The sequence below is a fragment of the Carassius auratus genome, chromosome 1 (genome assembly GCF_003368295.1).
Source record: "Carassius auratus strain Wakin chromosome 1, ASM336829v1, whole genome shotgun sequence".
In the NCBI taxonomy this organism is placed as follows: Eukaryota; Metazoa; Chordata; class Actinopteri; order Cypriniformes; family Cyprinidae; genus Carassius; species Carassius auratus.
The window spans coordinates 18,341,383-18,413,471 of record NC_039243.1 but is presented as its reverse complement, the minus strand read 5'-3'; the positions used below and the strand labels follow the sequence as shown (position 1 = coordinate 18,413,471).

Genomic DNA, 72,089 nt, shown 5'->3' with positions numbered 1-72,089 from the left:
TGTGTGTGTGTGTGTGTGTGTGTGTGTGTGTGTGTGTGTGTGTGAGTTTTGCATTGTAAATGTACAAAACTCAAGAGCTACGTCTAAAGACACTATGCAGTGAAGTATTTTGTTTACATATCATTAGATTTGCATGGCTTACGCACACAGAGCACAGGTTTGGTTTCCGAAAACTGAAAATGATGTAAACTACAACCAGTTATTGTACTCTGTCATTTTTTCCATCCTCTAAAATGATAGCCATCTCTGCCACAGCTATTTTTGCATATCACATGCAAAATGTACACCGGCTGTTGCTCCAAGCATGTTTGCATGGTTGCTTTATCAACCCAAGAACAGCACATTTGACACACCAATTCATTTGCATTATGGAAAATAACTCAGTGGAATCAGGCTCCACAAACAATTTTCACATCAAGGCAGTAGTATGTGTGTGTACACTATGCTACTCCTTCTGTTTAAACACATTGTGTCCTTGGAAGCAGACGACATGCTGTATCTAGGTTCGCAGCAAATGGCTATCATTTAATTCAAAATCATTTAATTGAGAATGTTACTTAAGGAAGTGGAGTTAGGAGAAATAAAAGTGCACTTAAAGGATAAGTTCACTTCCAGAATGAAAATTCTGTCATCATTTTGTATAAAATAATAATAATCATTGGAAAATGAGCCTATTTTCAAAAAAAGGAGTGTTCCTTTTATAGTGTCCATCATCTGATTGATTACGTCTTTAATTTTTTATTTTTTTTTCGTACATTTCTGCAATACTGTATGTACATTAACTGACAGTCACCACTGATACTCTGAAATTCTGATGGTTAGGACTTACAGCTTAGGAAAATCTTCATTTCAGTATCTCAAAAAAAAAAATTGAGTATTAATTTTGAGTATAAATACTGGGTACCTCTTGGGCTAGTTTAGAACATGCAACGACAACTATGTGAAAGACTACTGACTTGACAGTTGTCCAGACAGTGTTAATTCTGAAGTTAGTGTGATTCGGGGTGCCGTGATGTCTGCTGGTGTTGGTCCATTGTGTTTTATCAAGACCAAAGTCAATGCAGCCATCTACCAGGAGATTTTGGAGCACTTTATGCCTTCCATCTGCTGACAAGCTTTATGGGGATGCTGATTTCTGATTGATCTTTGAGGAAATATAAAACATTTTGAGCTACTGAATTTTGTTATTTTCCTAAGCTGTAAGTCATAGCCATCAGAATTAAAACAAAAAACTCTTGAAATATTTCAGTTTTTGTACAATGAATCTAGAATTTAAGAAAGTTTGCTTTTTTAAATTAAATTACAAAAAATAAATAACTTTTCCATGATATTCTAATTGTTTGAGATGCACCTGCACCTTTTTTTTTTTTTTTATCCACATCTGGTCAGCACATATGTTCAATGCTCATGTATTAAACAAATGAGGCCCTCTGCGTAGCACGTGACAGATGCAAGTCTGAACGCACATCACAGTTCACACATTATTTATTGCAAACAGCCGCTGGCATATTTTTGTACTGAACTCACTCACATGTGCTTAACATGCATGAATATGGCACACACAGTTCCCACACTGATTAAAGAAATCTACAATTAAATCCTCCAAGAGAAAAAATTGCACATTAATAAGTGGGAAGTTTGCGTTTTAACGCCTCAAAATCAAAAGATCTGGCCCAGTTAGCAAAGTCTCCAGGGGACTTTCCATCAGACAGTAATGAAGAGAAAGCCCCTTGCTCTCAAAAACAAGAAATATAACATTTCTAAATACCATTAAATGTCTAAATTTGATATTTAGCCTTCTTAAATTTATTTACTAAATTTAATTAATTACTCATCTTCATACATTCCAAACTGTGTGACTTTTTAGTCTTAACACAAAAATAGATGTTAAGCCAAGGTATTCTTTTCGATACATTGCATATAGTGACCATGTTAAGTTTCAGATTTTACTTTAAGATCACACAGATGGACGAATTCAAGTATTCTGTAGGGTAATACTCATCAGACAATAACATTATAAATGTGACATAGTAAGACGTAGACATAGTAAATTTGATATGATAATGTAACTATATTTCTTTCCTCTCGGGTTAGTTTTTTATTTTTTTTATTTTTGGCTAAATGGAATCACACAATAAACGTGCAAAATCTGATGGTACACTCTTAAAGTGTTTTTTTTTTGTTTTTGTTTTTTTTTTAGTTGCCTAGACACTTTTGGTCCCCCAAAGAACCTTTCAGTCAATAGTTCTTAAAATAACATCTTCAAAGAAAAAGAATTTATTTCAGCACAAACCTTAGTTTATTTCCCTGCCAATAACCTCTTAGGAAGTAATTCATCTGAACGATTTGCTCCTTTTATCTTGAATTTGGTGGAGATGCTGTTATAAAACTGATAACCCTTTAGCCTTTTTTAGGGCATTTCCCTTGTCTATTGTCCTAGGCTTGCGTAGCTCAAGGGAATGCCATTGTTTAGGCCAATACAGCAAAGAAAAATCCTGCTGTTAACCTTATTCCAACCCCAGTGTGATGAGCATTCTGAGGTTATCACTGGTGTGTACCTAACCTTTTAGCTATACAGACAGATTTGATCAAAAACAACTTGTGACCAATGTCTTACTCCTCTTCTTTGACTTGATAAAATCATTCCCATTGATCATCTGATAAGCACGTGGTTGTTTCCAAATTAGACACTACAAGCTTTCTTCATTAAGGGCTGTCGACCTTTTGACCTCAGCAGTAAATAATCTGATGCTTTTCTCAAAACCAGGACACCACTTTAAGAAGCTCTGGGATTAAAATCTGGGTTTGTAATTTCATGGACCAAAAAGACTTACAAGTGACTAGATGCGTGAATCTTGAATAGGCTACTATGTTTTGTTTTGTTTGTTTTTTTGTAATAAAATAGTATAATAAGGATTTGTTTTTTGTTTTTGTTAGAAATTAAAATTTGTACTCAACAATTAATCATTAAATTGATTAAAAGTTTCAGTAAAGACATTTAGATATTTACAAAAATATTCTATTTTAAAAAAATGCAGTTCTTTTGAGCTTTCTATTCATCAAAAAAAAAAAAAAAAAAAATGGTTTCCACAAAAATATTAAGCAGCTCAGTTGTTTTCAACATTGTTAAAAATAATAATAAATGTTTTTTTGTTAGTTTTTTTTTTCTTTTTTAGCAGCAGCAGAAGCAGCAAATTAGCATATTAAAATGGTATCTGAAGAATCATGTGACAAGATGGAAGTACTGGCTGTAGAAAATTCAGCTTTACCATCACAGGAATAAATCACGTTTTAAAATAAATTAAATTAGAACAATATTGGAAAATTGCTTTATATGTCGGTAAAACCTGCTTCAAATTAATTTGAGACAGCAGCTAAAGGTGGGGGAGGAATTGGAGAGGAGGGCTCAGAAACCGCGGGAAGGTAGAGGGAGGACGTTGAGAATGAAATTCCTCTGATGTAGGGCTGCACCTGGACCTTCAGCAAACAGGCAAACTATTCAGTCAAAGAAAAAGGAAAAGTCACGAGGAGGGTGAATTTTATACATATATATATATATATATATATATATATATATATATATATATATATATATATATATGCAGTATTTGTATTAACTGTATTAATATTTCAGTTAAAATAAAAATAAAATAAAAACAACTGTCGTTACAAAATGTATTAGCTAAAAGAACTCTTCATAATCATTATTTCCATGCTGCTCCCATGCACCCAGCAATATGTGGTTCAAGCCATTCAAAGTTCATTTTCAAGCCATTTCTGCAAAAGTTCCAGTTAAACTAGATATCTTCCGAAACAATACAAATCTTTGGAGGAAGTCAGGGTGGATATAGCTCAATGACAACAGGCTGTGCGTGCCTGTGTGTGTGAAGGGTCACAGAGACCCCTCTATGACCAGTCAGCCTGAAGAGCAGGTGGTCCTTATCATCGTCTTTCCAGTTTGACTGGGACACTCGCCACATTGTGCTCCGCCAAGTTTATAAGCAGCACCTGTGGGATCGCTGGCCCCTCGGCTCAAACATGTGGTGGTGGAGTAGACCTTCGGGGAAGTTGTACAAAAATGTTATGGAGCAGTTGTGCTTCAGCTGAACTGTAACTGCACAAAATAAGAAATAACCAAAAAAAGAAGAAAAATAAATCATTAACAAACATTATAGAATGCTTAACAGATCATTAGTTTGTAAATATATATATATATATATAGCTAGAAATATGAGATAATGTTCTTGTAAATGTTTACTAATGAACTTACTAAACATTATCTAATGATTAACATATGATTATTTAATATAAATTGAAATGCTTACAAATGTCAGTTAACTTCCAGTTCATACATGTCGTCATTTATTGGCCTCTGTGTGTTGTGTAGACCTCTATTTACACATCTAAACAAATCATTTATTAATAATGTGTTCATGTTTTTGCAGTTCCTAATCTAAAGTGGAAACTATTTGTCATTTGTAAATGTTCAGAAATGTTCATTAATCATTAATACCTTCATGAGCGGTCATCTCAATGGCAAAAAGTGTCCCGAAAGACCTGAATCTACCCTATTCACACGTCTTTACTAATCTTTTTGTAGGTGTTTGTAAATGTATATAAAAAATGATTAAAAATTTAGTATATTTATGGGCACTGGATTTTTAGCTAATGCAACACATACCATCAATATTTAAACCTAATATCACACCTCAATAGCAGCGAAAGTGCATTAACACAAGCTTTTAATAATTTTTTATAACATCTGTTATCTGTTAAAATCATTTTAAGTGCTTGATCATATGAATTGAAAGTTTAATGAAACTTGTAAGCATTTTTACTTACATGAAATAATGATTTGTTAAACATTATGTAATGTTTAATACATTTATTAGACAATTTGAAAACATTAACAAACACATGAGGTTTCTAATTCTTTGACTATATATTCACTAATGATCCATTAATCATAATTTGATGTTTGTTAATGATTTATTAATTAAAGTTGTTCTATAAACTGTTACCAAACATATATGAAATATAAAACTCATGAATCATTAAATGGAATCAGTCATACATTATAGCTTGAGTTTAAAGAAATGTATTCATTTATTTATTATTGAAGTAAATTAATTCATTGATTTACACTGGCCCTGTTTTCTGCATACTGGTCTCCATACATTGGTCACAGATTTGGAAGCACGAAAAGGCTTTGCACAACTTTGCATAATTACATAATTTGCATATGACTCCTCTATTACTTTACAAGTTCTTTGTGTTGTGCTGAGAAGGAGCATGTTAGCTGCACAGGTCAGCAACAAGGAACAGAGTTAACTTTTATTACCACATGTAAATACAAACGGTCACTCAGAGAATCGGAATCAGTATCTGCCTGCAAAACATAAGAAACATAAGAAAGAATCACTGAGTTTGCATTATCCAGTTTTTACTTGCATTTTATATTTACTTATTCTTAGTTAATCCTGAATATTTTTATTTTCAATTATTATTATATTATTATTATTTTTGTTTTGCTATGCAAGAATTCAGCATTGTGCATAACATGCATTCTTGCATTCATCTCAGGTCTCTATCTTCAAATATTTATGCCATTAAACCGGATATGTTTTTATGCAGTAACTGAAACGTGTCACCTGAAAATACAATCTGTTGCATTAGGAATCGCAGTCAAACACATCTCAGAATTTAATGCTCAGTTAAATGCTCTATGCATAGCAAGAAACCGTATGTACAGATTTGCACAGAGTATGTTTTAGGGATAAAATCCTCATTTTAGGAATAGTTCACCCAAAGATGAAATTCACCATTACATCACTTGCTCCCTAATGGATCACCTGCAGTGAATAGATGCCACCAGAATGTCCAAACAGCTTTTGGACTATATATATATATATATATATATATATATAGATAGATAGATAGATAGATAGATAGATAGATAGATAGATAGAGACTCTAATGTTGATCCAAACGTGCCTCGCTCATTCATCTTAGCCCTCTCATAAGTGGAAAACTGAGTTGAGGAAATGAAGCCCAAGTTGGTTTTGGGTAGTTTAGCACCCCCATATAATTGGTGTTCATTTGGTACCATAATTATGCTCAGGAAGGGACAAAAATAGCCATACTTGTCAAATTATTAATGGCCATATAACTGCAAAGATAAAAGTGCCCCTGTTCAGGCCATGTTTATTAAGAAAACACAGAGGTGGGTTGCGAAGGGTTTAGCCAGCAACACCACGGTGGTACAAGTGAGCCTTTGCCACGTGTTATGTTCTGCCTCATAAATATTTGTTACAAGCCAGTGATCAGCATTCTACTCTTAGAGTAGTTTCCTGTGTTATTTCAGTTTAGGTTAAATTCAGCATGATGTTTCTTAAACTGCGTATCTATTAAAGAATGTGAAATTGACTGATGCTCATCAAACTAGGGTTGGACAAAATTTTGAATATTCACAACATATTTATATATAATATATTTAAATATCAGTAGCAAAAACAAGTTGGATTCATTCAGTGATTTTTTTGTACGGTCAGTTCAGGTAAACATTCATTTAACAACTAAAATGTGTGAATGTGTCATGCATGTTTTTGTAAATAAATAAAGGAAGAAAATATTAAATAATATACATACACAGAAATAATGTTAAAATAAATTGTAAATAAATGTATAAAAAAAATACAGCAAAATTATTTGTTTGATTAAGTTACAATACAGATGATTTAATAGTACATCATGACAAGACAATCAAAACTCTCGACATCTTTAAACAGATGTCATGTCTTCATTTTATATTTGAAGCTACATTTCTAAAGCTGCATGATGATTTATAACCATGCCAAACCATGATAAAACAAATTCTTAATGTAAGAGGACAGATTGAAGGGCACAGAATGAAAATGAAAATGTTTCCTGGTTTTCAATATACTTACACAAGAAGTTGCAAGTGACTGATCTATGGTCAGTATTTACTTTCACACTGCTCACACAGTCTTTTTTGTCTCTCTGTAAAGTTGCAAACTGAGTTGTGGTGAAGTGTGAGTCAACAAAAGAGCTAAACGGAAAGGTTTTCATGTGTGTTTGTGAAATATCACACCCGATAAAAAAGTCATTCATAAACTTTCTGGGAACTGAATGTAGATGTTGGCCATGACAAAGCTTACCACTGGAGTGCTGTGTCAGCAAGATATATGTGTGTGTGTGTGTGTGTGTGTGTGTGTGTGTGTGTGTGTGTGTGTGTGTGTGTGTGTGTGTGTGTGTGCTCTTGTTTTTGTGACATATCAGGACACAACTCTGTATAATGGCATGGGTATGACACAGGTATTACAAGGAGAGGGTGACTTATGAGGACATAACCCATGTCCCCATTTTTCAAAACGCTTATAAATCATACAGAATGAGGTTTTTTTGAGAAAGTAAAAATGCACAGTTTCAAGTGGGTGTTAGGGTTAGGTGTAGGGTTGGTGTAGGGCCATAGAATATACTTCTCTACATTATAAAAACCATTACACCTATGGTATGTCCCCACTTTTCACAAAAACAAACGTGTGTGTGTGTGATGAAATGTAAAATATTCACAGAACATTCACAGTGACTATTTTAGCCTCGGTTGTTTTACATGTAATTACATGTGTGCGTCACTTCCTGTTTGTTGTTGACGGCTGAACTGCGTTTGAGCTCCGTCACTATATTCTTTTCATTGACTATTTTTAACTTAAAAATCTATTTTATACACCATCGTTTCCGTTTATATAACGCGTGAATATATCCTCTATTGTATTCTACAACAAAATCAATTAGAGCGACTCGCTATCACTAGATTTATTTTGATCTCCCAGGTCCGCTATTAGCTTTTAGCCAGTTAGCATCAGCAAGCGTGGTTGCTGCTAACTGAGCTTACATTGCTAATACTCTATTCACACACATTACCACTGCTGTACTCACTGTTACTTGCTTTAATGGCGGATGAATGTCTCCACTCTGTGCAGCTCGAGCTCGAGGCCGTGGGGAAGCAGATTCGCGACCTGGAACGGAGGCAGGCCGAGCTGAGAGAGCGGAGAGCCGCGCTGGAATCATCCCGGGCTGACGCTCACAAGTCCGGGGTAAGTATACAGCGTGCTGTTAACAGTCCCACCACGTCTACTCCGTGTGTTTCTCTGCGCAGGCCCGGTGCACCCAGGACGCGATCTTCCCAGATGTCCTTCACTGCGACGCCGGGACACCACGGACCCTGGGTGCATCCACAGCGGGGGATGCGAGCCGGGTCCCGGGCGACGACATCTCCCCCTCCTGCCTTCGAGATCTCCATCCAGAACCGCTTCGCTCCCCTCCGCGAGACAGGACGCGACGCTGTGATCATCGGAGACTCCATCGTCCGACACGTAAGTGCTACGTTAGCCGAAGGTAAAGTGCACACTCATTGTTTGCCTGGTGCTCGTGTTCTCGATGTTTCTGCGCAGATACCTGCGATCCTGAAGGACGACGAGAGCCCGAGAGCGGTCGTGCTTCACGCCGGGGTTAACGACACCACGCTGCGGCAGACGGAGACGCTGAAGAGGGACTTCAGGAGCCTGATCGAGACGGTTCGCAGCACGACGCCCGCGGCGACGATCGTCGTGTCAGGACCACTGCCCACGTATCGACGAGGACACGAAAGGTTCAGTAGACTTTTTGCTTTAAATGAATGGTTGTTGTCATGGTGTAAAGAACAGAAACTGCTATTTGTTAATAACTGGAATCTTTTCTGGGAGCGTCCTAGACTGTTTCGCGCTGATGGATTACACCCCAGTCGAGTCGGCGCGGAGCTTCTCTCTGACAACATCTCCAGGACACTTCGCTCCATGTGACTAGTAAGTCAATTCTCAAATAACCATTATGATGAGTTTTGTTCCACCCGCTTAAATGATAAAAGTACTTGTGCTGTAAAACCTATTAAGACTGTGTCTGTTCCCAGAATAGTGAGGTCAAAATATAAATATAAATATAATGTAGGATCTAGAAAAAATCTTATCGTAATTAAACCAGAAAAATGTAAAGTAAATGAACAAAAACAATTTTTAAAGTTTGGGCTCATAAATATTAGATCACTCACACCAAAAGCAGTTATTGTAAATGAAATGATCACAGATAATAGTTTTGATTTACTCTGCTTGACTGAAACCTGGCTAAAACCAAATGATTATTTTGGTCTAAATGAGTCTACTCCACCAAACTACTGTTATAAGCATGAGCCCCGTCAGACTGGTCGTGGCGGGGGTGTTGCAACAATATATAGTGATATTCTCAATGTTACCCAGAAAACAGGATACAGGTTTAACTCTTTTGAAATACTAATGCTAAATGTTACTCTGTCAGACATGCAAAAGAAATCTAATGTATCTCTTGCTCTGGCTACTGTGTATAGACCACCAGGGCCGTATACAGAATTCGTAAAAGAATTTGCAGATTTCCTCTCAGACCTTCTAGTTACAGTTGATAAGGCACTAATCATGGGAGATTTTAATATTCACGTTGATAATACAAATGATACATTAGGACTTGCGTTTACTGACCTAATAAACTCCTTTGGAGTCAAGCAAAATGTCACCGGGCCCACTCATCGTTTTAATCATACACTAGATTTAATTATATCGCATGGAATCGATCTTACTGCTATAGATATTGTACCTCAAAGTGATGATATTACAGACCATTTCCTCGTATCGTGCATGCTGCGTATAACTGATATTAACTATATGTCGCAGCGTTACCGTCTGGGCAGAACTATTGTTCCAGCCACCAAAGACAGATTCGCAAATAACCTGCCTGATCTATCTCAACTGCTATTTGTACCCAAAAATACACATGAATTAGACAAAATTACTGACAACATGGGCACTATTTTCTCTAATACATTAGAAGCTGTTGCCCCAATCAAATTGAAAAAAGTTAGAGAAAAACGTACTGTACCATGGTATAACAGTAATACTCACTCTCTCAAGAAAGTAACTCGTAGTCTTGAACGCAAATGGAGAAAAACTAACTTAGAAGTTTTTAGAATTGCATGGAAAAACAGTATGTCCAGCTATAGACAGGCTCTAAAAACTGCTAGGGCAGAGCATATACACAAACTCATTGAAAATAACCAAAACAATCCAAGGTTTTTATTTAACACAGTGGCTAAGTTAACAAATTACCAGATGCCACCTGATTCAAATATTCCACCAACGTTAAATAGTAATGACTTTATGAATTTCTTCACTGATAAAATAGATAACATTAGAAATACAATAGCGAATGTAGATTCTACAGCATCTAACACTTCAGTTTCATCCATCGCACCCAAAGATAAACTGCAGCGCTTTACAACCATAGGACAGGAGGAGCTAAATAAACTTATCACTGTATCTAAACCAACAACATGTTTATTAGATCCTGTACCCACTAAATTACTGAAAGAGCTGTTACCTGTAGCCGAAGAACCGCTTCTCAATATCATTAACTCGTCGTTATCTTTAGGACACGTCCCAAAACCATTCAAGCTGGCGGTTATCAAGCCTCTTATTAAGAAACCAAAACTAGATCCTAGTGTACTGGCAAATTATAGGCCTATTTCAAATCTTCCATTTATGTCTAAAATTTTAGAAAAAGTTGTGTCTGCTCAATTGAGCACCTTCCTGCATAAAAATGATCTGTATGAAGAATTTCAGTCAGGTTTTAGGCCCCACCATAGCACAGAAACTGCACTTGTTAAAATTACAAATGACCTGCTCCTTGCGTCAGACCAAGGCTGCATCTCATTTCTAGTCTTACTTGATCTTAGTGCTGCGTTCGACACCATAGATCATGACATACTCATAGATCGATTACAAAACTATACAGGTATTCAAGGGCAGGCTCTAAGATGGTTTAGATCCTACCTGTCCGATCGCTACCATTTTGTTTACTTAAATGGGGAGTCATCTCATTTATCATCAGTAAAATATGGAGTGCCACAAGGATCCGTCCTAGGTCCCCTTCTATTTTCAATATACATATTGCCCCTTGGTAATATTATTAGAAAATACGGAATTAGCTTCCACTGTTATGCTGATGATACTCAGCTATATATATCAACGAGACCAGATGAAACTTCCCAATTATCTAAGCTAACAGATTGTGTTAAAAATGTAAAAGATTGGATGACAAAGAATTTTCTCCAATTAAATTCGGATAAGACGGAGATATTAATTATTGGACCAAAAAACACTACACAGAATCTTGTAGATTACAATCTGCAACTAGACTGATGTACTGTAACTTCCTCTACAGTCAGAAATCTGGGTGTTATATTAGACAGCAATTTGTCTTTTGAAAATCATATTTCCAATGTTACAAAAATTGCATTCTTCCATCTTAGAAACATTGCCAAGCTACGAAACATGTTATCTGTTTCTGATGCAGAAAAGCTAGTTCATGCATTCATGACCTCTAGACTGGACTATTGTAATGCACTTCTAGGTGGTTGTCCTGCTTCTTCAATAAACAAGCTACAGGTCGTCCAAAATGCAGCAGCGAGAGTCCTTACGAGGTCAAGAAAATATGATCATATTACCCCAATTTTACAGTCTCTGCACTGGCTACCTATTAAGTTCCGCATCAGTTACAAATTATCATTACTTACCTATAAGGCCCTAAATGGTTTAGCTCCAGCGTACCTAACTAGCCTTCTACCACGCTACAACCCATCACGCACCCTAAGGTCACAAAACGCTGGACTTTTGGTAGTTCCTAGGATAGCAAAGTCCACTAAAGGAGGTAGAGCCTTCTCACATTTGGCTCCCAAACTCTGGAATAGCCTTCCTGATAATGTTCGGGGTTCAGACACACTCTCTCTGTTTAAATCTAGATTAAAAACACATCTCTTTCGCCAAGCATTCGAATAATGTATCTTTTTAATTGTGAGTGTAGTTGCATCTGATCAAAGGTGCATTTTTATTCATTAGCTTGGGTTAAACTAATTTTACTTTGTTGGATCAGCAGCTATGCTAATGATGTCTGTATTTTGTTTCTATGTTTTGCCACGGGATTCACATCCCGTGGTAACTAGGATTTACACAAGCTCCAGTCTGGATCCAGAACACCTGAGAAGAGATGATGCTGACCCTCAGAGGACCTCAGATGATGCTAACCCTGAATGAACAAACAGAACTAACAATTATTCCTAAATGTGTGACTTAATCATATAATAACTTAATTAATAATATTGATAGTTCATCGTCTAGCTGACTACGTCTTGTATTATTATTATTTTTTAGTTTTTCTAAAATCCTGTCAAATGTGCACAAACTACTAGCTACTACTAAATATTGTAGAAACATAATTTTCTGTAAAGTTGCTTTGTAACGATTTGTTTTGTAAAAAGCGCTATACAAATAAACTTGAATTGAATTGAATTGAATCATTAATTTATAATCAGTTTTAGAACTGCTTGTAGGTTCTCCTAAATAATGCATTACAATAATGACCTATTTATAGATTAGCTATAACTCTAAACTGTATTTTTAAGTGTTATAATTGTGAATGTATCATAATTGTGAACAATTATATTAATGAAAACATTTTATGCATCGCAATGTATCACCTCTTTATGATGCATTATACAGTATTATTACACTGCAATATTATAGAGTTTACTTTATTGATTCTTTAATATCACGGAGTTAGTATCAATATTGAGTATCAATATGAAGGCCCCCCTCCAAAAAATAATTCAAATTGATTTCCAAATTTTTCTTTTAATCAATTACAGTACCGACAAATTTACGTACAAAGTAAAAAATTGAAAGCTTCCAGACAGCACTGGGTAAACATATAATTGTATGTTGACTCTTTTTGCACATCACAGGGGATGAACCAACCACGCTGTTGCTATTACTCTACTCACGAACAAAGAAACCGTGTTGAATGAGCTACAGGACTGTGGTTTTTACTGTGAATTCGGCCTCCGCCGGTGATTCATTGTTTCCGTTAACATATACCGTTGTTATACAGCTTTGGACACGTTCCACAATGATGTCAAACAATATACACTTGTCCTCTTTGTCAGTGCCACAATAGCTGGCGAGTGGGTGGTTTGTGGCAAAGGTTGGCCAGGTGGCGTCTTACTAAACAGACTGTGAATGTTTACAGATGTTAAGGCCTGTTCGCTTAGCATTATTATTAGCCCGCATATGCTAACCAACACATGGCTGAAATATTATTCCACTATTGTATCATTTCACTATTTCATGAAACTGTTTTGTCCTAAAGTTGACCCAGCTTGACCCAAGCGCCTTCGTATCCCCAGAAGTCAGAAAGAACTAATTGAAGAGAGACAGGGAAAGTTGTTTTTCTTGGGACAGCTGCACCGAGCTGGTCTGCACTGTCTGTATCAGATGTCCCCCCACACATCCTAATACAAATATTGTGCGCCAGTTGCCATGGTCACGACCAGGCAACAGCTGGCGGGATTCAGTTCACCTAGAACCTGTTCCTGTTGGCGGGACTCCAGGCACTCTGAGCTGGAGCCTCTTACCGCTCAATAGGAGATGCCGCAGAAAATTTGTTTCAATTTTTTTTTTTTTCACAAGCCATTTCTAGATGTGTGTTGCTAATGTAGCTGTCTTTATTTTCAAAAGAACATTTCTTTATGATTTATGCTTTATTTTACACTACCAAAAAACATTTAAAAAAATATTTTGTAAGGTAATATATATATAAAAAAAATATATAATTGGGGGGGGGGGGGTTAAAATAGTTTGTTATACTAAATGAATAGGAATATACATATATTCCTAAAAATTCTAACTATATATTATAGCTACAGTATGTGTAGTTAGTATATAAATTAATTATAACTTATAGTTAATTAAATGCATATTATTTTATATATTTAAAATATAGCTAAAAATATTGTGCTAAATTTATGCAATATATATTTGCTTAAATTTAGCAGAAAATTGTGACAACTGTGACAACGTGACATGTGCAAAATTAATATCCATTTGTTACAGTGGGATTTTTTGTTTCGTTTGTATCTAGAAATTGAATAAAAAAAAGTACTGTAGGCTGCCCAGAAAATATCATCACTGGAGTAAATATATATATATATATATATATATATATATATATATATAAACTAGCCCAAATAAATAAATATGTATGCATGTATGTTGCAACTCATTTCCATTCTTTTACTAACCAACTAACAACACCGCACAATGTTACATCTGATCCAGCCACATAAATCTTTTTCACCAGATGCTCATCATTCTCTAGCTGAAAGCATTCCAAGTAATAAAAGCATCTTAGGAGGTGTGCGAGTTCCTCACCGCAGAGCGTCGGCTCGGCTCTCCTGCTCCTATCTCGCGTGCAGGGTTCAGGTTACGGTTATCGGAAGGAATCTACGAAAAAGCGGAGCCAAGCGCAACTGCTCATCATCAGGACAGATTAACCTTGTCAAGTGGGGGTGTACCAGGAAGCAAAGGGGAGAGAGACAGCGAATGGGAAAGAGAGAGAGAAAGAATGGCTGGCAGGCAGGCAAGCTGGCTCCACTGCTAACTCAACACCACTGAGGCCTTTCTTCACTCCTGAGGGAGTGCAAACACGCGTCTCCTTTTACAGCCTCTCCTGTGCCATTACACGCGCGTATCCTCCCAGAAAAACATGCGAGCATTACACCCTTCTCTCATTCGGCCCGTCTTTATTTTCACACTGCTCTCGTAGCATAACATTTTGTTCCGTTTCTGTTGCTCTGAGGTTATCGGCTGACTTTATCGCTGCATGAGTACATGCCCTAAAGTTGCAAGGCATTCATCAACAGTATCTTACTGAGCCCACTTTTTGAACAGTAGTGTGTACTATCCTAATAGGCCATTATAAAAAGACTAACCTCCTGAAACCTTTCATCTTTGATCACATTTCACACCAAACTGCAGAAATCTTGCCAAAGTGACAGGACGACCCTCAGGTCAGAGTAAAAGCTCTGGTGCTGGGAAGTGGCCTCTTCAGTCCCCTGTCGAGCATTAGAAGCTTAGAAACGGACATAAGCAAAGCTTCGCATAGCAACAAGACAAGAGTTTATCGTTAGCAACACTGAGGTGATTTATCAAATCCAACAGCTGCATTGCCCGTGATGCCGGGCCTCATCAGATCTGTCCAAAAACCGTAAAACAATAAATTTTTATTTGTTTGTGGAATAGCATGTTCCTTAATAGCTTTGAAAATAGCACTGGCATAACATATGGCCGGCGTATTTTTAGACATATGTCTGACAGAGCACATTATGACACGACTATAAACATGGACTTTGAGCCTCAAGTATATCAAATTTGGTGGGAAATATGATTCATAATAGGCAAAGAGTCCAAAACTCTTCATGTACACTTGACCTTATAATGGAAAAATGGAAATTAGGGTTTAAAAATCTCTATCTTCTGGATCTCAGGAGATCCTTGGAGTAAAATTGAACTTTGCTGATCTACTCATACTGAAAGCAGGCCTACAGCCAAACAGTTTGTGGTTTTCTGTCAATGATCTAGAAAAGGCACGGTCGTCCTTGCCAGAAAAACAAGTGAAAGCCAAGCCACTGTGGTGCTTTTCTTGCCCACTTGAAAGGCAGTGGATATGCTCTTCATTCCCACCCGTGTTCCCTGAAGCTCCAAGAAGGCATGAAGATGTCCGGGTTTAGTTGCATGAGGAAAACTACAGCTAAACAGCAACACACTTAACGGGGTTTACTATTACATTTGTTCTTAAACCTACCTTCTGTTATTCGTCAAGATGATTTTGTTTTCAGCCTGGTTTTCATTGAATGTGCCATTGAATGAATCTCAATGAAATGAAAAACACAGGTGGAAGTTTTTCGAGGCATCTGACAGGCCGTTGACAACGTACAAGAGAGGTGTGGCACTGTGCCATGCTGGCCCCGGGCGGAACTCACCCTCAACCCATCAATTGTGGGCAAACCCTGACGCTGTATTCAACACAAACACACACACACACACAGAAATTGAAAGAGAAAGAGGCTTGCATTTACATTTTGTGATTTTTTTATATAATAAAAAATATAATATTTTATCTCTTTAAAGAAAAATATAGACCCTCTGAGATCAAACAACGTGTCCAGGTTTTGTGTGTGTGCGTCCTATATTCACTCTACATTGCAATAGCAAGAAAGATCAAGCCATTGTTCCTTTGCAACAATACGAAATTTCTTCAGTTATGGCACAGCGATGCAAGTTTGCAGTGTATCAATGCATCTGTATTGCAAAGGAAGAGTTCAGTGTGACCAAACTAGATAGATTTGTTCATTTTGTTTGGTTGCATATCTCCATAGTTTTAAGGCCCTGCAATTCAGAATGAACTAAAAAAAAAAAAAAAAAAACGTGCAGGCTGTGAGTGCAGGTTGAGACCCAGCCCCTGACATTCCTATCTGTACCTGTGCATGCTGAGGAGTGAGTGGAGGTGTGCCGGAGCTTAAGAGAGCCACTATTTACCCGCTGGGCCGGAAAGCCTCAGGGAGGAGGAGGAGGAGGAGGAGGAGAGGCCAGTGGGTGCATTACTTGGTTTAGACGTGGCCAGGAACAAAAAAAAAAAAGGCTCTGAAAATGCTGCCGACAGCAATTGTCAGCATGGCCCTTGCGCTTTCTCTGACACACACACACAGACACACACACACACATACTGCAGTCCACACACGCATTCACCCTCTCTCCCTCTCTTGCTCTCTTTTATTGGATACATGTGACAGTATTTGCTTTGCACTGTTCCAACTAGGAAACAACAACAACAACAAAAATACATTAATAAATAGAACAAACATCAGCACTACCTGTGTGGCACCAAGACACCTTTTTTTTAAACAGTACTTCCATAATATTATTTGACCTACCTATATTAAGAGATATTGTTTTGTTTTTTCAGGAGTGATTTTATGCAACGTAATATTTACCATATTTGAATTAAAGAACAACAAACTATTACAGATAATCAAATTAATTACTAAATATGTAAATAAATTAGATACATAATAATAATAATTTAATGCCCTTTTTGGTGCAGTATTGCCCCGATTTCCTTTTAATTTCTGAGTCTGCTTTTAAATATTTTAAACATACGTACAGTATATGAATATAGTGATCTTTCAGTTCCATGGTGTATGTATTTGTGAATGTTTGCGAGCAGTGAACTATCCATCCAGGAGAAAGGACCAGAGCCATGTGCAGACCGGAAAGGTGTTATGTAAATGGGTCACTCATTAAAGCTTGATTAAGAATTTGTCTGTGCGTGTATGTGTGTGTATTTGTGTGTGTGTGTACTTGGGAATGGGCAGGAGGAAAAAAGGTGCCACTCAGTGGTGATGAAGGAATAGTCTTTTGAGAAAATCTGTACTGTGGTACAATGGCTGTATCAGATGGTGATACTTTGATATACACTATAATACCAAATGATTAATATACTTTCATATTATAGATTAATATTTAGATTAATATTAATATACTTATATGATGGTTTTCACATAGTTCTCCAAAGTAGTTCAAATAATATTGTGGTATTACTACATCAATATCATTAAACAAAAGCAAATACACTACTTGTCTAAGAAAGCAAAATTGTTGTGTTAACTGAGGTTGTTCTACAAAATATCAGTTTGATTTATAACAGGTTTTGTAATTTGGTTTTAGCCAAACATGTAATAAAAAATGCAACAAAAAATGATTCTGAAGCGTCTCACGTGGTCTGAAGGAGAATAAACCTTTATTGTTTTACTGGAGTAACAAAAGCACTTTGGCTGAAACTATGCATACTATAGTCAATTATTCTAAGGGTGAAGTTAATATGTTACATTGTTTTTACTTGACAAGCAAACACAATTAAGAGCAATTATAAAATTACTATTTAATTATCTTCTTCTATAAATGCTGCATTTAAGAAAGATACGGCACTATAATTTCCTCAAGTGTAATAACTGGTATGATTTCCAAAAAAACGAATCAATTAAAAGATCATTTAATTTTAGAGGCGGAGCATTGTGCGTTTTGAAGATTTCTGACTTTAATCTTATTTATTAATCGATTTGTTTGTTTGTTTTTATTAATTTATCCTTGTATTACATTAAATAACTGCATGCATTCCATTGCATGAAATAACACACGCAAACACTGTTTAGACAATGAATCAAAATGAAATACACCTGGAAATGTACCTGTAATTTCAAATTTTATTGGCATTATGCAAGACAAGAGAATAAACATAGCACACAATCATCTCTGCCAATCACAGAATATCCAAAATATCAATTATTCCAACAAAATTCATTTGGTTTTACATACATTTAATAAGTGTGAGTTGCTTTTTCTCTCTTTTTTATTTTATTTTTTTGTTTTGTTTACTGTATTAGTCATTTAAACTGCTGTAACCGAGTTAACCATGCATTTCTTTTAATATCTGATATTGCTGAAGATGCTTGTGATGAAAAGAAACAAATGTCTGGCATTCAGGGATTCAAGTAACTAAAGTCATCTAGGCAGGTCACAGCATGAGCAAGATCACAACTTAAAACAATAACTACGGTATAAAAAATAATAATAATAATAAATGGAAAAAACGGAAGGTGCAAAAGGCAAATATATATTTTGGGATAAGTACAAATTCCATTTCCAGTTTGAAACACATCAATGAAGTTACTTAATCATTTACTATAAAGCTTGGTCGTTTAGCTACAGTTACTGAACTTGTATATTAATCTAAACTTGGTATATTAATACTGCAATGCAATCAAACTTTCCAAAGCCTTGGATGCAATGAAACAAAGAGAATTATACTAATCTAGTTTCGTCCAGTTAAGACTGCTAACCCAGTTTGGTAAAAGACATTGCATAGGATGTCTTGGCTGCATATTTCTAGTGATTTTTTGTGTTTTTTCCAACTGAACTACACAGATCCATTGCTCTGCATGCAGTGTGTGGAAAGATGAACCATTGTATTTTTTTTTTTTTTGACTTGTCAAAATCAGAAGTTTATGTGCTGAGGCCAACTGGGAAGTTACAATGTGAAAACTGGATATCAAGAGCTGATTTGCACTCGTTCGGAGTGCAGAAAAACCTTCCGCTTTTACTGAGTTCAGTTCAGAACATTTGGCAGAGATATTCGTTTTCTTTTTTCTCTTCTTCCTCTTCCCCTCAGTGGGATCCAGTCCAGTTCATTTGACGGGTTGCAAATCATCAAGGAATTTCACATTAGGGAGGAATGTTTTGGCGAGGCGACCTTGAGAGAGACAGAGTGAATGAGAGAGAAGCTTGTTTTTTGGAGGTTTGCCACCGGGGCCTTCATTGTGCAAACTGCATATAAGCAAGGTTATGAGAGCCATTATCAATGAAGCAAATTACATCCGGCTTGCATGTCCAAGTTAACGAAAGCATAATCAGCTCTTGTGTTGTTTTGGAACAAATTCAATCCAAGAAAAATCCTTGCTTTAATCTGTTACTTTAATAAAAAGCTCTACCACAATATTGTAAAAAAAAAAAAAACAACACTTTGATTTGACTTTTCTTTTTTTCTTTTTTTAAAACACTATACTCATTTTATTTTGTTGTGAGACCTAATAGTGTAGTAGTGTTTTGACTGCATATATCAAGCTCAAACATTCAATCCTGCTGTCAAAGTTATTACAAAAAGTATCTAATAGATATTTTTGTCTAGTTGTCTAGACATATAGGTTCAACAATAATTGCACTTCTAGTTTAATTTAAGCTAAATCTGTCTGTTACTTTTTGCATTTGCCTGGCATTTAAGCACATAAGCCATTTATGTCAAACTAAAATCAAGGCTAATAAATATGTTAATGAATAAATCAGCCTCACAAAGTCAATTTTAACAAAAAAATTAATAAAAATAAAATAAAATAAGATAAAATTAAAACACGCTATATGATAATCAATGAATCAAATGACCCTTTTCATTAAGTAATTTGAGATTAAATGCACACACACTGAGATAACATGTTATCTCAAATATCGAAAGATAATATTTTGGCTATATCCTCTAGTCCTAGTCAAATATAATGGATTTAAATGCACATGTTTTGCCTTGCCTTTACTGCTTGGTTATTATGCATATTAGGTAAAGCCTGACCAAAGAGGAAGTTTTCCTTCTCAAAGCAACATTCAACAAAATAACATGACAGCCACAGTAACTAGGCTAACCATAAAAATAAATAAAAAAAAAAAGAAAAAGAAAAAAAAGGATGTTATTTTTGCTACATCATTTGCAAAAATTGCAATGCACCTTTCATAATTGATTATAATGAATATAATAAAAAAAAAAAAAAAAAATTAAGCCAAGCCAAGCGAATGTGCTAATCCATAATTCAGCCTCAGTAAAAGCATTTTTCACAAAAACAGGCTAAAATAAAGAAATATAATTGCCATTTTTTTAAATAATTTGAGAGCAAACACACATATTGAGATTATGAGATAGATGGAAAAAGGTTTTTTTTTTTTTTTTTGCTATTTGCCTTTTAAGATCAAGTATAATGATCATCTTATTTCTTATAATCTTTAGGGAGATGGGTAAATAATAACACCTCTATTTCTGACACACACGCACACATGTATTATTTATATGTATTTATTATGTGTATATATGTATGTGTGTGTGTGGGTGCGTGCATGCGATGACATCCTCACCTCTAGTACAGGAGGAAGAAGCGGGTTCGGAGTGAAGACGCCATGTTTTCGGACATGTTACGCACTTTCAGGTAGTTCACAAACCCTCTGAAGAACAGCAGGAGTCCTGGAGTGGATGACAGACAGGTCACAGGTCAAGAACTTGATGCTTCAAAGGAAACCCACTCACATTCACCACACTAAACGTCTAACCGCTTAGAAAAGTAAGAGTACGCCTAGCTGGTGTTAGCAGACATCAATCATCCCTAATTCCCAAAGAGAATATCAAATAAAGCAGTAGAAAGGGTACGACAGGCATATTGTTTCACACAATTACAAGATTCACAAATCCATAACAGCCTTATCACAGCGGCAAGCACTCGAATGCAAAGATTACTGTTTGTTAATATTATCTACTCTAATTAACAAAATGGATTTAGGTCATAACGCTGAAAAACATTAATAAAGCATGTTATTTTGAGTTCCATTTTGAATATAAAGTCATGTCATCATGTATTCAACCAGCAGATGGTGCTAGAGTACTGCAGACGAATGACTCCAACTTCTCATTCTGATATTATCAGATCAACAAACTACAAAATTCCCGCTTAACGTCCACAGGGAAACCTACCGAGAATAAGGAAAATCCACCAGAGCCAGTACTGCCCGTTGAAGTATCCAGTAAAGTAATCTGAAAACTGAAGAGAAGAATGATAGTGCTGAGCATTGAGTTTAATCATGATTATATTCACGTTCATAACACAGTACTGAGAAAGGTCTGGCTGCAGACTTGCACTTGCACTCTTCAGACTTGCACTCTCAGACACTTGTGCTTCTGCTAGTGACATCACTTGCAGTCTTTATTTATTTATTTTTTATTTTATTGATAACTTTTTTTTGTTTGAATATCTCAACATTTTACAACAGTAGTCAGGTGGTGAAGACAAGAAAAAAGAAACTAAACTACAATGTCACTTGCAATCGCTACTTGCACTCTCCGCTACCTGTGACGTCACTTGCAATCAACACAAATCGTACGTGTTGCCAATGGAGACAAGACACTGTGGTGGTGATTAAACGATTAAAACTAAATTAGTAGGCCTACTACAATAACCTACAGGGTCCTGCAAGAACAAATCAAGACCAGCAATATATAGCGAGAGACTTTGCACAAGCGTTCATATCCTGTTGTTCTGGCAACATGATTTGCTAGTCTTGTCTTTTTCTTGCAGGACCCTGTACGTTATAGTACTAAATTAGTTTTAATAGTTTAATCACCACCACAGCGTCTTGTCTCCATTGGCGACATGAATGATTTGTGTTGATTGCAAGTGTCGCAGGTAGCAGAGAGGGCAAGTAGTGATTGCAAGTGACAATTTAATTTAGTTTATTTTTTCTTGTCTTCGCCACCTGGCTACTGTTTTAAAATGTTGGGAAATTCAAACAAAAAATAATAAAAAATTAAACTAAATAAAAAATAAAGACTGCAAGTGATGTCACTAGCGGAAGCACAAGTGTCTGAGAGTGCAAGTCTGAGAGTGCAAGTGCAATTCAGCAGCCAGACCCTCTTGGGCTTAACTTACCCGCACAATGAGGATCCATTTGATAAGAGAGAGGCCAAAGCCGCAGATGGCACCGTATCGGCCCGCAATGGTGTTGGTCAAACAGAAAGACAAGCAAAACCCGATCCAGTTGAACAGAAAGGCCACTGGTTACACAAACAGAAAGAGAGTGTTGTATTAATGATGAATGATATATATATATATATATATATATATATATATATATATATATATATATATATATATATATATATATAGGACATTCAAATAACTTTGTATGGTAATTGTTTTTATGCGCATTCAAAAAAAAAACTTACAGATATCACAAATATGGTGATGCATTGTTAATGAAATCGTGGCTAATCATTAAATATACATGACTGGATTATGATGGACAGTGCTGCAATGTATTATTGTACTGACTGATCTGATATACAGTGTATAGAAATACTTGAAGTTTAATACATCACCACCAGATGGCGTAAACACAGCATTAATAATGAGACACAGAGGCTGTGGCTGCATCCTAAATCACATACTCCCCTGAAATGTGCATACAATAGACACTTCACTATCCCATGAGGCAATGGGAGAGGATTTGTGGCAGTGAAAGGCAGTAATGAAAACATGATGAATGTAGTATGTCCAGATCACATTTATACTACACGCATACATACTATATAGATGGAACATCCTTTTTAGCTGTCGCAAAGTACACAAAATGAGCCCCTACCCTAGGTGTGTGAAGTTGGACACAGCCAGGCTGTGTTGTGTTGAGCTGAATTTTTGTATTTTCCTAAGCTGTAAGTCATAACCATTAGAATAAAAAGAAAAAGAAAAAAAACTCTTGAAATATTTCAGTTTGTGCGCAATGAATCTGGAACATAAGAAAGTTAGCTTTTTTTTTATTAAATTACAAAAATAAAGACCTTGTCCATGATATTCTAATTTTTTTAGATGCAACTACATGCATTATGAAAAGCTTAATGCTTTAACCTGTCAAATGCTAAAATGTTTATGAAACCCTAGTAAAGTTCATGTTTCATCAATCCAGTCATTCATTTGTAAATAAATATGGTTATTTAGCATTTTGCATCTAGTTTTGTGTACAAATGTAATTAGGTTAGTATGGTTATAATAGTATGCCATTACAAACATACACACTTACTGAAGAAGGCCAGCATAAAGATTCCATCATTTCCCACCCTCAGCTGATCACCATCACTGAAGTCATCCCGAACTGGAAAATCCACATCCTTTTCAACAAGAAAGATTTGTTTTAGAAGCATATTAGAAGGCAAAAGTTGCTGAGAAATCACCATGGTTGTGACACAACCTCAATGTTTACACATCAGCAACTGGACTTGCTTTGATAAACAACGGTATATACTAAAATGATACAAAGACAACAAAAGAGGGCACTTCTTTATAGCAGGTAAAGTAGCAAAAACTGTTTAAGTGAGGGTCAGAGAGGTGGAAAATGGTTATGAAAGACTAAATGACTTATATATTGATGTTAAATCCTTGACAAATTATTGCAATTTTAGTAGTTTTGTGTGAACTACTACCTTATGACCCAGCTTACGCCTTTGTAAGAGCTTAATCCAGCTCCACATTGCTACCGCAGCTCAGAACAGAGCTTCTGAGGTTGTGTAACAAGTCTTGAATGTTCTAATTCATTCTTTGTTTCTGAAGTGATTTCATAACAGGGTTCAAGCACTTAGGTTCTTAATCTGCAACTGCTAGATGGAACTATGAGAAATATCACACGAGTAGCAGTGTGGTATGGCAGTATATTGGCATGGCTGTGATGCGGCCTTAGGCATGAACAATGTAGCATCTTTAAAAAACCTTTTTTGTGTGTGTTCAGTGATGCCAACTTTTCAGATTACCCTATAGTATTTTTTTTTCTTCCAAAAACACCTAGCAAAAAATGTAACACTGCATGAACCTATGAACACTGCATTATTAATATACTTTATTTATTACCTGGAGATGACTTGAAAAAATTTACCTAACCACAAACATTTTTGTTTTCAATTGTATGTTTATTGTCTTCAAGTTTCATCAGTCAAAATATCTTTATATTATAAATTATAAATAGCCTTTTATTCAGCACATCCACAGCAGATATTGATGGCAGTTGTATAAATAAAATGCCAGGTCATGAATAAACTATCACTTCTCTTTGAATTTAAATCCAGATTTTTTTTACACTGAAAACTAACTAATGTAACTGCATAAAACTATAATTGTTCACAATGTGTAGTTTTACTAGTTTACTAGCTATTAAACAAAAAAACTAAAAAACTTAATTGTTAAGAAAAGTGTCAGTGTTCAATAATTTTATGTAAAAACAGTTATTTATATTTACAAATTATTATATTATACATTGATGTTTTACAAACAAATCTAAATTAACATGTATAAAATATGTTTTTGCTGAGATTTGATGCAGTGAAAATTTTGTGTCACGATTACATGATGATGTCCATGACATTACAATGTCATTTAGCAACTTTTAGCAACAAATTGACCTTCCTTCAGCAACTTCCCCTGAAAATTGGTTGGCAAACATTCGGTGCGTCCGAAATTGCCCGCAAGATCCACCTGCTCAAGAAAGCACATGTACAAGCCCGTTTAAAGTTTGCCAATGAATATCTAGATGATTCAGAGAAGGAGAAACTTGATACATCGTGTTTTGAGGGAGAGAAATGCTGACAATATGACCCCAAGAACACCATCCATACAGTAAAGCACGGAGGTGGAAACATTATGCTACATTATGGTATAGGATGACTTCACAACACTGAGGGGCAGCTGTGGCCTAATGGTTATAGAGACTTGGACTAATTACCCAAAGGTCGCCGGTAGAGATCCACCGATATAGGTTTTTCTATAGCCGATGCCGATGTTTAGAGGTCAGGGTCAGCCGATGGCCGATATGTGCTGCCGATTTTTAGGGCCGATATCTTAAAGTTCTCCCCTACATTTCCATGCTAAAAATGTCACGCTAATAATAAGTGGATGCACAACATTTCTAAACTTATCATCATTTATTGAGCACTAACTTGAACCATCTCTCAAATCTTAATTTTGTGCACTGCACGGTATTAAAATAAAAAATGTATCCAAAGTTAACCAAATAAATCAATAAACGGACCAATTATTAAATATATAAAACAGGTAATATATATTTATATATAAGTCAATCATTTACATAAAAGTTCTAGAGCATTTATCAAGTAGAATTTATCAAGTTTGTTGGAACATAAATGTAAACTTAAATATACATTTAAATACAATTTTAGAAATAAAAAACACTGAACTGAAAAATATAAAAAAATATATACAAAATAAAAAATAGTAGCCTAGTGCTGCAAACACACTAGCAACCAGCAACATTTGTGTTTGCTATAAATGACACAGAACATCTAAAGTGCATTCTAATTTCAAACTTATATCGCAGTCTGTTCATTATTAAAATAAAGTACAGTCAACCAAACATATAAAAGGTTACACTGGTCAGTTTAAATAGACTGTAGTATACCAGACCACTGTGCTGTTATGCACGTTTTTGCTCATGTGAAGATAATTTATCTTTTCCGTATGGTTTACATAAATAAATAAAAAATATTATAGTTTAACATTCAGATACATTGCGAATATGGAAACATTTGCATATGTGCAGAATGAGACGGGAGCAATAGCCTCCAAATACATCTAGTCAAACCCGCGCTCGCTCGTCCTCGTATGGATCGGATCATTTTTCGGATCAGCAGAAAAGAAAAAAAAAGGCCAAGACAAATAAACATACGTTTTGTCTTTTTTACTAACATTAAATTATTAAATTAAAATATATGAAATCAACTTAAAGTGCACATGACATAATATATTTTTTACATAATAGCTGGACTTTCTTATCTCCCAGTCTGCTGTGATGAAGTGAGCAGTTATCATCACATAGCTCTCCGTCCCCCTGGACGTGCACCCGTCTGTCCTGAGCGCAACAGAGGATGCTCAGTTCATCCACAGCTTTTTTCTTCTCCTTTTCATAAAGATCTGGCACAATCTTTTCGCTGAAGTCGGTGCGCGATGTCGTAACGTGGCTCTATGCACCGTCACGGTTTTACACTCTAACCTCATCCTTCATCATTATATCTGACAGGGAAGCCAAAATGCGCAGGGCGTTCAAGCTCCTCCGTACCTCCGCTCGCCATGACCACTGAGTGTGGACTAAACATGCGAAACATTTTTTCATAAAGCAATCCGCGGGGCATGTGTGTACCGAAGCGAAGATATTGATCCGAACGGATCACGGATCAAGGATGATGCGTTCCACCACTACTATAGTGTCATTTGAAAACATTGCAGTTGCGTTTTAAAATACAACAACGAGCACCACGAAACCATTTAAAGAATCGCATTCAGCGGTCTCCTTGACGGGAAACAGTCAACAAAGTAAAATGATCTCCAATGTATGGCGCGCTCTCTTCATTTTATCAAATGATAATAATCACATCTATTCATATTACAGTCCTGCTACTAGCAATTTATTCAGACTAAAACCCCTTTAATTCGGGTGACAAAGCGTTTTTTCTAAGTGGCATTTGCACATAGGCCTAATAATAATGCTGCAGACGCATTTTGCAGCATTAAGGTTATTAATTGATCGTTAATTTAAACGACGAGCGATCATGGAAATTATCGAATATTGAAATCCCTAAATACAAATGAGTTGGATGAAAAACTGGTTATTGTCTGGATCAAACCATGCTTCCGAACAAATGTAATTAAACAGCTGTCTCTCCGAGCGCGGTGCTGTCTGTGAGCGGGGCGGAGTAACGGAGCCCTCAATCACACTGCAGTGTTTGTAAGAGCTGCCAACTTCTCCACCCCATTTACAGAGTGAAATTCTCTGACTACCTTTATCTCCCAGGACTGTTGTTGAATATTCCAAAAGTTTTGGCTTGGGGTGCTTCACATGAGGCAGCAGCAGCGCACCAATAACACAGGGCTGCCCGCCGACGTGCCTGACTTTAAATTGGCGCTACTAAACATGGTTATCGGCCGATGCAGATATATAAAAAAAATGACAAATATCGGCCCGATATATCGGTCGACCTCTAGCGTCGATTCGAGTCTCTGTGCTGGCAGGAGTTGTAGGTGGGAGGGAGTTAATGAACAGCGCTCTCTTCCATCCTCAATACCCAAGACTGAAGTGCCCTTGAGCAAGGCACTGAACCCGCAGTTGCTCCCCGGGAGCTGGATCTATAGCAGCCCACTGCTACGGGTGTATGTTCACGTTGTGTTCACTTCTCACTGCTGAGTGTGTGCACTTGGATGGGTTACGTGCAGAGCACCAATTCCGAGTATGGGTTACCATACTTGGCAAATGTCACGACTTTCACTTTTCAAACTGAAGATGGGTCATAAATGGATCTTCCAGCAAGACAGTGAACCGAAACATACCGCCAAGGCAACAAATTAGTGACTCAAGAAGCAAATTAAGTTCATGAATTGGTCTAGCCAGTCTTCAGACCTCAATCCTATAGAAAATCTGTGGAGGGAGATGAAACTTTGAGTTGCCAAATGATAGGCCAAAAAACCTTGTCACGGCACTATTCTGTCACCATGCAGACTATGGGGCACATTCCCTCTTTTCACACACATGCACACTCAACATATATTTATATGGACTTTTATGATGCTGCGGAGGCATAATAAAGGGGGGTAAGACATCAAGATGACGACCGTAGCAGTCAGTGGACAGGTGAAAGTCTGGTGAAAGTAGCTTGAGCGTGGTCGAAGCCCCACGGCCAGAGACAGTGTGTGCTATTAGCAGCCACAGTATTCCGTTTAGTGCAGCAATACACTGCTGACTTGAACATGTTTGGATTAAACATTGTATAGTTTAATTTATTTTTGGTTTGTAGCACTTCTTTTTTTTTTTGCACTGTGGAACTTCTGACAATCCCTGCCTTATAAAATTAACCTTGAACGGATTCCTACTTGTTCTGGAAGCCTTTTTATCTCCAGCTGCAAGGGTCATCGGTGACAAACCTTAAAGATTTAGAGAGAATCTGTAAAGAGGAGTGGAACAATCCCTCCTGAGATGTCTGCAAACCTGGTGACCAACTACAAATCACGTATCACCTCTGTGCTTACCAAAAAGGGTTGTGCTTGAGGATCAAATACTTATTTCACTAACTGAAATGCAAATCAATTCCTAACCTTTATATAATGTTTTTTTTTTCTGGATTTGTTTTGGTTGGTATTCTGTCTCTATAGATTAAAATAAACCTACCATACAAATAACAGACCCTTACTTTCTTTGCAAGTGGGCAAACTTACAAAATCAGCAGGGGATCAAATAAACATTTACGTCACTGTACATCCGCCATGTTGCTGCGTTCACATGACCTACCAGTGTCGGCTGTGTCGCTTCACTGCCATTCAAAAATCCTCTCCCGTGGCCTCATGGGAGTGGTAGCGGTAGAGCGCAATCTCGTGGGTACCTCCCGGCCTGCGAGGGGCGATACGAGTGGAGGGGGGCCGAGAGTCATGGGAACGGGCGAGGCCGGTGGGGTGATTGGAGAGGTCTCGAGTACCATGGAGGAGATGGAAGGATATAAAAAAGGACGAGAGAGGACCAGGCCTGGGTTTTATTTTATGTTTTGGTTTTTATTTGTGCGCAACAGTCGTCCGCGAGGGGCTGTTGCGCTGTTTTGTGTTTATTTTTGTAATTAAAGTTTCATTTTGATTGTCCGCCGGTTCCCGCCTCCTTCTTCCGTAGTTATCGAGTTTTTATTGTTACATAGACATTATCTTTTTTCACAAATCACATATTTGGTCTAAACAAGTACATTCTCACCTAAAAATCTCTTAAAACTACATTATGTGACACAAAAACAGTATTTTTTTTTTATAGTGGATTTGTGCATCCGCCATGATACTCGCTGTGAGAAATACTGCAAGCGGAGTGATACAAATGGTTCTCTTTAATCTCTCATCATTAGAATGTCACACTCCTCTCAGCCAATCAGATTCTATGAGCAGAAAGAACATTTGTATATATATATACACACTGTATATATTAAATATACACATCTGGTTATGAGTTTGGAATAATTAAAATGTTAACATTTAATGTTTTAGAAAAGTCTCAAAGCATGAAAGGCCTCTTATGCTCACCAAGGCTTAATTTATTAGATCAAAAACACAGAAAACTCTTTCCTGTTTGAATAAATTTAAACCTGCGACGCAAAGCTGATTTTTTGGCAGCCATTATGCTGGTCTTCAGTGTCACAAGATCCTTAAGAAACAACTTAAACTTAAATTATTATTAAGCATTATTTTTGTTTAATTATTATCAATTCTTATCAAGGCTGAAAACAGATTTTTCTGGTTAACATTTTTGTGATAATTATGCAGCATTATAAATGTTAGAATTTGCATTAGTTTAATGTGTTCTGAAAAAGACATAATAATAATTTCTATTGTAATTATTTGTTTTACTGAAACTAAACATTTGAGCGCTGTATCGTAATTTCCACAAAAATCTTAAGCAGCACAACTGTTTACAACATTGATAATAATAAGAAATCTATCTTTGAAAGCAGAATATTAGAAAGATTTCTGAAAAAAAAAATAATAATAATAATAATAAATAAATAAAATATTTTTTGGGGGGGACCACGTTATACAACACTTCTTGATCTGAGCTCAGAGAAATCAGAGTATATGTATCCTCTTTCTAGGTCATGGTTTTTATGGCACACCACATCCTCAAAAAGGTTCTCTTTATGTTACTGCTTAAATATAATCAGACATGATTTTACGAGATGTCCCATTTCATTTTAGTCATCAATAAATCATACCAGCATCACTACAGCAATTCAAAAGCCACAGTGGAAAGTTGTGCGAATCGAGGGCTTGGTGTTTGGGTTCACAGAATCTGTGGGATGCGTAGGCAGATGCAATACTCACTCGTGGAATAACCTCCACCGCTGAAGCAGCCATGGCTGCCGCTTTGGCCTTCTCTGCCTCATCGTAAGTGGGCAGAGATGTGGCCACGCTGTATGGTGGAGGAACGGGAAAGTCCCTCGGAAATGTGCTCTCTAAAAAGCGATAAAAAACACAGGTCAGCCATACGCCACAAATTTCTAGCTATGAGTCTTCCAAACTATGAGTCTTCCTAACACCAAGTCAAGCACAATTACTTTTGCTCATAATTGGAAATGTGAATAAGCCCATTAATGCGAAGAATCAAACGGTGACGCATAGCTTGCTTTATAAATATCACTTTACTTATACTGAGCCATACCTAGAGACCTGAACATCATCAAAAAGTTTAGTTAATTATTATTATTATTATTATTTTGTCTTTAGTGTGCTCCCACTTGAAGGTTTTTTTTTTGTTTTTTTTTTTTATTGTTAACACTTTACAGTAAGGTTCATTAGTTAACAATAGTTAACATGAACTAAGAATGAACTATACTTCCACACCATTTATTTATCTTATAGTTAATGTTAATTTCAACATTTATAAATGCAAAATTAAAGATTGTAATTGTTAACATTAGTTAATACACTGTGAACTAACAAACTAATTAGAACTATTGTGTTTTCATAACTAACATTACCAATGATTAATAAATACTGTAATAAATGTACTGTTAATGGTTCATTCATGTCAGCTAATACATTAACTAATGGAACCTTTCTGCAAATTGTTTTATTCGATGTTTTAGAAAAAAATCTATATGTGCACCAAGGCTGTATTTATCAGATCATTAAAAAAAACAGTAATATTGTGAAATATTAAACATATAAATAAATAAATTTCAACTTTAAATCACAATTAACGTGTTAATTGACAACACTAACGTTTTCGAATTTTGTGATTGGTTGAATTTTCTTTACAGCGTCATGGATAATGTAGTTTTTTGACCAAAGAATTTTCTTGTCAAATGTGATTATTTCAAATATTAGCTGAAATAATGCACATGGCACATGCATGGCTTCCACAAAATCGCATTACCTGTAACAATAATGATGTCGCTGTAATATTAACATACTGAATCTAGTAGATCCCTGCTCTTACTATGGAAATAATCACTTTTTCCAGGTGTCTGTACCTGGTCCAGCTGTTGCTCCGAGCGCCACGCTGGTATAAGGAGGAGGCGGAGCTTCCATATCCATGGTGGGGTTGCTGATTCCTGCGACGGCGGCAGCAGTCTGGGAGGATGTGGACGGCTCGGCACCTGCAGCCCCTTCAGAGGGCTCATCCTCATTGTGCAACTGAGGAAGAACAAAAACACACATTTTCAGACTGAAGAAACGTGACTAAGTATTGTTTAATTTAAGACAAATCTAACAAGGTCTTGTGTCTTGCGTTGGCTGAATTGACACTGTGATGTACTCAATGAAGGGAGGACACAGGATATCATCTAACATCGCAGGGAACATGTCAACAACTTGGTGTCTTTGGTCACCTAAACTTACTGTCCTTGCCCTACAATGAACAAAACCATCTGTAAAGCTAAACTTCAAGAAGGAGGTGATGAAATGAGGTACTGAATAAAACATTTAAAGAGAATATTAAATCTAAATCTGCACAATGTGACCTTAAAACCTTATGAGAACTGAGGCCTCATAGTAATACGACAGTTTAAGATTGCAGGGGACACATTTGGCACATCAGAGTGCAGTAAGATGCACAGATGTCTGCCAACAAAGTTAGCTAACAGTGAGATTCAAAGTAACAGGAGAGCAATGGTAATGCAAACCACAAGACTGAAGCACAAGCCTGTCCCTTCAGCTGCACCTGTTTGATACGTTGTTGGTAACTAGTAGTAACTTACAGGGACAATTCTCATTGTAGTTTTGTTGCAAAACCAAAACTTCTGTTCTGTAGTTCACAGTAATGCAACATTACCTGTAATAATATATAGCATTAAGAAAATATAACAGATTATTTAATTAATTTAATATAATTTAATTTAATTTTTTAAAATGAAAGCTATTATAATGATAAATAACGACTTGCTATTTGGAAGGATTCAAGCCATGAAAATCTTTTACTATGCCATGCCACCTGATAATATGTGAGGTCTCCTGACAGGGCTGAGAGCCACGGAAGTCTTTGAATAGGTCAGTACTCTAAGGTTCAACTCTTTTATTTCTACAAATTGGCGAATAGAGACGGGATTCGAGATCCAGCTAGGGGACGAAGTTCACATGAGAATGATTAGACGGTGAAGCCACATCAAGGACAGCAAGATTGCCAATGGTCAATCGGGTTCCCACTTTGCACTGAGGACAGCCAACTGACCAGGGACAAAGCATTTATCTCCAATGGTTTGCAATGGACTGTTAAAAACATCAGACTGGAGATAAGTGGTATATGTATTATGACTAAGATTGCACAGAATCCCTTTGCCGAAAACTTTAAAAAGGCTGACTTGATGTCACTTGAGTTCCCAAGTATGGCTATTAAGGAATTTCGATTTTCCCCCTGCCCTCTCCATGTAATCTAATGGGATGTGAGACAAACTAAGTAATTCAATTTCACTTTAAATGTTTTGTTTTCAAACATGTTTTATGTAATTTGATGTAGATTTTATCACGCTGCTGAAAGTTAGGCTGTTCATTTTTTAAAATAGTTTGGTTTTAGTTAGTTATGTGATGCTATAAAAATGGGAGTTTGACATCATGGTTGACAGCCGAGATTGACAGCTTCTCTGAATGAACTGAGGCGCCAACAGACTTTTTCAAGATATTCAGGAAGAGATTGGGGTTGTATTTACCTTATTTTAACACAAGCCTCTTATACGAAAAATCAGCAGACAGGTCCAGTCAGGCTAATTTTAAAAAAGTGTCAGGGGTGTGTGTTTGCGATTGAATCTGTGGGAGTGTGGGCGCAGCTCCACTTTGTTCCCTACTGCACAGACCCTGGTCCCAAATCAGCGCAATAGGGCCGCGCCCTATTGGGACAATGGCGTATTCTACTTTTCTTCAATGGAAGTGAATGAGGTGTGTCGTCAATATTTTTTACAGTCTTTGGTTACTATATAACAAGGTCATATCCATGGATTTGGATTTACGGACATTTAAATGAAAGGTTTCCTCCTGGTGGAATGACCTCCCCAACTCAATCCAGGCAGCTGAGTCCTTAGCCATTTTCAAGAATCGGCTTAAAACACATCTCTTCCATCTTTATTTGACCCTCTAACTTTTACACTCACTATTCAAATTAAAAAAAAAAAAAAAAAAAAATCCAAATACCTTTTTAATCTTTTTGTATTCTATTTTCTTTTCATTTATTGTGCAATTGTATGTATGTGTGTGTGTGTGTGTGTGTGTATAAAGATCTCTAACACTAGCTTGCTCTATTATTTTTTTATTTGATCTGTTTTCCTTTTATTTGTTATATTATTTAAAATCCCATGCTACGTGTACTGTTAACCTAACTGAGACTTGTTATAGCACTTACATATCATTGCTCTTTTTGTTGTTTTTGATTGCTTCCACTGTCCTCATCTATAAGTCGCTTTGGATAAAAGTGTCTGCTAAATGAATAAATGTAAATGTAAATATCCAGAAACCAATGAAACCGAAACTAATTAGTATTGAAACATCGATTTTTACAAATCATTCTGAAAAGCGAGGTGTGCTCTGATTGGCCAGCTATCCAGTGCGTTGTGATTAACAAAATACCACAAGCGTGTCGGAAATGTTACGGCCCTTACCACAAAACAATCGGCACGCCTTGGTGCATGGTCTAAAAATATTGTCCTTATTCTCTTAATAAGTAATGAGTGTTCTTTGGCCGTAACGTGCAATAAACCAATCAGAGTTTCATCTCCCATCCCCTTTAAAAGCCAGTTGCCGTCATGTCATGAAGGAATGTAATTTTTCATTTTTTTAAATGTCTTTGTGTTGCTGCGCGTATGTGTGTATTAAGGAAAGTTTACGCATGTTGTGCACCCGCCAATAAGCACATATTACTTAAAGGCTCTTTTAATAACAAAGAAAACAATTCTTCACCAGACTTTAGACCAGGTTTGAGTTGGTCTATGGCGCAGTCTATTTTCAGTAACCCAAAATAGCAACATGCCAAAAATGTGTCCCAAGGGCTCACAAATGCTCTCCTCCCCATCTTTCAGTGCAATCCAAGCGGACTCAAACAGAAACAGAGTGTTTTTAATCGACAGATTGTTAGAATATCTGTATCTGCGCAGTTCTTTGTCATAAATACAGTTTACAAAAGATAACAAGGGAGCAATCAATTTCCTATGTACTGTAAAGTGTTCGCTCCGTTGACCGCTCATCACACCGCAGCTGTTTCCTCCAGCGAAAATCTAGCCCTTAGGGCTGTGCAAAAAATCGAATGCGATTTTCATCCACATCTCATCAGTAAAGACGCTCCTGTAATTAGAAGTATATCTCCAGCACGTGCATTCAAGATCATGGTTGTCAGGTTTTCACAACAAATCCTGCCCAGTTGCTTCACAAAACTAGTCCAAACTAGCCCAATCGCGTTCCTAGGAGGTTCCCCGATGAAAAATTGCTTTCCGGGGTTAAAATGTAAGTTTTATGGCATGGTTGCCTTGGTAAAATCGCATGTTGCCAAGTCTGCGATTGTTTTTCATGTCCGCGGTTCGAAGCAACCCCATACCAATAACGTGATATTTAGCTCCTAAAATGCTAATTTTACCAAGACACCCATGCCAAAAAAAAAAGTATATTTTAACCCCGGGAAGCATATTATTTTCTAAATCTGGGAACCTCCTGGAATCGCGATTAGTTTTGGACTAGTTTTGAGAAGCAACAGGGCAGGATTTGTTGTGAAAACCTGGCAACCCTGATCTGAACACACGTGCTGGAGATAATACTTCTAATTAAAGGAGCGTCTTTACTGATGAGATGTGCATGAAAATCACATTCGATTTTTTGCACAGCCCTACTAGCCCTTAAAACATATGAACGCATACTTTAATTATACTTATTTAAATATACTTAATTTAATTTTACTTACTTTACACATACACTACTGTGCAAAAGTCTTAGGTACGTTAGTATTTTCACCCAAATGAATGGTGTTTGCCCATTTATTTATAACTTTTTTTGTAGGGTTTCAGAAGAAAATATCAGTTTACCTTTCCAAACATCCATTTTGCCATTAATTTCAATACTAATCTAGTGAGATTTTTGAATGTACAAGCAGTCTGAAAACAACTGGTGCTCCACACGGAGATCTGATCTCACTATCATCAAATCGGTCTCTAATCACATGAAGAAACAGATGAACCTGAGATAAACTAAATCTCCTGCAAAGCTACCTGAAAAACTTTTGCACAGTACTGTACTTTACAAAGGACATTGTTGCTACTTCATAAAGAATGACCATACAGTCATTCACAGAACTGTTTAAATACAGTGACAGAAGCAATAATTTTAACTAAATATCGGAGTGACTGACAGAGATACAGTAGAAACATTATGTGTGGTTTTGTATTAAACATTAACAATGACCCAGATCATGAAATACATTTATTAGCTTTAGAGTAAGGGAAGCACAACTTGGGAAGTAAGAGCATCCAAGGAATGTGTAAAAGCTTTGGATTTACTTTAAATATTTTTTATGCTCTTTAAATGTTATTCATAGTTTTTTGTGTCTTTTATTTATTTTTTAAGTATCGGTTCAGGCACCGTTTAGGCACCAGTACTGTTTTAAAAGTATCGATATTGCAACGATTTAGTAAAAAAAAAAAAAATCGATACCCAACCCTATTTATAGTACAAATTAAAATCATAGGAGACATTTATGAGGTTATCATCTGGCCATTGGAAAAGGTATTTTTATGAAATAATTATTTATTTATTGGTTAAGTGGGAGACAGTGATATCAAGGTACAATATAAGAAAATAGACAAGAATGAAGGACAGCTTGTGCAGCAGAGGCTGAGCTATAAAAAACTGCAGGAAGAGACTTCTGTGGTATAACCACATTGATATATAGATTTATGCTTATTTGTTGACAGTTCTAAGAAGCGCTATTCAGTGGTGGTTGCTAGCAACATTCTAACATGCAGCGGGATTTTGACAAAGAGCAAGCATCTTTTTTTCTCTTCCTAGAAATTAAAAAAGGCTTCGAAAACATAGAGTCCTGCTGGATGAATTACTCAACACTCCAGAAATTGAGTTGCAATTCCTGTGCTCTTCTCTAAAAATGAAAACATATCAGAAAGCTCTCATTTTTATTGACCAAGACTTCTGAGAACAGAAAACAACAGGGTTTTTAATGAAGCATACAATAAGACACATGAATTGTTAGATAAACTTTTACCAAGAGCCAGATTTACACTCTGAAGCTGAAATCTATAAATATTGTGGTATTTACAGTACTATGCTATTATCATATTATGATACATGTTATTATCATTTTTTTAAGGATTTTATTTTTTTAAAGGACTTCTTATAATGTTTGTATTTTATGTTTATATAATATATTATATTATGGAATGCAGTCCCAGCTGAGCAGTAAGCCACCAGATTTCCATAATAAACCAATCGCCCTGGATCCACATTACTCATGTACAAGGCCACTTGCGCTATTGTTGAGGGTGGAAAACACACACTCACAAACAAACCTGTTATTATACCACAACTTATGTTGTTGATGATACAGAGAAAGGTTGTGACTCTAAACCTAGCAAAGTGTCATCCAAGAGGACAGGACATTTGCACCCAACGCCTCAAAAATACATTTCAACATCCTACACATGGCCATGACCCCTCTAAATGCACTTAAATATCCAAAAAACATATATGATGCTTTTGAACACACCCAAATGTACCTATAACAACACCCAAACATCATTATAATGCTTTAAAACATTGTTGAAGATTCCAAGCAGACCCATTATTGCGTTCAAAAATAACAAACATGCCTATCATGCCTCAAAATGTGTTAGAACAATTAAAGTATGCCTATAACTAAAAGTGCCTATGAGGCCTTCCAAATGACAACTCAAATTGCATTGAAAGGATCCAGTTATGCCTCAAAATAATAATTAACCATGCCTAATTCTGCCAATGATAATTCAAAATTCATTTGAATGATGCCAAACGGTGCCACAAAATGGTTTGAACGCCCCTGAACATACCTAACTGCTGAAAATGCATCCTTAAAAGTTCCAAGATCACCTATAACTACTCAAATTGTATTGGAACCAGTGTTAATTTTGTCAGCAAATTCGGATTAAGTCTTAGTCTTAGTCTTTTGAATAACACACCATTTAGTTTTAGTCACATTTTAGTCATCTGAAATGTTTTAGTCTTAGTCTAGTTTTAGTCGACTAAATATCATAAGAGTTTTAGTCTTAGTCTAGTCTTAAGTCTTTTAGTCTTAGTCTAGTTTTTTTTTAGTAGAACAAAGTCAACTTAGTTGACTTGACTAAATGTTTCCATCAGTCTGTTATGGAATGGTATTCATAAAATAAACATAAGGCCTGCTCTCAATGAAAAATATACATGCTCTCTGAAAAAGATATGCATTCGTCCTGAATGATATGCAATGCATATGACATTCTTTCAAGATGAAGTACAGTATTATTGAAATAGACAACCACCTATATTATATTTGTATTGTATGTTCTTTATATTTCTTTATTTGTGATATTTACACAAAGTTTACATTTTTTTAAGTTTGTTTTTGTTCATTTAAAATAGCACTGCATAGTCTACACTGTAAAATAAAATACACAATCAAACCAAAATGTATTCAGACACCTTCAACGTTTCTTACAATATCACAGTTTATTTGCTGTAGTTTAGAAATTGGTAATAAAATATGACAATAACTCGGGGTTAAACTGTGTCAGAACAACAAATTCATCTTGATAATGTCTGATGCAATGCTTAATTTGGTTCAGTCTGTGGTGTGAAAAGGTTGCATTAGCAATTAAAGAAAGAAACACTTAAGCAAAACATGCTCAGGTCCCTAATATTTTTTTTTTGGTATTTTTTAGTCACTAGTAAAACAATATAATCTATTCTATCTGATTTTTGGATTGATTTTGGATAAATTCTTGTTTAAACTACAAAGTAATTTAATCAAGAGCAGTGAGTGATTTACTTTCATTTTCATACATTAAAGACACTGACAGCAGAGCTAGTAAATTAGGCGCGGTCACTTTAAGAGACAAATGCATCCATTATAAAGATACGCATCCGATTTCTTTCCAACTCTTTACTTTCACTGAAGACATAACTACAGACCTTTTCGAACACACTTTCCAAGACGAGTATTTCGACATATTTAGTATGTATTTGTTGTCGGTACAAAAGCAAGAAGACTTTGAGATGCGTCTCTGCTTGCTCCCTGAACACCAGAACACCACGCTGCTGAATTGAGCTCTTTCACTTTTCGCTCTTTTTCGTATGTTTATTTAAAATGCGATTTGTATTTGTTCGTTCAGGTGCAGGAGGACGCAAACGTCCTGAAGGAGAGCTCGGTTCAGTGTTGCGCGAGTAACCAGCTGCTCAGTTCAACTTTCCCGCATCGCGGGGCTGAAACCAACTTAATGTGTTGAATGCTCGGAGCACGTTATAAAACGTATTCTTAAAATACACATTTCTGTTTTAATAAATGCTCATATTAAAACATAGCATTACAAATAAGTAGGTACAAAAATAATCAGTGATACATTTACGACCCCATAAAAATTTGGGTCGCAATGGCATTTCAAAAGGTCGCAGTGTAGTTCCCTGTGTAAACAACTTAACTTTTATGAAAACGTCCTCGAAACTGTGCGAATTTCTGCAAACTCATCTTTGTTCTCTTTTCTGTGTAACTGCTGCTGCGTTTGTTTAGCTGTTGCGCTTGCATTTGCCGCGGCTTTTTAAAATGACTCGGCTGCTTCTGCATAGATCAACCTACCCTCAAAGATTCGCACTGATTGGATCTCTTCTCCATTCGTCCCTCCCATATATTTTCGTCTCATTTTTATTCGTTGACTAAAGTGTCAGTTATATTTCGTCACGTTTTTCGTCATCATATCTGACTTTTTATTTAGTTTTTATTTAGTTTTCGTCCGTGAAAAAGGTTAGTTGACGAATATCTTTCGTCATAGTCTTCGTCAACGAAATTAACACTGATTGGAACGCCCCAATGATGCCTCAAAATTTAACATCAACAGGCACCTGGCTTCCCATTTATTTACTTGATAATAAAAAAAACTGAAAGCCCCAAATCCATAAAATGTTGTAAATGCACTCAGGGGCATCCTTAGCCGGGTGCAACTGGTGAAAAAAAATCAAAGTTAAATTATGGTATTTTGGAAAGGCTTTTTGGTGCCAAACAAAATGTTTAGTGGTCGACTGATATTGGGTCTTTGACAGCCTATGCCAATATCTTGGAAAGCAGGGGGGCCGTTAGCCGATATAGGATTTGCAGGATTCTTTAGTTAAATCAGTGTATATGTATAAAATGTATTTTATGAAAAGACATATTTATTCTTATACCCTTCTTTAAAGGTTCACAGTTTAGTTTACAGTTGTGACATACAATATCATAGCATTCTGATCAGAACAAAATTACATCTGCTAAAAGGGGTCATATGATGCGATTTCCCTTTCTCTTTGGAGTGTTACAAGCTCTTGGTGCATAAAGAAGATCTGAAGAGTTGCAAAGACTTAAGTCTCAAATCCAAAGAGTTTTTCTTTATCAAAGTTAAGAATCTTAACTTTGATAAAGACACCCCGTTCCAAAATGCCCCCAACATGTCTACATCACTATGTGGAAATATCTGCGTAATGCCACCCCAAATGTTCATACTAAGAAAGGTGTGGTTTCAGTAAACGCAGTTAGTGTTGAAGCAGCCATGTCTGGGAGATGCAGTGTGTATCTAGGCAATAGCGAAAGCATTATTTTTGGTTTTCCGAAAGTAGATGGATCAAATGAAAATATTTTCATTTGAATCTAATTTAAATCTGAATTATAGTGCAATTTAACAAAAATGAATATTACATCACATGGCATTTTTTTTATGGTTTATTAATTACCTCAAAAAATGTAATGATATTTGTGCATACATACCTACAGAGCCCCGCACATGACATGCAAGAAAAAATTAATAAATTGTGCGCACGATTTACTAATTTGTTCCCTCAATGTACTAAAATGTGCACACGATTACTATTGTGTTCCCTCGATTTCCTAAATCGTGTGCACAATTTAGCAAATCGAGGGAATCAATTAGTAAATTGTGCGCACAATTTATAAATCGAGTGAACAAAATAGTACGCAATAGGCCTAGTAATCATGCGTACATTTTAGTACATTGAGGGAACTAATTAGTAAACTGTGCGATTTAGCCCACTATTTTTTCCTGCGCAGGGCTCCGTACATACCAGACAAAACAATGACAAATTTGGCAGCATTATAAAAGCCATACATTTTACTAAATAAAGAGTCAGTCATTTTTGCTGTGCCAAATCTGAACTAAACAAAACTATATGTAACGCCTCTATAAGTAAATATCCCACATAGCAAACGGACTTGGTCCACATGTGGCCTCAAGGTGGCACTGCTGGCCTCCTGTCGGCAAAGGCATTTACCCTTTCAGCCAGAGCTGGGCCATGTGTGGCAATGACAGCACATCGGGGATCCGGCAAACAACATTAAGGCGGATTGTTGATGGGAGGAGTGTGGCCCAAATCAGTCAGGTGATATGTGGCCCAAATCAGGCTAAGATCTGGCAGTATATTATATGACCCATGATAAACAAGATAAATACAATATTGCATGATAATGGATAAATTATCACATACATTTTAATGTACAGTGCAGTATTGTTAAAATATAGTCTTTGAAATGGCAAGTCAAAACAGAATGAAACATTATCATTAAAAAAATAAGCAAATCAAGTCAAGTGCATTAAACTGCACTTAATAATAATTTTATTAAATTTTATATTAGCATTCTTGGTACAAATAATCTTAGAATCCTTATATGAAAAGAAAGAGGGAGTATTTAACCATTATCATGTAATATTTATTTTGCTTACTATGTGACACACACTGATCTATAATAGAGACTGGGGGCACATCATTTTTATTAGTATGCTGTCATGGACAAGCATGAAATAAAATGATCATGCTTGGTGAGGAACAGATCCAAATTCAAACCGCATTCATTGGCGATATGCATCTCCTTTCTCTGTAGCTGTAGTAACTATAAGTTTTACATCAAGTTTTACGGCACCGTAAACCCTCATTGGCTCTCGTCGGTTTCGTCAGAGATTGCGACATGCCGTGTTTCCGGTGATGCGTGTTTTGAATGAGAAACGCATGCTTTGAGGGAGTGGATCGGGATAGTATTTTCAGCGTTTAACAACTTAAATTATGCCCTGCTCCTCACACTAATATTATATTCTGCCAGAGTAGACTGCAACTGCAATGCATCATCATTTGGACCTCTGTGGTACTGGTCTTTGCACATCTGTAATAAATTATTATGATTAAGTTGCATGTGTCTGTTACATTTCTCTTATAGACTGTATACTTTATACACTCACTCTTTTTTGGTTGATTTGTTCTTTATAAAAATAAATAGAAAAACCAATAGGTCCAGGCCGGATCTGGGCCGACACTGCTTGCTGTCTGTGCTATATAAGGCTCAGGTGTGGCTCAGATTTGGGGATTCTGGTTTACTTAAGGCTGGGAATTGGCACCAATAATAAAACCTGTTTTGACTGAGATCAGGGCCAGCTAAGGGTGATTAACTGGCTGAGATTCGGGCCAGTTATGGACCATGTGTGGCCCGAGTCTGTAATCCAGTTCTGGGCCACTTCCAGGCCGTCATTCTTTGCAGTACTTGGGACGAGGGAAAAGTCATTGTGTGGCCTGGGTCTGGGCCAGAAGACATTTGATATGTGGGATAGAACACACTATGACATAAAATGTATTAAACCTTTTTTGTGACAAAACAGGTTGTTTCATATACATACATTTGAGCTGCTATGGTAAAACTGGTAGGCCTATTAATTTTTGGATTATATATATATATATATATATATATATATATATATATATATATATATATATATATATATTATTATTATTATTATTATTGTTACAAATAGGCTTAAGATATCATTATGGTAGGCCTCCTTTTGTAAAACGATGGTAACCTTTACTATAAATAGCATGATCTCCATGCGTTTGTGCTTCTTAACTATTCGTACACACATATCACATGGTATTTGGCATTTAATAAATCGAGTCTATCAGTTTTTAATCTGGGGGAAGAGCGGAGACTATTAAGTAGGGTGAAAATATAAAAGGACAACATAAAACTTCGCAACGCGTCCATTCAGCTGCATACTGTGTAGCAGACCTGAGAGCAAGAACGCGTTCTACACACTGTAGCGGTGAAGAAGCCATGATGCGGAAGTCTATGTATGATCAAGAGGAAGCGGAATAAATGGCAGTAATCAACAACTCGATAATGTCAGTCTATTGTTTAACATGGCATGTTTAATCGTCTTATATAACGACGCGTGAATTAGACTTACCACTTGGTAGCGGCTCGCTGCCTGGTCCATTTTCATGTACGGACGTCCAGACCAGCCAGCGGCGAATAAAACCAGAAAATCGTTGATTAATTCAAATTAAAGGCAGCTCTCGGTCTTACTTGAGATCATATGGCACGGATTAGATTTACACAATAGCCATGATTTAAAGTGAACGTTCATACAGACACAGTCACGTCCTACAGCAAGAAACAAAGCGAGTGGGAGGAGACGTCCATGAAGCAACGGTGACGTAGCACCGTGCACATCAAACTATCCTTTTAATAATATAGCAATAGAGACCGACACATTTGAATTTGAAAAATGATTGTAAGTGCTATATAAGAAGCGGTTGTCAGATATACCAACAACTGTAATTTTCATGCAAAAACTAATATAATATTCGTTGGTAGGCTATATATATATATATATGTGTGTGTGTGTGTGTGTGTGTGTGTGTGTGTGTGTGTGTGTGTGTGTGTGTGTGTGCAAACAAAACTGTTAAAACTAGCTGGTTGATAATAATATAAACTAAATAAAATACCCAAACACTCCAGACATCGTAGTCATCAATGAACCTTCTAAGAACATTCTGTTTCTGGAAGTGGGCTGCTGTTTTGATCTTTACATGGACTTGTGTTTTTCTGAGAAATATTAAAGTGTCAGTCATTAACAAATGCTTTGGCAGTGTGTGGTTACAGGATCAAACTGATTATTCTTATTTTTGGTACCTTGGGACATGTGCACAGAGTATGTGTGAAAGGCTTGCAGACTGCTGGACTGAGTAAAAAGACATCTAAGCAAACAGCCAGATATTGTTCTGTGTCAGCAATCATAGGCAGTCTGCATGTTTGGAGAAGATGATGTCACCTTTATCCATAGCCTACTTATTAATGTGGTTGCGACTATTTGCATTGTCTGTATTGTCAGGTGAAACATAATAGGCTCTTTGTGAATATTTGGATGCTGTGTTGTTTTAATCAATATTTGTCATTCCAAATACAATAATCAACTGTGTGTGTGTGTGTGTGAGAGAGAGAGAGAGAGAGAGAGAGAGAGAGAGAGAGAGAGAGAGAGAGAGAGATTTATTTAATCAGTTTAATGAAAAAATTAAATAGCAAAGTAAAGCATTGTTGTAGAGGTTGACAAGTTTTTTTTTTTTTTTTTTTTTAATGTAATTCGAGCTTTGTGTTTTTGTAGAAACAAGAAATGTACAAACATTTACATGTTTTCCCCTTGATGACTTGTCCTGTATTGTAAATGCCCTTGTCTTCAACTTAAGGTGACCTGAATGTTATGTAAACATAGTCCTTTATTAAGCAGAGCATATTGATGACACCATTAATTCATTTAACAATTTCTGCCCCATGTGTTTACATCTTATTTGTGAAATTATAAATGGAAGGTCAAAGTGCCAATGCGGTCCTTTAGTGTCAGCAGCTGCCAGATCACAGTTCTGAACTCAAGCATGCATACCTCCATCTACTGGACAAATCGGTCATTTTGAAAGATGAAATGCAATATAATAATAATAATAATAATAATTATTATTATTATTATTATTATTATTATTATTATAATTTTTTAAGTTCAAACAAAACCATCTGAAAGGCAGAGAAATATCAGCTTCTATTCAAAATTATTTAGGAAAAGCAGGACAAAAACATAAAGACTATAAGTAAACAAACATATACAAATAAACAATTAGTAGGTATTAAAATATGTAACTAATATATATTTATAAAATACATTTTATATTTATTTATTGAAAATAGTATTTATTTAGTTATCTTTAATTACTTTAAATTGGTTTGAATTGGAGTTGGGATCAGTGACGGGTTCAGCGCAAGCAGGGGCCACGGCACACTTTTCAAATTCAAGCTACTTTCATCTCATTTCATTCAGTCAGTTATTTTTTCTCCATCTCATGTATCACTGCAATCTCTAGAAGTAGGCTAACAATTTCAACTCAAATAAATGTTTCATAAAGTTTCATTTATTTGACAAATAATTTTGTATTGTAGTGTGATAACATAAGCAACACTTGGATAGTTAATTTCTCCCTATGTGGACACTAAATATTTTGTTACCTGTATCTTTTTTATTATTACTATTATTATTATTATTATTATTATTATTATTAATATTATTAAATGTTTGTAGCTCTGATGAATTATGAATATATGAAGCTCCTTCTCTGTGTTCTCTGTTAAAAAAAATTTAACATCTTGCTAAATGTCACATATTTTCAAGATCAGCCAAATACAAAGTGGACTATCATTAATTTAACCTTCACCTCAGCATGTCTAATGGCAGTACGTTTAGACAGTATTCAGTGATGCAGTAGTAGTATGACACAAGTTGTTACAATAAGGTGTTGTGTGACGACAAGTATCATCATAAAAAGATTTAAAAGCAGCTTAGCTAATGGCCCATATAGAGTTGTTGATGCAATTTATTTTACAGGCACTAGAGGGCCACATTTGACAGGGCCATAAATGTAACTGTTTGTTGCCATCTCTTTGGACAACCATTTCAACTAGTCTGTATCCAGTAAGACATTTAATGGAAAATAAATTTTTAACACACATTTTTGAATATATATATACCATTTTTATACCATATATACAATTTATTTATTTCACAAGTGTGATATTGGAAAATTAAAAAAAGACAGGCAGACTTCCAGAAAGAAAGAAAGAATACTTTAAAGTGCATAGAGGGGCAGTTTAGTTCCCTATCAAGTTTGGTCTCTCGACATGGTGTAGCTTATGCTTCGGGGGGTCATCCCCCTCCTCCCAAATACTGAAGCACGATTGCATAGGCAGTCTTGTCACACTGCAGCGGCGTCTTTGGCTCATGATGATGGACATGAGGGAGTCAGAGAACGCGCGGCTGTTGGATGCACCCTTATCTCCGATCGGCCTGTTTGGTGAGACTGTAGGCTCATTTTCTGATAAATTTCTGCAGGCCCAGAAACAGTCTCAGGCGATGAACCACCATCGCCGTGCTACAGATCTTTTTCTTTGCAGTGTTCAAAATGGCGCAACAACCAGCACCTAATTGTTCCACGAAAAGAGCGAGGGTGGATCTTGAGCCAGCCATGAGACCGAAGGTGAGTCAGTTCCGATACATGAAGAAGAAGGGGCCCAATCCCTTGAGTGTTGTTTCAGAACCATTCCTGACAGGGGTTGTCTGAGGGGCAACTGACTGCCTGGAGAGATGGACGACAAGCCGCTTTGCAAGAGTTTGTCTTGGTGCATTTCACCTGCCAGTCCCCTCGTATGATGTAAGAGGTGTAGAAAGAGCGTCTCTCAAGAGCAAATACAGTCTTCGGTCAGTGCTCTCACCTCGTTCAAACGGTGATTCTGAAATGCTTTCAGAGACTCTCAGTGTGTATGACAGCAGTAACTGTGGTATGTCAGTTCAGACTTCTGCATATGAGACCACTTCTGCTATGGATGAAAACTCAAGGTGCCAGGCAAAGCATTGAAGAACAAGTCAGTGGCATGTCTTGGTAACCCTCAGATTCATGCAGACACTAGCCCTCTGGTTCAGCAGGAAGATGTTTAAGAGGGAGTCCTGATGGGCAGTGTGGTCAGCAGAAAAATTCTCACTATATAGAAGTGTCATTGCAGACTGGGGAGCCCTTTTCAACAGAAGACCAGTGTGCATAAGCAAAGTGACATACTCCATAAACTGCCTAGAGCTGAAAGCAGCATTTTTAGCTTTGCAGTGCTTTCTTCCACTGTTAAAGGATCGGCATGTTCGGCACGTGGTGTCCTTTATTAACCATCAGGGTGGTTTTCGCTCACTCCAGAGACTGGTGGAGTGTTTCCTCTTTTGCCTCTGGAGATTCCATCCTTCACATGTCAATGTAGACCAGGAGAACTAGATGAGCCCAAGAGACAGATCCCCAATGAAGACCTTGTCTCCTAGATGGCCATCTGGAAAATACCACAGGAACCAATTGAGCCCTGTGCACAATGTGACTTTGTTGCAGCCTGGAATTGAACAGCTGGTTTTGTCTGCCCAGATGAGAACTGGCCCCTCGACTGAGCCTGTTCTTTCCCAAGTTTTTTTCTCCATTCTGTCACAAAATGATTTTTGGTTCCTTGCCGCTGTCGCCTCTGGCTTGCTTAGTTGGGGACACTTCATTTTCAGTGATATCGTCGACTTGATTGCTCAGATACTATTTAAACTGAACTGAGCTGGATGATGACATCACTTAATTCAATGATGAACTGCCTTTAACTTAAAAAAAGTGGCTTTACTATTGTCATTTTACATAGTTTACACACTATTTTACTAATTAAAGCTGTACAGTTGCTTTGACACAATCTGTATTGGTAAAAGCGCTATATAAATATGGGTGACCAGACTTGACACCACTCGTTCTGTCTTTGCAGTGATGTATCTACAGCCTGGTATTGATTGTTGTCTATTCTGGCTACGCCCCTAGTTGATCAGGGTGGTTTTGACTAGGTCCAGTCCAGTGTACCCAGGGCATGCCTATAATGACATATTATAGTCAGCAACTCTCTACATGTGTTAGAGAGGTTGTTGACCGTGGTAAGTATGCTGTTTTACTTATGTATCAAGTGGTATATATGTACAGTATATGTAAAGCTCCAGCAGTGCTGCGGCCAGTCTATGTGTTTAATTTTGTTTGTATTACTGTGCTAAAGTTAGAGGGCATTTGTTTTCCCCTTGAGTGCCTTATGGAGTATTCAAAAGGCTCTGCTCTTTCCCCCCAAGTGTAAACTGCTCAGTGTCGAGAGACCGAACTTTATAGGGAAAGTCTCCGGTAAGGAACACAACCTCGCATGCCATGATATGCTAGTCTTGTGAGTTTGTTTATGAGCAAAGGAACCAAAGTTTCCTTACTTAAGCAAGGAAAAACAGTCTCTTGTTGGTTTATATCAAAATCCTCCTACATTTTTCTTCGCAAATCCTCGGTTTGTACTTCATGACTGGTGTTTTGTTTTGTGCATGGATTCACAACAGGAGGTCTTTATTCCCCCAGTGGGAATTTGTAAGTAAATGTAATTAACATAAAAATAAATTCACAAGAGCAAGTATATTGTTTGAACATGTTTATTTACATTAAAGGCAAAATAACGGAAATACTAAGAGCAGAAGTATAGATCTGGAACTTCTTTTAAGTCTGTCTAAATATAATTTAGTAACTGCAATGTCTTCTGGTCCATATCCTTTCCTGAGGAAGGTGCCCTAGACACTGATTAATGTAACATAAAAATCCTATACATATTTATATATTTTGATATTGTATTGTGGAGTGACATTTATATAAACTTTTCTATACTCCTCTGATTATATAATGGTAAATATTAAAATATCATTGCAGCAACAGTGATTTGGCAATAATAAGCCTAATACTTACAATACAAATATAAGGTTATACAGATCATAACACAGTCTCAGAGGTAAAAAGTGGATTCTCCTTCACCTGAAATGTTTGTCTATTCATTCTGAAATGAGAGGCCAATAATTAGGAACCACAGTTCAGTGTTGCCAACTAATTTCCATATAATTTACATGTATTTTAAATTCCAGACTGCATTTTGTGTTTTAAGGTTATAACTTAATTGATAACATCCTGGCAGAAAATGACTAGTACCTTTTCAGTTTTTCCACAGCAGTCGTCCACGGTGCCAATTTTTCGAAATTCAGATGTATACAACATCTAAAAGCTGAATAATTAATATTTTCATTGGTGTATGATTTGTTAGGATAGGACAATATTTGACCGAGATACAACTATATGGAAATAGTTCAATATCAGACTGTCAGGATTAGTGATGGAGCTCAAGCATCTCTCTTTAATTTGACTGACGTTACTTATTTACAAAGATTAGGTTTATTTTCTTCTTTTTTCCTTTTTTAGCCAATTTTAAACAGGACAAGGAAATCCTTGAGGAAAGCTGAAGAAAGCTGTTCTCTGCATTTCCAAGAGACAAGAATATACTTCCAAAGACTAATTTTGTGTATACTAGTCACAACCACTGATTTATAATAAATATAGATCAGTGGTTACAACCCAGAATGATCCTGGTCATATTCTCTCTGGGATTTGACTTTCAGGAGCATGTTTTACCTTTGGAAGGATAATTTTTTATAACAATATAATTTAATATAATTACCTTATTAAATGTTTCTGTTGTTTTTGTCAGATATTTGGAGGTGGATGCTGCACACTGCTGGTGGTCGAGGAGAATCCCCCCTTCTATGTAAAGCTCTTTGAGTGCCCAGAAAAGCGCTATATTCATGTAATTATTAATCTTAATTTTAATATAACCAGTTTCTTAAGTCAATCACAATAATATAGACTGCATTTAAAATGATTTATACAAGCTGTTCAATGTTGACGTTGAACTGCAGGTGTCTTCACACAAAAACTACACAAATAGCCTAGAGATGAAAAACACAGGACCTCGTAGTGAGTCCAGCTGCAATATCATGACAAAATCATTGTTTATTATTGCACTTGATGTTGTAATAATGATTATTAATTTTGATTAATAATTTTTGTGGGGAGTATCTCATATTTGGGTCTGTGATAAACATAACTATAAACTATACTTTGACATTCTGTTGTACAATCATGCATATGTCACAGTTATACTACATTAACATTAGAATTGTAAACCGAGAAAAATCTACGAAATCAACAAGTGAGAGCTTTCACAATTTATAACGAAAATTATAAATTTTCCAAACCCAAATAAATAACTGAAGGCAGAGTTATTTTTAACAGCACGTAGATCACAAACCTCTGAAATCGGATCACACATGAATGTTATAACGTTTTTTATTCAGAAAAACCGCAGCTCCCCTGTTCACCTCCACTTATTTTTAAGATAGTCTTGCCCGCACCAACATGGCGGATGCGTTGACGTATCGCAGCTGCTCTAGCTGTTCATTGGTTTCCTCTTTTCATGTAATTTAGATTAAAATATGAGCCTTTTTATCTTTTGAGTCACTTTACAAAAGTTGCTTAAAGATGCCAAAAAAACGTTTAAAAATTGTCTAATTTGTTGCTAGGTGCCTTTTGAAAAACAAGTTGCTAGGGTAGTCTAAAAAGTTGCTAAATCTAGCAACAAAATTGCTAAATTGGTAACACTGCCACAAATCCCTTCACACTTCTACAGTTCAGTACAGTACAGTGCTGTAGTGTAGTCATGTTAGCTATTACCTTCAAGATGACTTATGAACAAATAAATAAAAAAATTAAAAAAAATGGGGGACATTAAAAAATATATTATTATTATTATTCTAATTCTTAAAAAAAAAAAAATTTACTATACCAGATTCCCAGGGTCCCACCTGTCGCTGCGTCTCCAGAACACGATTCCCTAAAATCCAGATCAGCCTACACAGCATCGTTTGGTTTTAAATCCGCTCGCTCAACCCTGTAGCCTACTAGACATGTATTCAATCCCTGCACTCGATTGGGATGCTCTCTTTTATTCTGGACGGCAGGGGGAAGTGACTGTAACGCCGAGCATATTTTGCAGTATTAAATACGTATTTATATCGATTCCATCAGACTCCGATAAATTATTTAAAAAGAAGACAAAGAATGGCCTTGTCAGCTGTCATAGTTGCGACTCTTGCGTCATCAGAACACGGTGTTCAACGCGCCACCGTTTCCGTTTACAAAACGTTCGGCAACGTTTGGTCTGGTTTCCATGTTATCTGGTGACTTCCTGCTCTTAAATCCAGCAGTGAAACGATCCGCAGCAGATTCGTCATTTCCTCAATCAAGTGAAACATGTCCATCACCATTAAATTTTCTCTACGTGATGTTGGTATCATGTGTAAAAGTAAAAATACTTGATTTCATTACTTGTAACGGCAGAAGTAAGCTTAATATTATTATTAATAATAATAATAATAATAAAGGTCTTAAAAGCCTGGTCGTTTCGTGATTCGAACTCGTCCAGAAGAAGTGCAGTTATTTGCTTTTGTTGCAGAAAATCGAATAGAGCTAACTTACGTGAGATTTGTTTGAAATGGGTTGTCCATGATTTACAAAGCATTAACAAAGTTATTTATTTATTTTTTGAAGAACAGCAGGCAGTTCAACTGCTCAGGACAAACAAGAGGCTCATGAACCACTATCACAAAATATAAAAACAGTTGTGTGTCATCCAGGAATTGGCACACAGTATTAAGACTCAAGGGTATGTACACTTTTGAATGGGGTCATATTTTATAAACTCATTTATTATTTTGTCTTGTGGGGTGTATGTAAACATCTGTTATGTGAAATAGCTTATTCAGGACAGTGCATTTTTTTTTATTAGTAATTTAACGTTGTAAGGTTGATTCGTTAAAAGTGAAAAAAAAAATTGAACACAGTAGCTTAATAAAATTAATATATAATTACAATATATATTTTTTCTGATTTTTGTTTTGTGAAATGCTGTTATTTTGTATGGTCTTTCGTTATATTATAGTCTAATTATATTGGCCTATGAGCAATGGGAGTTTTGAAGGAGTGTCACGTTGCTCCTCCTCTGTGTTGCTGTTGGTATAAAGTCAAACTCCTGTCATTGCAGCGGCAAGATTGTCTCACTCATACCCCATTGCAGGTACGCAGTGAGAGTTCAAGTGATCTTCAAACGATTTTCCCGCCAGAAAACCCAATTGTAAAGAAAAATGGTGAGTAGACCCTTATTTTATTTTATTTTTACTACTACTACTGTGACAGGTTCTTCGCCCAAGTAAACAAATTGGGCTATAATGTAGGTTACATATTAGGTAACGTTAGCTTACCACTGAGCTAACACCATGGCCGCTCCTCAAACGCATGTCGCATTTGAAAGCTCCATGCGTCATAAAGATCTTATTTTACAATATTAAGTTATAAATTCGACCATTATTCTTAGTAAAGAATAAATTGTAGAGTGCTCATGACTCGCGAATGTAATACTCGGTTAACTGAAATAAACCAGACTTGATGACGCATGCAGCCTGTTAATGCGACATCCACAGGGTTGCCATGTTTCACAACAAAACCCGCCCAATTTCTATTCAAAACTAGCCCTTTCGCTTTTTAGATGGTCTCCGTTAATAATCGCGTTCCAGGGGGTAAACGTCGTATTTCCTTTTTATTTTTTTTTATTTGTAGGGTTTTTTTTTTTGGGTGGGTAAGATTAGCACCACAGGAGCAAGCTGTCGCGTTAATGGTGTCTCTTCAACCCGCTGACATGAAAAACAACCCGCGAAAACCGTGTTGAAGTATTCGTTAAGCGGGAAAATGCGGACTTGGCAACACGGATGCAGCTTGAGAAACGCCCAGTGTTTTAACCGGATGCGACAGTTGAGGTGTCGCAACAGCTTTAGCAATCGCTAGCAATAGCTAAAGTCTAACTTTACATTGGACGTGACCGCGTGTTTTGTTTCAGAACGTCATAAAAAGAACGATGCAACGGTTTACTGTCGGTTATTTGTCGTGTTTATACGGTCTATGGTCGTGCCGCACCCACAGTTTATGGTCGCACCGCGCTGCATCCAGTCTAGACCGCATCCATGATTATGTAATGGGTTCGATAGTATTTTGCCTCGCGTCTGGTGTAGACACGTGTGGTGTAAGAATGTATGCAAATGTCTGATGTACTTCATTTTGATTCTAGTCAATTTAATATAAAAAACGAGCATGGAAGTTAAATGCTCTTTAATGACTCTATCAAATACATGAGTGTAAAATAATAGTAACTACGGTTAAATGTTTATACAACATGCAAAACCACTCCTTGTGGAAATACCAGGAGCTTTATGCCTTTAGCAGCGTGGTTATGGGTGTGTGATTTTTGTTGAATGTTGATGCGTCATTCTGCCTCAGCATGTCTTTGTGTCCCATGATCCATAAAAAGGCATAACCTGTTCATGCTGGTTGAAATATTTAAAATGTTACTGCATAAGAAAGTTGAGAAACAATTAATTTGAGCAATAATTGTTTTTCTTATTATTGTAATATGATGTCATTCAGGAAACGGGGTACTATAAAATGGTCCTAGTCAATTTATGAATCTTCTAAAATCTCAAGATTTGATTAAATGTGTGAAATATTGTGTGCCAAGGATCGTTCAAAACAAATCTACATTGTGAAATGCAGTGCCTACAGGCCCTCAGTATACAACTAAAACAGTGTTTTAGACAAACATTTAATTGGTGACGTATTAAAGATTAATGATCTAAAAACCTTTTTATTTTGCAATTTTAATGTTTGAAACGTGAATCGGCTAATCTACTACTAATATCCAATTAAAAGCATTTTTTTTTTTTACTTCTTTACAAATCATGATGTCAGTTGCCACCCAGTAAAGTAAACAGTTGTTAAAGGGGTCATATGATGTTTTTATTATTATTAACTTTTCCTTTTCTCTTTGAAGTGTTTCAAGCTTTTGTTGCATAATGAAGATCTGTAAAGTTGCAAAGACTAAAGTCTCAAATCCAGCACACAGGGTCACACAGTGGAGTCAGCTGTCTTAACCATATGTGGCTTCTGCAAACACATAGAGCTTCATCACTGTGTCTTTCACACCACTCTGTTCCCCTTTCGGGCTTGAACTGATGATAAAACTAAGGACATTATTAACTGTCGTAAACACTTTATTTTGAAAGATTAAGCCCACAATTATTGTGAATACACGCCTCTTAACAACTCATAAAGAACTTCTTGCCTGACTGCCATGCCCAAACTAGGCGGACTGCCTGTGTATTGTTCCATCCCCCTTCCCAATGACTCACCAATATGTAGAAAGGACAGAGGGGTAAAAATTGGGTTCACCCCCAGGGGAATAAATACAGGGGATAAGTCATGCATGCAGAGAAGAATCAAAGTCTGGATATTTCTTCTAATGCTGATGTAGGCCACCTCTCTGGAGCATAGCCAGATTTAGGGGTTGAATCATTACAGAGCACTTTAGTCAACCATGTGGATCATATTTTTGCATTGGTGTCTTCAATGCTTTGATTGAATAATGGCAATACCTACTACATCTTTGCATTTGGCTGACACTTATCTAGTCATTTTGCATTTTATCAGTCCTGGGAATCAAACCCATGAGCAGAACTACAGAATCACTATCTTGACATACCGCATATGGAAAATGTAAAGGAATATTTGATTTTGGGACTTTAAACTGACCAATCGCTATATTCCGTTATCAAATCTTATCAATGACAACCATTGATTCATATCACTACTCTTTTAGTTTATAACATAAATACTATACATAAATAATAAATAAATACTTTTTATTTTTTTTATCCATTTGTTTATAAATTGATATACAATCAGGATCCTGATCAGGTTTTTTTTTTTTTTTTTTTTAATAGCTTATTGAGTGTATATTATCCAGGTCTAACATGGTGTTCCTGTGTTTTTTGGACCTTTTTAGCACAGAAATATCATGTTTTATATGGTATTTTACCATGTTTTTAGGAGACTGTAATTGTATTATTCGTGTTTTGGTGAATAATTAGTGAGTGTATTTGGTTTGTTATTAAACTTTCATGCAAATTTCTGGGGTCTTTGAATTTCATAGGCTGCATTTATTTGATTTAAAAAAAAAAAAGTGACTTTTGTTAAATGTTATTACAATATAAAATAACCTTTTGTCTTTTGAATATATTTATATAATACATTTTATTCCTGTGACACACAGGTGAATTTTCAGCATCCTTTACTCCAGTCTCTAGTGTCACATGACCCTTCAGAGATCATTCTATTCTAATTTAATGCTCCATAACAAATTTTTCTTATTAATGTTGAAAACAAATAAACCTTTTAGGACCCAAGCTGTAAATTCCACTCTAGGGTGTAGCTCTCAGTATTCCGATATAAACCTGTTGGGGCTGTTGTCGACACCTCATGCTTTTTCATTTCTTCAGACTTGCTCCTCACACACACACACACACACACACACACACACACTCCCTTGCAAGTAAAATAGTGTTTGTGTAAGTGGTGTTTTTTTTTTTGTGTGTGTGTAAAAGAGACAATACTTGGCCATGACTGAGGGTTAGTAGGTCTGCCTGCCGAATGTGGCAATTGTCACATCATAATGGTTGAGTCTTTCAGGAAACTCCCTTTCCAAACAAACACTTGTTTAACATGACATAATATAAATTCAAAGCTGGCTTTATTTCAAAATGTTTCAAGAACATTTTAAAAGTAATATTCCGTAATGTCTGCAAAATGATCAGATGGAATGGTCCACTAACATTTGCATAAAGAAGAAAAAGGGGAATTTTTTTTTTAAACATTTTACAAAATAAGGAATGTTTTAAACATGCAAAGAATATACTGAAATAAAAATTCAAAAAATTTAAAGAAATGTTAGCAGAACGTTCTTAGAACATTTTTATTTTAGCTGGGTAGTTATGTTTAGGAGTAACATACACAAATGATTAATGTTACGCATGCAATTCCCTGCAACATTCCGTTGGTAACCATCTGTTTCCTCTCCCCAGCGTGAGTGTATCTCTGTCCACATTGGCCAGGCTGGTGTCCAGATGGGTAACACCTGCTGGGAGCTGTACTGTCTGGAACATGGTATCCAGCCTGACGGCCAGATGCCCAGCAACAAACCAGTGGGTGGCCATGATGACTCCTTCACCACCTTCTTCAGCGACACTGGATCTGGCAAATATGTACCACGTGCTATCTTTGTAGACCTTGAGCCAACGGTCATTGGTAAATATCATCAAGTTGTTTAATTTAAGGCCATGTTTTTGTCATTTTAACATGTAATCGGTAAACTCATTGCAACCGTATGCCGCATGTTGAATTTATAATATATAGCACACCATTATAATGCTTTCAGGACCTCTAGAACCATTTTTACTGAATGCAACCCATTTTAAATTGTTTACATAATCATTTATTAGTTGTGTGTTGTTGTTTTTTTCTGAGAAATAAATGTGACTTTCTAGGGATCTGTATTTAATATTTTGAATGATATACAAACAATTTTCAGTAATTTAACTGAAAAAATAAGATGTGATTTTTGTATGTACATTTTTCTGCTTTAATGAATTACTGAATTATTTGAATTGGTTTTAGTCAACAGCAACAGCGCTGGTCAGGATTTGGTTTTATGTGGTTCTGTGGTGTTATTCTTTCAGATGAAGTCCGCACAGGAACTTATCGTCAGCTGTTTCATCCTGAGCAGATGATCTCCGGCAAAGAGGATGCGGCGAATAACTATGCCCGTGGACATTACACCATTGGCAAGGAGATCATTGACTCCGTGATGGATCGCATACGGAAACTGGTAATGTCAATAATTAGTTTTGCATTTATTTAAAAACCCTCAATATAACCAAAACTAAGATGCACATTTTGTCCATTCTTGTGCACAGTCTGACCAATGCACAGGGCTACAAGGTTTCCTGGTCTTTCACAGTTTTGGTGGCGGAACAGGCTCAGGTTTCACCTCCCTTCTGATGGAGCGTCTCTCTGTTGACTTCGGAAAGAAGTCCAAGCTAGAGTTTGCTATTTATCCAGCTCCCCAGGTGTCCACGGCTGTAGTGGAGCCATACAACTCCATCCTGACCACCCATACCACCCTGGAGCACTCCGACTGTGCTTTCATGGTGGACAATGAGGCCATCTACGATATCTGCAGGAGAAACCTGGATATTGAGCGCCCATCATACACCAACCTCAACCGGCTCATCAGCCAGATCGTTTCCTCAATCACTGCTTCTCTACGCTTTGATGGTGCTTTGAACGTCGACCTAACAGAGTTCCAGACCAACTTGGTGCCCTACCCTCGTATCCACTTCCCCCTGGCCACATACGCTCCAGTCATTTCCACTGAAAAAGCCTACCATGAGCAGCTCTCTGTGGCCGAGATCACCAACTCCTGTTTCGAGCCCAGCAACCAGATGGTGAAGTGTGATCCACGGCATGGAAAATACATGGCCTGCTGTTTGCTGTACAGAGGAGACGTGGTTCCAAAAGATGTCAACGTCGCCATTGCGGCCATCAAGACCAAAAGAAGCATCCAGTTTGTGGACTGGTGTCCCACTGGCTTCAAGGTGGGAATCAACTATCAGCCCCCAACTGTGGTTCCTGGAGGAGACTTGGCCAAAGTGCAAAGAGCCGTGTGCATGCTAAGCAACACCACAGCCATTGCTGAGGCCTGGGCCCGTCTGGATCACAAATTTGACCTGATGTATGCTAAGAGAGCCTTTGTGCACTGGTATGTGGGTGAAGGCATGGAAGAGGGAGAGTTCTCTGAGGCTAGAGAAGACATGGCAGCTCTGGAGAAGGATTACGAAGAAGTGGGCCTTGATTCACAAGAGGATGAGGAGGAAGGGGAAGAGTACTAAAAGGGGGAAAAGTGTTTTCTTTTTTTCTGTCAAATAAAAAGCAAAATAAAATATAGCTTTTAATTATGTTGTTGTTGATGTGGTTCTTTTGATAACTTGGTGACATTGTCAAGTGTATGCAATTCGTTGTTTTTACTCTCCCCAATACGGAAAAGACTTAAAAATATTTTCTTGATAACATTTTATAATAACTTTAAGAAATCAATTAAAAACATGTATTTATTATATTCTATAATGTTGACTAAATTTATTAGTTTCAGTTAATGTCATCTTTTAATATATGAGAACATTTTAGAATATTAAATTTTAATTTTTGAATATTAAACTTCATAATTGTAATGGAGAAAATAACATTAACAATAGTCTAACATTTAACAACAGTATTCATAGTTATGTAATATAAAATTCATTTTATGCAATTATTAACAATTATATTATTTTTTATAAATTATAATTATCAGTTTAAAAAGGGGAAATCAATACTGAACTGTAAATCATGAAGGAAAAAATCCATGAGAGCATTAATATGAAAAAAAAAAAAAACATTAAAGTTAATTTAGCATTCGGCCACAATAAATCAGATAAATGTTTTTACACCTAGACTCGTTTGCAATTTTCTTATATATATAATATTAAAATATTTTAACAAGTGGATGCAAATATTAACAAAAATGTAATTTAATAACCCGAATTTTGATTGGGTATTTAACTAATTCACGCAATCTTTTTCGATTTAATTATAAATAATGAACCTATAGGCCACAATAAAATTGAGAAACTTTTTTTTTCTACCAATTCGTCAATTTTATTAGAGGATTTCTTTAGGCAACAAGCACTTGGCTTACCAAAGATGTTCTTTGGGACGGGCATTGAATGGGTTAAACCGAAAGCCTACGTTAGAATACGTCACGGTTACGTTTTTTTTTTTTTTTTTTTTTTTGTAGACGGAAGAAACCCGAGAAATAAGCAGAGGACAGAGAGAGCGTCTCATAAGGTGAACCGAATCTCACTTTAACCATTATATAGAACTATATCGGATGTCTTGATAACACCATCATGTAATTAGATAAGAACTATAGTCTGCATGTGAAGGTTATGGGTCTCGCTCGGTGCGTACAATCGAAACACAAACCAGTTCTTGAAGATGCCACGTTTACCTCGGATCCGAATTCAGAAATCGATCGATGTGTAGGACTTCAGGCGGAGGGTGAACCAACTCCAGGGTAAGGCGAAAAGCAGCCTGATCTATTAACTATAAACATCATAAACCTGTCTTTTTAGGCAAGAACCAGACATGGGTGTCATCTAAGCTAATATATGTTTAATGGGACATTATTTGTATTAAATGTGATTAAAACCTTATACGTTTCCTTCCCACGGCTATTCAAACGGCAAATAAATTATGTTGACATCATTATCAATAACTTTGGTCTTTCGCACTCTCAAAAAAAAAAAACTATCATTATAACCACTAAAGCTGTCATCGGCGCTTTGTTTATGATGAGGGAATTTGCGGAATTAGCGTCCAACAGCTGCTGAGTTTCAGCGATGACTCATCTGAGAGCCTCTGATTGGCTATTGCATTCCTAAGCTTAGCAGAGTCGTGTGTGTGATTGGTTATAATGCGTAGCACTCTAAAAACAGATGAAAACATCTTTGTTTAACGCCACTTTCTATTCATTTACACGTTGTTAGTAACAGACGTAATAGATTATATTTGTTATATTTATTGACATTTTTGCCCCAAGACCCAGTGGCCAGGGGCAGGGGCGTTGCACAAGATCCTGGTCCAGTCCTGATGACACCCCCCCCCCCCCCCATTGAAAATATCCAGGTAAAAAAAATTATATTCCAGACTTTTCAAGGGCCCTCTCTTCCTTTGGGGCCCTGGTAATCAGTACTGGTTTTACCAGAAGAATAAGCCTTACACATACGCACTGCCTATGCAGGGCCAGATTTGCCTCTTTTCGTGACATAGGCAAAAAAAACTTCCCTATTAATATAATTGACCAGATTAAAGAAGACTGTTAGGACTGCAGAAAGGATCATTGGTGTGCACCTGCCCAGTCTTCAGGACTTAACAGGTCACATCATCACAGACCCCTCTCACCCCGGACACAACCTGTCTGCACTTCTCCCCTCAGGCAGACGCTACAGATCTCTGTGCACTAGAACATCTAGGCATAAAAACTGTTTTTTTTTTTTTTTTTTTTCACCATGCCATCTCCAGCCTAAACCGCTAACATATGAATCATTACCTGTGTTCTGTAATTAATTTCTGCTAATAATTCTACATCTTAAATTATTGCCTTTTTCAAGTGTTATGTAAATACATATGCATATCTCTTTATGTATACAGTTCTATATAGAGTAAAGTTGCATAAATTTGTACATAAATCTACTGTTCCAGATTCAGGCACATTATTTATTGCTAAGTCTTACTAATTTTATTTTATTTTTATTCTGTTCTCATGTCGGATGTGTATGTATGTATGTACCAGGAGCACCTTAAAAAAACACACACAACAAATTCCTTGTGTGCTTGCACACACCTGGCCAAAGCTAATTCTGAATAAGCACTTGCATTCAATTATTAAAAATCGAATGTAGTTCTAAAATAGTTTGAGAACTGGGAAAGAACATTCCATTAATTGGTGCAGTGCCGTGGCCAGTTCTGGACCATAAACTGTATAAAGTCATGGACGTAGTTTGTGACATCACAAAGGCAGGAGCTGGTTGCTTAATCCACGCACACATATCTTAAATATTTTTTTTTTTTTTTTTTTTATAAAAAAAAAATTAACCTGCCTCACAGTTGTCATATAGCAAAATTAGCTATATAGACCAAAATAATTTTTTGTATCAGACTTTGTCCATTAAGTCTTTAGCCCCAAAGAGCGCGCATTAAGAAAGATAATGATAAATTCTCAAATGTTCACACCTCATTTCTTTACAGAGGATGATTCTATATTACTATATTAATGTTACACTAAAGTATGTAATAGCATAGTTCATATTTTAAAAAGTGAAAGTGGAAAAAAAGTGAAAGTGACATGACATACAGCCAAATATGGTGACCCATACTCAGAAACACACACCCGGAGCAGTGGGCAGCCATCTGCGGCGCCCGGCGAGCAGTTGGGGGTTCGGTGCCTTGCTCAAGGGCACCTCAGTCATGGTATTGCCAGCCCGAGACTCGAACCCACAACTTTAGGGTTAGGAGTCAAACCCTTTAACCATTAGGCCACAACTTCCCCAAAAAAATAATAATTCATTATTGCAATCATTTAATATTTCTATATTAAAATGCCATCTATGAATTTTGTTGATACTGATATAATTTGATTGTTAATAGCCAGCATGTCTTCTTATTTGAATGAATTATTGATTAAATAAGAACCTGACATAAGAGGACACATATGACACTTTTATAATACTGATAAGCAAACATCTCTGGCTTTTCTTTTTTTTTTATCCTCAACGTTATTTCAGGGTTTTGATCTCTTTGAACACATCATGTTTCTTATATTATAATGAATATTTAATATTACATTTAAACTTTGACTATAGCCTACACGTTGCATATTAATTGCACTATTTATAAACACTGAAGCATATGTTTGTGTATTTTGTGTCACTCCAAAATTATGTTCTATTTGAGGGCATTTGTAGTGTAGGTATAGGGCCCAAACATAACCTCAAGGCCAGTGGCCCCTGGCCCCCTAAGTCCTGCCCTGCCCATAGTAAACAAAAATATTATATATCTCTTCATTCCCCTGGACAAGCAAGCATAGGAATGTGCCTATTATGCCTATGCGTAAATCTGGCCCTGCGCCAATGAGTAGGACAGAGTCATGAATTCTTGTGACAGATTCACATTAAACTCAAAGCGTTTCACAAGTAAGTAGCATCTGTCCCACAACAGCACACGTCATAAAAGTAAAATAAACAGTAGGAAGCCAATCAGAAAACTCTGTTCTACACCATGAATAATTTATTTTAGTGGAAAATTGGACACTGAGAGTGACGGGCAGTATTCCGTTTACTTGCCCAGTCGATCTAAATTATCTTGCATTTAATAATGAGTTTTATCTACAGGCTTTAGTGTTTTATTCATGTGTGACAGTCGTACACATTGCGCTGTTCTGAATATGGAGTAGAATTATAATAAAAAAAAAACTGAATAACTGAATATGGCATAAAATAAATGTGAAAAAAGGATAACTAATCAAGCCTAAATCTCTTACAGAGCCTCTCCTTCATTCAAGGTCGGTCATAGGCAATGCTCCAAAGAAGATGGGACAAGCTTTGTGTATATGCTCGCGCAGTGCCATCACCATTGACAACAAGAGATATTACTTCATCCAGAAACTAGAAGAAGGGTAAGACTCCTCAACTAGACTATTTAGTCCTTAAAATACTTATAAGTTATAATTAATTATAATAATTATAATTACTTACAAGTTGTAATTCACCCAAAAGTCAATGTTTGCTGAAAATGTACTTACCCTTAGGCAATCCAAGATATAAATGAGTTTGTTTCTTAATCAGAACAGATAAAAAAAAAAAAAAATAGCATTACATAACTTGCTCACCAATGGATCCTCTGCAATGAATGGGTGCCGTCAGAATGAGAGTCCAAACAGCTGATTTAAAACATCACAATGATCCACACGACTCCAGTCCATGAATTTATCAATCTGTGTGTTTATAAGGAACAAATCCATCATAATGACATTCTGAAATATTATATCTTTAATATTGCTTTCTCCACTGAATAGTGTCTCATCTGAATCGGGAGAAAAATATGCAAGGATCAGGTTTCTAATCGAAAACAACCCTAAACAGTTCTTAACAAGATGGACCTTTCCACTAGAGGAAGCTTTATTGTGGATTTTGGGCTCTTTTACGTTAAGTTTAGATGTCTTAGTGATGGGTTTGTTTCTTGTAAACTCACAGCATTTCATTTCACTTCACAAGATGTTAATTCATGGATAAGAGTGGTGTGGATTATTGTGTGATGTTTTTATCATCTGTTTGGACTCTCATTCTGACGGCACCCATTCACTGCAGTGGACATTTTGGTGAGCAAGTGATGTAATGCTAAATTTCTCTAAATCTGCTTTAATGAAGAAACTTATCTACATATTGGATATCCTAAGGGTGTGTACATTTTCAGCAAATATTTAGTTTTTTTGTTGTTGTTAAACTGTTCCTTTAAAAATGACCGGTATTGTGTGAGCCCAAAAATATGGAAGAAATATGTTTGAAAATGGTCCCTCTTTCATATTTACGAATGACAGTTTTTAATTAGAGTGTGCTTAAGTGAAATTAAGTGGATGAAATAGCTTGATAGATAGTAATTTCATTGTGATTCTATTGTTTATAATTATTTTCATCGTACCTTCTAGAGGTTTCAGCTATGTGGATCTGGTAGAAGGTGCACATGATGGCCACTTCTACGCTCTAAAGCGAATCCTTTGCCATGACCGCGAGGGCCGCAAAGAGGCTCAGACTGAGGTGGAGATGCACCGCCTTTTCAACCATCCCAACATCCTCAGCCTGACTGCACACACCTTCATGGAGCGTGGCGGAAAGTGTGAGGCCTGGCTGTTGCTCCCATACATCAGTGTAAGTGGACCATGTGCTGCTTTTCCATTCCAGACTTCTAATAAATCCAATGTGTAGTGTGCCATTTAAAAGCGTTTTATGTGCAGAAGGGAAGTCTGTGGTCTGTTCTTGAGAAGCTGCGGGATAAGGGAAGCTCTATGCCAGAGAGCCGCATACTACATATTCTGCATGGCATCAGTGAAGGCCTGAAAGCAATACATGACAAAGGCTATGCACACAGGTATTCATCCATCATTAGTTTTGCATTGAAGATGGAACCTGTAAAAATAACTAGTTACTTAATAGTAATTAATGTAATTGGTAGCACTTTCCATTTGTTAACAGTGGTCATTTAACAGTTAACAATGTGTGTGCGTGTGTGTGTGTGTGTGTGTGTGTGTGTGTATGATGGTTGCTCATAAGTCACATCTGATCAGTTAAGCTGCCAACTGTTCATCAGAAAAATCCTCTACTTCTTGCCAATTCTTTGGTTTTCCACATTTTTTTTTTCATATTTGAACCCATTCAGGCAATGACTCTTTGATTTTGAGATCCATCTTTTCATTTCTTTACTGAGAACAACTGAGGGACTCGTACACAACTATTACAAAAGGTTCAAGCATTCACTTATGCTCCAGAATGAAACAGGATGCATTAAAAGCAGAGGGGTTCTTTTGTATGAATCCTAGAGAGACTTTCTATATAAGTGACCCAAAGAATATATTATATCAAAGTCCTGTAGATATCAAAAGCTATCCTGGCACTGAACTGATAACTCCCGATGAATATCCTGTTTTCAGTCTGAAATATGTACACTACAACAATTCAAACTTTTTTTACGAAATTAATGATTTTTATACAGCAAGAATCCATTAAATTGATGATCAGCATATTAGAAGGATTTCTGAAGGATAATGCATAATTGTGGTCATGTACAATGTTTTTTCGAATATCCTCCTGAATGTTTTCCTGTTGTTATTATCACTCATGAGCTTCATTTCTGGAAACAGGGACTTGAAACCCACCAACGTTTTACTGGATGAGAACGATCGCCCTTTTTTAATGGACCTGGGCTCCATGAACAAGGCCAGGATTGAAGTTCGGGGCTCACGGGAGGCCATGACAATACAGGTTAGAGCAGAAAATTGTCCAGCGACACTTATCAATACATTTACAGCCAATCAGAACATTAAAAGGATCATGTATATACACTTTCTCTATCAGGAATGGGCCGCTCAGAGGTGCACCATCTCGTACAGAGCACCAGAGCTCTTTAATGTGGAGAGTCACTGTATCATTGATGAGAGAACAGACATTTGGGTAATTCTCATTTTTATGTTTTTACAAGTGTAATAGTCAATTACGTTTCAACACTTCATTCTCAAAACAGCGTGAATTACTGAATCCTGCAACAGTCCAATGACATGTTGTTTTATTGCTGCGCAGTCTGTTTAGTTATGTCTGTGCATGGCTAATGTTAGCAAACTTTGTCCTTTCTAAACTTTGCTCCTTCAGGTCAGCATAATATTATGTCTGTGGCAGTCTGTTATGTCTGCTGTTTAATCTTTGTATTTTGTACCTTAGTCTCTAGGTTGTGTGTTGTACTGTATGATGATGCTGGAGGGACCATATGACTTGATATTTCAGAAGGGTGACAGTGTGGCTCTCGCCGTCCAGAATCCAGTCTCCATTCCACAGTCGTGCAGGTGAGCTCCAACTTTCAGGCCCATTATTGTGTAAAATTTAGCCTCCGTGGTCCTCATGAGAAAAGGCAAGGCAAGTTTATTTGTATTGCACATTTCATTCACGCCTCCAGCCGGTCGCGTTTTTCCGGGAAAAATCGGTACAGACTATCTTTCTCTTATGAATATAATAAAACTAAAGACTTTTTGGATAATGAAGGATGCAGTACCACTCTATAGGTACTCAAGATTAACAGGATATTGAGTGAAAACGAGCATTTCACCCCCCCCCCCCCCTTAATCATAATAATATTCACAACACTAAAAGCAAGGAATTGACATGTTCAAAAAAAAATGTTTTATGATGAATTAAAACAGTACATTCAGCTCATTCAGGAATGCACAGCTAAACAGATGTGTTTTGAGTGTGGATTTTATCGTGGCAGCTGTTTTAGCAGATCTTTGCAATGCCAGATCCAATTTTTTGTTGATCATACAAGAAATATTTAATATTATAAATTATATTTTTAAATAATTAATTTCGAAAATATTTATCATGCAAGCAGAGAGATGTCATGACAAATGTTTAGTGATCATTTGAACTCGACTGAATCAATTGAATCCGCACATAAGCGAGTCTTTTTGTGAAATTCACTGAACAATTGTGCGTGTTCCACGCAAACCAGTAAAAGATAAAGATGCAAACATGTAGGCCAAATAGAAAATGTATCTCTAAGTTGATTATTAGCCTACTCTTGAGAGAGAAATGGTTTGGTTTTTGAGAAACTGAGATGAGCAACGCTGCTTGATTGGTGAGCATGCTGTGCTTAATCCATTCATTTGTATCATATCGTAGCCTAAGGTTTAAATCATTGCCTTTTAAATATATACAAATAATAGAATCTGTATGATGTATTATTAAAACATCATTGTCATTACTCTTCCCAAGCTCTGATTTCTGAGATATGCACGGAGAGGCAACAGCAATGCTATGTTTGATTTGCACTCTTTTCACTCATAAAGTTTACATTCATTCACTTCACACTCTATTTAGGTCTGTGTGTGATCTTGTGCTGATCCCCTGGCTCAACTGTTATCTAGCAAACACCAGACTGTGCCAGCCTCAGCCGAATATTCAGGCAGAATTATTCTTGTTCCGTTATTCATTTTGATGCATTCCAAATAAGTTATGCTTCAGACACACTCCTAATTATTACATTACATATTCAAATTTTACATGCAACATAGATAAGGTCATAGAAAGTAAAAGCTCCAGGCAATATTGTAATCCTAAAATTCACCTAGTACTTCCAAACTCTGTGCAATGTGCATGCAATACGGTTTATACATGCTCAAGTAGTCGATTGTTTCTGACAGCTCCAACTAGTGGTTGAAGTAATTGATCAGTCGAGAACTCGACTAGTTTATGCAAGCCCTAATATATACACACCCACACACACACCCACACACACACACACACACACACACACACACACACACACACACACACACACATATATATATATATATGAATACAGGTTCTGGTCATATAATTAGAATATCATCAAAAAGTTTTATTTCAATAATTCCATTCAAAAAGTGAAAATTGTATTTGATGATTATAACTGACAACTAAGGAAAATCCCAAATTCAGTATCTCAGAAAATTAGAATAGTGTGAAAAGGTTCAATATTGAAGACACCTGAGCCCCTTTCACACCGCACGTCGGACCCGCAATATTTCTGGAACATTGCCGGGTCGCCTTCTGTGTGAAAGCAACCATGTCCCGGGATTGATTACCGTATTGAACCCGGGTCGGGGACCTAGTAACATTGCGGGGTTCGACCCAGGACGAGCGCTGTGTGAACAAAAGCCAGATCTAATTCCGTGTCGAAGTGCGCAACTCTTTCACCGTTTTGAAGGAAGATCAACGTTCGCGATGAAAACATATGTGCAAACTGTAATGAAGCAGAGATCAGTTAGTTCATCACTTTCCGCTCTGATGCAGAGATCGTTTGCTTGCTTCAGTGAAAGTATCACGTGCCTAGCGTTGTCGACTCGTACATTACACGTCACGCGCTGATGTCACGTGTAGTTACAGGATCTTCAAGGGTTGTGTGTGAAAGCACGCACATATCCTGGGTCATCACTGGCAGTGTGAAAGTGGAAAATCTAGCTACCAGGGAACAATTGCAGGAACACTTTACCCCTGTATTTGCCGGAATGGCAGTGTGAAAGGGGCTCCGGTGCCACACTCTAATCAGCTAATTAACTCAAAATACCTGCAAAGTCCTTTAAATGGTCTCTCAGTCAAGTTCTGTAGGCTACACAATCATAGGGAAGACTGCTGACTTGACAGTTGTCCAAAAGACGACCATTGACACCTTGCACAAGGAGAGCAAGACACAAAAGGTCATTGCAAAAGAGGCTGGCTGTTCACAGCTCTGTGTCCAAGCACATTAATAGAGAGGTGTAGGGAAGGAAAAGATGTGGTAGAAAAAAGTGTACAAGCAATAGAGATAACCGCACCCTGGAGAGGATTTTGAAACAAAACCGATTAAAAAATGTGGGGGAGATTCACAAAGACTGGACTGCAGCTGGAGTCAGTGCTTCAAGAACCACTACACACAGACGTATGCAAGACATGGGTTTCAGCTGTCACATTCCTTGTGTCAAGCCACTCTTGAAAAAGAGACAGCGTCAGAAGCGTCACGCTTAAAAAAGGACTGGACTACTGCTGAGTGGTCCAAAGTTATGTTCTCTGATGAGAGTACATTTTGCATTTCCTTTGGAAATCAGGGTCCCAGAGTCTGGAGGAAGAGAGGAGCGGCACACAATCCACATTCCTTGAGGTCCAGTGTAAAGTTTCCACAGTCAGTGATGGTTTGCAGTGCTAAGGTCAATGCAGCCATATACCAGGAAGTTTTAGAGCACTTCATGCTTCCTGCTGCTGACAAACTTTATGGAGATGCAGATTTCAATTTCCAACAGGACTTGGCACCTGCACAAAGTGCCAAAGCTATCATTTCCTGGTTTAGGGACCATGGTATCCCTGTTCTTAATTGGCCAGCAAACTCGCCTGACCTTAAACCCATAAAAACTCTGTGGGGTATTGTGAAGAGGAAGATGCGATATGCCAGACCCAAGAATGCAGAAGAGCTGAAGGCCACTATCAGAGCAACCAGCGCTATCATAACACCTGAGCAGTGCAACAGATTGATTGACTCCATGCCACGCCACATTGCTGCAGTAATTCAGGCAAAAGAAGCCCCAACTAAGTATCGAGTGCTGTGCATGCTCATACTTTTCATGTTCATACTTTTCAGTTAGCCAAGATTTCTAAAAATCCTTTCTTTGTATTGGTCTTAACTAATATTAACATTTTCTGAGATACTGAATTTGGGATTTTCCTTAGTTGTCAATTATAATCATCAAAATTAAAAGAAATAAACATTTGAAATATATCAGTCTGTGTGTAATGAATGAATATAACATACAGGTTTCACTTTTTGAATGGAATTAGTGAAATAAATCAACTTTTTGAGGATATTCTAATTATATGATCTATGAATTATGTGTATGTATATATATATATATATATATATATATATACACTAGTATTTTAAACTATTTTCCATTTTAAAATTGTGTAATTTACTTAAATGTGGAATATTACATAATATATTATAAACAAATTGCACACACAAATTTGGACATCTTGGACTATAAATTTAAAAACATGAATTCTCAAAAGAGATTTTAAAGGCTAAAAGCTGTTAATGGAGATGATAGTCTCATGTGGGCTACACGTGGAGGTCTTTTTATAGCAGAAAACTGCTTGTTATTGAACAGTTTAAGTCATGGAATGAGATTTGGAAAACTATAGTAATGTTTTAAAATCAGAACATTTTAACATCTTGGTAACCAGAGTACATTGTGTATACTGTATAACTGATTACTCTGTGTCTTTCTTTAACACAGTTATTCTCAAGGTCTTCAAACCCTCCTCAGCTCCACTATGGTGGCCAATCCTCAGGAAAGGCCCAGAATCAGCTGGGTCCTTGACCAAGTCCAGAACCTTCGGGACTCAAACTGTACAGACGTAGATACCAACAGAGTATGATGCTTCCACTGAGATTTCATGTCAGTTTTCCTGTGGACTCTGGACATTTTGGACTATGCACTCTCTCCTTCGGACAAAAATAACCCACTGGACTCACAAGCCTTGCAAACATTTGCTCTGTATTACCTCAGTGAGCTCAGTACCCCATGGTTACACACTCCAGCATGATCACGCTAGCCTTCAAATCAGTGTCTCATATTTCACACCAAAATCTATTTTGAGCAATGCAATGACCTTATGATTTTTGGGTAACATATGAACTGGGCATGTTTCTGATTTTCTTTAATGTCACACTAAACACTCAATAGAGGGCAATAGCTCTAGTTGCTGTATTTTCACAGGGCAACAGTTACATTACAAACCAGTTGTTTTAGGATTGTAATTTGGCCTACCTTTTTTTCTCATTTCTTAGCTTTTACATTTTAAGGAATGAAAATAAATGTATATTTAAGAGGATTCTGATTAGAATTTTAGCTGTTAAAAATGCAGTTGACATTAGTTAGGTTATTTAAACATAGCTCTCCTGATAAAGCAAGACATTCAAGGATTTTTTTGTGGGCAGAGAATTAGGGATTTTGTGTTTTGAAGGTCTTAAGATAACGCTGAGTTACTGCCAGTGGACTTCCATTTGTGAAACCGATTTCTGACTAAAATCATTCTTATGAATGTTGTAGCATTGAAAAAACAGTTCTGCTCAAGTTTAATGAAGGACTCTGAAAGTAGGGCTGAAGAATTTGTGGATTAAAGTACAAGTAATTTTAACTTGTATGGCTATAGCTCTCAACTTTTATTACGAAGTGAAAGTGTGTTAGTTATGCTACGCTCAGTTTATTGTTTCAGAGATTTTTTAACTAAAGGTCATGCCTGTGAAAACTTGTTCGTGTTAGTCACATTACTTTGTAAAAAGAATGTGTTCACTTTTATCTTTTCAAGTGGTACAAATGACTGTAAATATGAGTTTCTTTAATTGCTTACAGTATTTGAGTGTTCTTTAAAGGAAACTTGTACAAATATGAACATTTGAAATGTATTTAAGTATGCATTTTAATTGAGCAAGAAATCCATGTCTATAGAGATAATTGCTGCATTCAGTTATTTGTTTATTATGTCTGATAAGTCTCCTTTAGTGTGGAGCAATCTCACAAACAAAATTTACCTACATGTGTTTCTGCTTTTTGTTTGTTTTATTTATTTATATTTTTTAGCAGCAGTAATTTTTCTGATTATTTCAGAAAAATTGTCGCAATATTCAGATTTACTGCAGATTGATTTGGACTCGAATGTTAATGTGTTTTTGAAAGGATATTTTAACCTGCACGTGTCAAGTCTTGCTTCTGTTCAGGAATTCATAATTATGCAAGCCTGTAAACTTCTAGGATATAAGACTGGAGACATATATCTTGGCATTCATTTACATGTATGTCATTCCTTGTTGTAATATGATGAATAAAGTGTGATTGAAACGGCAACAGATGGAACTGGTTAGTTATCACCACAAGGGGGAGATGTTGCTCAAGTTGTGTTGTCATCTCTAGTTGACCGGTGTAGGACACTCGAAATATATAAATATAATGTCTCATATGTTTATGCCCCAAAACACTGGTAATACCTTGGTGATTTAGAAACGAATGATGTTGTACTTTGTTTTAAAGTAACATTTTTTCTTGTATCCTACTCTTCTTCGGTAGAAAGGAAATCATTATTATAGTATTTTTATTACTATTTATACTAATAAAAAGAGGGTTTTAGCCAGTCATTTCTATATTTTACTGCAGTTTGTCAGTAGAATATATCAGTTTACATTTCCAAAAATTCCTTTTGCCATTAATTTGAATAATCCAGTGATATTTTAGTTTGCAATGAGTCTGAAAACAGCAACCCAGTCTCATATATAAACGTACCCTGACTACGTTGGTCCAAAGTGCATAACGTAGAGGGGTTACAATAATGGCCCTTGAATTCTATGACTGTTAGGCCTACGGTTGTTTATTTATTTATTTATTTATTTTTTGCCTATTCTTTTCCTATTGTTTTTCGTCTAAGTCACGTGACTTTCAAGATTCCGACTGCGTGAGAACAAAAAACATGGCGGACATTTCTCTCATTTTTGTTTCTGCATAAAAATAAGTTTTGATTACATTTCTAGCGAGAAATATATTTTATTTTCATAATATTCACTCATTGAATGTACAATGTTTCAGTTTGTCTAGAATGACATGAAGAACCAGAAAACAACTGACAGAGTTACTTTCACTTTTTTGACTCCTAGAAACTAAATGGTGTCAAAATGACGAATTTGAACACAATATCTTTGCTATACTGACTTGAGGAGGGCATTTGAAAACCTGTGAAGGATGGTTACTTTTCCTCCTTAACAATGCGATGTGTTAGTGTTGTTTATTTTACTGTCCTTTACAGAAATCGTTTTGTCAATGACTGCACTGAAACCTCAACAACTGATCAAACCCCTTTGGTTGGTCTACGGCTACGCTGTGGTAGGAAATAATTATTACAGGCTGTTTAGGCGCTTGAATTTATTGTTCACATTGGTCGTGAAGCTTAAAAGTGACGTTGTGACTCAATGTTCATCATAACCAATCTCATCAATGACCTTAAAGCACCGACAGGGGACAGAGAGGCTATAAACTGCATCTGTACACACACATTCACCTAGACATCACCAGTTTCAGACAGAGATACAGTTCTAGTGGGATGAATTACACTTTAATTAGCATTTTCATCCATTCAAACCATCCCTTTTTAAGTCCAGTCGGCCTTCTCTGGATGATCATTCATTATACAGAAACAATGTTTATGGGGACTGTGTGGGACTGTCCTCCATTGGTCGGCAGTCTCTGCTTTCATCATCACACAGGCTGAAACGATGTCATGTTATAGACCATATCAAGGTCAATTGAAACCTACCTTTGTTTTACCCCAACACCATCATGAATGTCCAGCTAGAAACCTCGTGAAACCATCACCTTAGACTGGATCCAACTGGATCTTTGGGCAGGACATTTAGCTTTTTAGAAATGCTTGTTATTTACTGGTTGATTACTGGCTAAGAGAGTCCAACCATATGTGGCAAAGTTTAATGCTAGTGTTCAGGGTTTGTTCAAATCACTAATCCTATAGGCTTGGTAATAAAAATAGTCATGAAAAATACATTTTCCTGGTTGCAACCAATTGGTCACCTAAGCTATACCAGCACCATAAACCATCTCCTGCTGTATTGATTTAGCGATTAATCAATTAGTGAATTATTTAATTAGCCAGGGATTACGGGTCAGTGTTGAGTGCCTTTGGTCCTCCACTGTTTCTCTCCTTCAGTAAATCACAGAGAGGGTAGGAAATACAGTGTAAATGTGTCACATTTGGTAAAGTTCTGCGGATATTGTATTTGTTTACCTACAAATGCGCCATTGATTGGACCATTTTGATTGGCTATGTATTTTATTCCTTTCTGATTATTT

At 36.6% G+C, this 72,089-nt stretch overlaps 3 protein-coding genes across 7 annotated transcripts; 2 read left to right on the top strand and 1 right to left on the bottom strand.

Moving 5' to 3' along the window:
* Positions 1–18,217: 18,217 nt before the first annotated feature.
* On the bottom strand, positions 18,218–50,454 carry LOC113096074 (NEDD4 family-interacting protein 2-like). Of its 3 annotated transcripts, none has more exons than XM_026261497.1 (8): positions 50,173–50,454; positions 31,384–31,546; positions 30,233–30,363; positions 23,412–23,499; positions 22,265–22,389; positions 21,313–21,379; positions 20,703–20,808; positions 18,218–19,281 (listed from the first exon to the last, which is right to left on the bottom strand). In XM_026261497.1, exons 1-7 carry the CDS (start codon positions 50,227–50,229, stop codon positions 20,705–20,707), a joined length of 735 nt encoding a protein of 244 aa, XP_026117282.1. In that variant the 5' UTR covers positions 50,230–50,454; the 3' UTR covers positions 18,218–19,281; positions 20,703–20,704. The 3 variants fall into 3 exon arrangements, with proteins under 3 accessions (XP_026117282.1, XP_026117391.1, XP_026117365.1); XM_026261606.1 differs by having other exon boundaries at positions 50,154–50,176; XM_026261580.1 differs by lacking the exon at positions 50,173–50,454 and adding an exon at positions 42,829–43,077.
* A 910-nt stretch (positions 50,455–51,364) lies between these two features.
* LOC113095990 (tubulin alpha chain) lies at positions 51,365–57,264 on the top strand. Its single transcript, XM_026261397.1, has 4 exons — positions 51,365–51,513; positions 55,333–55,555; positions 55,987–56,135; positions 56,224–57,264. The coding sequence occupies exons 1-4, from the start codon at positions 51,511–51,513 to the stop codon at positions 57,196–57,198; spliced, it is 1,350 nt and encodes a 449-aa protein (XP_026117182.1). The 5' UTR covers positions 51,365–51,510; the 3' UTR covers positions 57,199–57,264.
* Positions 57,265–58,139: 875 nt separating this feature from the next.
* On the top strand, positions 58,140–70,078 carry LOC113095779 (serine/threonine-protein kinase 16-like). 3 transcript variants are annotated; one of them, XM_026261213.1, is made up of 9 exons: positions 58,143–58,192; positions 58,291–58,421; positions 61,448–61,580; positions 62,610–62,829; positions 62,916–63,049; positions 63,819–63,939; positions 64,033–64,128; positions 64,393–64,514; positions 68,472–70,078. In XM_026261213.1, the coding sequence occupies exons 3-9, from the start codon at positions 61,495–61,497 to the stop codon at positions 68,611–68,613; spliced, it is 921 nt and encodes a 306-aa protein (XP_026116998.1). In that variant the 5' UTR covers positions 58,143–58,192; positions 58,291–58,421; positions 61,448–61,494; the 3' UTR covers positions 68,614–70,078. The 3 variants fall into 3 exon arrangements, with proteins under 3 accessions (XP_026117080.1, XP_026116998.1, XP_026116964.1); XM_026261179.1 differs by adding an exon at positions 58,947–59,032 and having other exon boundaries at positions 58,145–58,421; XM_026261295.1 differs by lacking the exon at positions 58,291–58,421 and having other exon boundaries at positions 58,140–58,192.
* Positions 70,079–72,089: the final 2,011 nt, after the last annotated feature.

What these genes read in the sequence shown, in the direction of transcription:
- LOC113095779 (XM_026261295.1), top strand. Translation starts at nt 61,495, where the DNA reads ATGGGACAAGCTTTGTGTATATGCTCGCGCAGTGCCATCACCATTGAC. An exon ending in ATGAGAGAACAGACATTTGG is followed by an intron (nt 64,129 to 64,392) that starts GTAATTCTCATT and finishes TTTGTACCTTAG; the next exon opens with TCTCTAGGTTGTGTGTTGTA. An exon ending in TCCATTCCACAGTCGTGCAG is followed by an intron (nt 64,515 to 68,471) that starts GTGAGCTCCAAC and finishes TCTTTAACACAG; the next exon opens with TTATTCTCAAGGTCTTCAAA.
- LOC113096074 (XM_026261497.1), bottom strand. Translation starts at nt 50,229, where the DNA reads ATGCTGTGTAGGCTGATCTGGATTTTAGGGAATCGTGTTCTGGAGACG. An exon ending in CTTTATGCTGGCCTTCTTCA is followed by an intron (nt 22,390 to 23,411) that starts GTAAGTGTGTAT and finishes TTGTGTAACCAG; the next exon opens with TGGCCTTTCTGTTCAACTGG. An exon ending in AATGGATCCTCATTGTGCGG is followed by an intron (nt 21,380 to 22,264) that starts GTAAGTTAAGCC and finishes TCTTCTCTTCAG; the next exon opens with TTTTCAGATTACTTTACTGG.
- LOC113095990 (XM_026261397.1), top strand. An exon ending in CCTTGAGCCAACGGTCATTG is followed by an intron (nt 55,556 to 55,986) that starts GTAAATATCATC and finishes TTATTCTTTCAG; the next exon opens with ATGAAGTCCGCACAGGAACT. An exon ending in TGGATCGCATACGGAAACTG is followed by an intron (nt 56,136 to 56,223) that starts GTAATGTCAATA and finishes TCTTGTGCACAG; the next exon opens with TCTGACCAATGCACAGGGCT.